Source organism: Hyperolius riggenbachi, chromosome 11, assembly GCF_040937935.1.
Source record: "Hyperolius riggenbachi isolate aHypRig1 chromosome 11, aHypRig1.pri, whole genome shotgun sequence".
In the NCBI taxonomy this organism is placed as follows: Eukaryota; Metazoa; Chordata; class Amphibia; order Anura; family Hyperoliidae; genus Hyperolius; species Hyperolius riggenbachi.
Genome location: NC_090656.1, coordinates 197,506,120 through 197,578,208, shown reverse-complemented (window position 1 = coordinate 197,578,208; position 72,089 = coordinate 197,506,120). Strand labels below are relative to the sequence as shown.

The following is a 72,089-nucleotide window of genomic DNA, read 5'->3' as shown; positions in this document are numbered from 1 at the left end:
CCACAAGGAGAGTATAGGGGACTAAGAGAGACCAAAAAACCTCCCTACTAAAATGCAATGCTTAGGCTGGATTTCCTTCTTAAAACAGAAGGAATTTACAATAATTCAGCTTTAAAGGAGTGGTCTGAGGAAAGTAAAAATTAAAAAACTACTTACCTGGGGCTTCTTCCAGCCCCTGGCATCCGTCCTGTGCTCTCGCCACAGCTCTGGTGGCTCCCAGTCCCGTACGGTGGCGTCGGCTTCCATGTTGGCTCCCTCTGCGCTCCAGTATGCGGTTCACTGGTCACGCTGACATCATCTGGACTGTATAGTGCAGGCGCAGTAGATCTGTGCCTGCGCTGTACAGTCCAGATGACGTCAGCACAATTCTAAGAGCCGCTCGTGCAGGCGCAGTAGGAATCCAGGACAACCTGGGGACCCAGGACAACCACTGTGGAACGAAGCTGCGGAGAGGGTACAGAACAGCTGGCAGGGGCTGTAGGAAGCCCCAGTAAAATGGATTTTATTTTTTTATTCTGCTTGGAAAGTGAACATCTTTGGTTACCCACAATGCACCGCTACTGAATATGTTAATGATCTCTTAATGCCTCTGAAAGCCAGGCTAGCATCCAGAACCGCTGGTGTCTAGCAAGCCTACAGCTTTAAATTTTACAGAGCCACATCAACTCCACGTGCAGACAGCCTGTTTCAGACTTTTCAGCATATTAATTGCCCCTTCAAGTAAATTATTGCCATAGGACATTATGGTGATTGGTGAAAACTGTAAAAAGGAAAATACATATAAATTTACATTTCTCCCAGAGTAAAATGCACTATAAATTACTTTTTTCCCTATGTCCCTGTCACCTACAGTAGGTAGTGAAAATCTGATAGATATGTTTATTTTTGGACTAGTCTATCTCCTCACGGGGAATCTTCAATTATGTCCCTGTTTATGAAAGCAGAATAAGGATGCCAGATGGCATCTTTGTATGGATCCTTTACAGGGAGAGCATTTGTAAAGGATAAAGGTAATGCTGAAAACCTCTAATGAGAAGATTGATTGGTCCAAAATATGTCAGATCCATCTGTCAGCTATTTACTACCTACAGTAAGTGACAACAACATAGGAAAAGGGTCATTTATAGTGTACTTTCCTTTGGGAGAAATGTACATTTTATGTGTGTGTTTCTAAGTTAACAATTATTCATGATAGTGGCCCTTAAAAGAGTTATCAGGGGAAATATGCTAAAATAAGTGGTACTGACCGGGGGCTTCCTCCAGCTCCAAGCTCCCAGGACGTCCCTCGCTGCAGCTCTGCCCGCAGCGGTTCGCCGCAGGTCCGTCCCGGTCCCTGGCGATGTCCCCACGTGGGCCGAAGAGGACTGCGCAGGTGCAGTAGTACTGCACCTGCGCAGTCCCCTTCGGCCCACATGGCGGTGATTGACAGCACCGCTCGCGCAGGCGCAATACAGAGTGACCTGGAGGTCGCTCTGACGTCATCTCCGGGGACCGGTACGGACCTGCGGCGAACGGCTGCGGGCAGAGCTGCGGCGAGGGACGTCCTGGGAGCTTGGAGCTGGAGGAAGGGAGGAAGCCCCCGGTCAGTGCCACTTATTTTAGCATATTTCCCCTGATGACTCCTTTAAATCTGTAATGTGCCATTATTTTTATGGTCTGAAGGTAGGTCTCTCTCTCTTTTTGATTGCAAGAGAAATACAACTTTAATTTAAAGTGGACGCCAATTAAAAATACAAGATTTCAGAAATAAAGTCTATTTTCTAACTTATAATAATAAATAGCAGCCTTTTTCAGCTGCATGAAGACAAATATAAAATATTTAACATTTATTGAAGGAACCCCGCTCTTCCTTTCATATTGCCGGGACAGAATTCGGCAGACTGGTGGAGGAGATAAAAAAAAAAAACACAGTCTGCTACTGATGATGTCACAGGGGAGGTGATCTCAGCTTGTGTGAGAATTCACATAGACGACACCCCTGTGAGGGAGGGTAGCTGATGACAAACACACCCATGATCTAAAACCTCCTACAGTCCTACTAAGCTCAGAAGTAATGGCTGCCACCTGTATAACACTAGTTATGAAAAGAGAAGGGTGAAAAGCATGCACTAAAATGTTCATAGGCTTGAATAAGTGTTTATTTATCTTTGTATGTGTCAGAGTGGTGCAACTAAATATTGTGAATTAAAAAAAAAGTTTGGTTTGGGTTCGCTTTAATGATCTTGGGGAATCCGACATCACCTGTCATTTTTGCAAGCTGTTAAAATTATTAATACCAAAAATTATGCTGTCAAGATTTAAAACTTTTGGTGTATTTTTGTATTGTTGAAGCAGCTTCATCACAATTTAAGGAGACTATTGAAAGAAAACCAGACAGATGTATCTCCAATGTTTGAGCATAATAGCAGAGTAATCAAGCAGCTCGGGGTGACCCAAACCACTGGAAAAGTATAGGGCACTAAAAGAGTCCGAAAAGGCCTACTACTAAAAAGCAATGCTTGCTGTGATTTGCCTTCTTAAAACGGAAGGCACTTGTGATAATTTAGCTTTAAAGTGAACCTCCAGACTAAAAATCTACTCAGCAGCACTGAAAAGGCTTGGTGTTTCTTTAACAGTTTCAAGCTGGCTTTTAAAAGCCTACAAATCTTTAAGCAAGCTCATTTTTCTCTAGGATAGATCATAATGGTACATGCTAGGCTGCCTTCAGCATGTAGTGCTGCTGGTGGTATAGCGGATAAGAGAGCTGACTACCAAGCACTCAGACCTGGGTTCAATTCCCAGCCAAGACCTGGGTTCAATTCCCGGCCAAGATATATAAGCTGGCTTTTGAAATTCTACAATTCCCTGGAAGATGAGACCCTCCTCCCTCCCTCTGGGAGGAGGAAGGTATACACTGCCTGATGTTGTAAAGTAGTGTAGGCCTGTAATTGAACATTGAATGAGATTTGTGACCTTAAAATAGGGGTTTATGTGAAATCTAGATTTTTTTCCTGGGACTTTTGATGTGTATTTTACTCAATCATGTCTTCCTCCAGGTATTAGATCCCTTGAAACATGTTTTCTATCATTTTTCCAGTCGGTAGAAATGTTTCTAAATTTTGAAGTTCGCCTCCCCATTAAGGTCTATTGCGGTTCGCGAACTTTTCCGCGAACCGAACCTTACGCGGAAGTTCGCGAACGGTGTTCGCGAACCGAAAATTGGAGGTTCGCGACATCACTGGTGTGCACCCAGCAACTAGCCACAGCTTTGCTATCATGGGTGATGACTGGGAGCACTCAGCATATTTAAATACAACTCTCATCAGTGGCCTGCCACACTCCGCACATCCAATCAGACAGCAGCACATCCTGCCTAAGTGTCAGCTGTAACATCAGCTGACACTGGGCTGTCAGCTGACCACAGTCAGCTGACTACTGTTTACCCTTGCGGAGGGCGTACTGAGAACGTGCCCTCCTCCTATCAGGAAGTGCGGCCTGCATTCCAGCCTGCATGTCATCAAACGGGGAACAAGCGCCGAGACCCGGAAGAGGAGGTCTCAGCCCAGTTCTCGGCACAATTTTCAGCATAAACAAATAAGTCCTTTACAGTACCCCTCCCCTAGGAGTGGACTAAAAACACTCCAACCTAGGTTTATCAGGATGTTTGGAATAAAAATCCCTAACAGCTAGATCAGCATGAACCTGTTTGGCCAGAACCCAAGATCTTTCCTCTGGTCCATATCCATTCCAGTCAATCAGGAACTGAAGGGAATTACAAACAAATCGAGAATCAAGAATTCTCTCAACTTCATATTCTTATCTTGTTCTCCATTAATTTCAATTGGTGGAGGAGGAGTATCTGAAGGATCAAAATTGGCAGCGGATTTCAACAATAAAATGAATCAACACCTCTCATAGAGCTGGGCAATTTTACTCTGTAGGTTACCTTATTAACTTTCTCCAGAATGGCATATGGACCAATATACTTAGGACCCAATTTTTCAGATGGTTGACGAAGTGAAATATGTCCAGTGGAAACCCACACTAAATTCGCAGGAGAAAATGCTTACTCATCAGATCGGTGAAAGTTTGAAAAAAATTTTGGTTACTAACAGCAGTCTTAATATTCTCTTGCACCTGATTCCAAACTTGATTACAACATGATTTCCATTCTTCTATGTCAGGAAGATTCGATGTGCTCGACAAAGAATTACATTTTGGACTCATTCCATTAACAACTTGAAATGGCGACATTTTGGTAGGACTATTAATCTGAGTATTAATGGCAAACTCAGCAAAGGGTAAAAATTGGGCCCAATCTTCTTGACAACCAGCAACAAAACATCTTAAATATTGTTCAAGCAATTGATTCATTCTCTCAGTTTGACCATTGGTCTCTGGATGAAACCCTGAAGAGAATGAAACAGATATTCCCAAACTGTCACAAAAAGCTTGCCAGAATTGGGATACAAACTGTACTCCCCTATCAGAAATCACATTTTCAGGTATACCATGTAATCTGAAGATATTTTCAATAAACATGTTAGCTAATTCCTTAACTGAAGGAAGTTTGGGTAAAGAAACAAAGTGAGTCATCTTACTGAACCTATCCACCACTACCCAGATGACTGTTTTTTCCTGAGAGACTGGTAAATCCACAATACAATCCATAGAAATACGAGTTCAAGGTCTCTTGGGTCTCTTTTTTCCCCTCCAGGATGACTCACTGACTTAACTTCATGAAATTGCTTCAACACCTGGAGTTTCAGATTTAGAGGAACAAAAAGTTTCTCTGGTGGCTTCCCTTGAGGTGCATCAACCTGAGCTTCAGACAACTGAGTACATTAATCAGGAGATAATTCACAGGCAGCAAGAATACATTTCTTAGGAATCCCAGGAATAGGATCAATATCAGAGATTTCCTTTTCAAAACAACGCGACAAAGCATCAGCCTTGATATTTTTTGAACTAGGTTTACAAGTTATGACAAAATTGAATCTGGAAAAGAACAGAGCCCACTGAGCCTGCTGAGAATTTAACCTTTTAGCATTTTCAAAGTATTCAAGGTTCTTATGATCAGTATAGATAGTCACTGGATTTTTAGCTCCTTCTAACCAATGCCTCCATTCTTCCAAGGCAAGGTTGACCCCTAGAAGTTCTCTATTCCCATTGTCATAATTATTTTCAGATGGAGAGCACCGTGGCGTAGTGGTTAATGCTCTCGCCTTGCAGCGCTGGGTCCCCGGTTCAAATCACAGCTAGGTCAACATCTGCAAGGAGTTTGTATGTTCTCCCCGTGTCTGTGTGGGTTGCCTCCAGGCACTCCAGTTTCCTCCCACATCCCAAAAACATACAGATAAGTTAATTGGCTTCCCCCTAAATTGGCCCTAGACTATAAAACATGCACTACATGATGCATATATAGACATATGACTTAGGTAGGGACTAGATTGTGAGCCCCTCTGAGGGACAGTTAGTGACAAGACAATATACTCTGTACATCGCTGTGTAGTATGTCAATGCTATATAATTACTTAAATAAATAAATAAATGGAGAGAACTTCTGAGAGAGGAAAGCACATGGGTGTAAGGCCCCGTTCACACTTGTGTTTTTTAAAAAAACGGACCGGATGTCCGGACCGGATCCGGATCTGATCCGGATCTGGCCCGTTTGCATCAGGTATGAATACGGCTGTGATCCGGATCCGTTTGGTAAAAAGAGATACAAACGATATAATATTGTTGGGGTCTGGGAGGTCAGCAGAAGGTGCACCTGTAGAATCAGGTCCTCCGCTGTGTAGGGCCTCACCTCCACGTCCGACATACTGCCAAACATCTCCAGCACAAAGTCACTGCTGCTCCACTCCAGAAATGCTGGGCCCATGTGTCCCCATCCATATTGGCCGCAGAAAACGCATAGGAAGTGGGGTAGAACGTCAGGTTTTTATAGCCAGTGTGTTCTGTGCTTTCCGTTTCCCATTGGTTTCTATTTCCGGATAGTGCAGTCAGGCTCCGGTCCGGGTGCGTCGGCTGGATGATCCGGACCCAAAAAATAGAGCATGTTGGAAAAGTGTCCGGAGTCCGGATCCGATCCGGCTCCGTTCCGTACGGAACGGACGCATGTGAACGGCCGCATAGACTTTGCATTGCTATGCGGAACGTCCCTTCCGTTTGTACAGTATACGGTCCGGATCCGATCAGGCGAATCCGGACAGCGAACCCTAATGTGAACCGGGTCTAAATGCTCTGGATTGCCAGAATACTGAGACAACACTGCTCCCACACTAACCTCGGATGCATCAACTTCTACAAAAAACACTTTCCTGACTCAGGATGAACCAATACAGGAGCTGAATAAAAATCATTCTCCAGCTCCTGAAAGGCCAAAACAGCAGAAGATTCCCATTGGGATGAGTCTGTTACTTTTTTTGGTCAAATAAGTGAGAGGTGCCACCTTGGAAAAAAAGTTTTTAATGAATTTCCTGTAAAAGTTAGCAAAATCTAAGAAACTGATTGGTTTCAAACACACATTTCTCAAGTTTAGCATACAATTGATTCTCTCTGAGCTTACATACAGTGGGATGCGAACATTTGTCAATCGTCAGGATTTTCCTGTATAAATCGTTGGTTGTTATGATAAAAAATGTCAGTTAAATATATCATATAGGAGACACACAGTAATATTTGAGAGAACAAATCGTAAATCAATGGCAAAGGAAATCAATGTTTTACCATAATCTTATTTAATCCTCTATAGTTAATGCAGGGTCTCAATCCACCATCTTTTTTCTCGACAAAAAAGAACCCTGCACCAGCTGGAGAGGAGGAAGGCCTGATAAAGTTATTTTGTAAATGTTCTTGAATAAACTCCTTCATGGATTTGTCTTCAGCACCAGTCAAATTATAAAGACTGCCACGAGGGGGCATAGTTCCAGAAAGAAGTTTAATAGCACAATCATAAGGTCTGTGTGGTGGAAGTATATCAGCAGCTTGTGGAGAAAATACATCCACAAAATCTTGATAAACAGTGGGCAATTTCTCAAGTCCAATACTGGTCTGGGCAAGAGTGATTTTCTGCAGACAAGAATCCTCACAATGTGTAGACCATTTTAACAGTTGACCTGACTGCCAATCAAACACAGTATTATGCTGTTTAAGCCAGGGCATACCTAACACCACTGCATAGGAAGGAATATCAAAACAATAAAATCTCAAATTTTCTACATGCACAGCTCCCACCTGAACTGTAACCTCAGAGGTTAAAGACAAAGATTGACCTTTTTGCAAAATGGAATAATCAATAGCAGTAATACAAACAGTTTCTGATACTGCAACCGTAGAAATATGTAGTTGCTGAGCTAGAGATTTATCCATGAAATTCCCTACATCTCCACAATCTACAAAAGCAAGACAATTGTGAATAGTTTCTCCATTAATAATGATAGGTAACATAATGCATTCAGATTTGAGAGGAGATACCTGCCTGGTAGGATGAGTTTCCTCGACCTCATCTAAGAGCTGAAGTTTTCCGACTTCCTCTACTTATTTGAGCAAGTCAACGTAATATGTCCTGTACCCCCACAATAGAAACATAACCCCTCAATTTTCTCTTAAACTTCTCAGCCACCGATATCCTGGAGACACCTAACTGCATAGGTTCAAGATTGTCCATTTTTGGTGAGACTACAACAGGAACTGGAGGGATTGGTGGGATTGAGGAGGACCACACAGGTTTCAAAGAAGATGATTTCTCCTGGTGTCTCTCCCTCAGACGTCTATCAATCTGAATGGCAAGACTGATCAACTCTTTCAAGGTATCAGGTACTCCAACTCTAGCCAACTCGTACTTCAACTTTTCCCGAGAGGCCAAGTTTGAATTGATGTTTTAAAGCTGCATCGTTCCAGAGAGTACCTCCCGCCCAATGTCTAAACTCAATGACATATTCTTCAACAGGACTTTTCCCTTGGCGAAGAGTCTGGAGAGCATTTTCTGCATAGGCTCCCTTACCAGGATCATCATATAATTCAGATAAGACTTCAAAGAAGGTAGCAGTACTGACAAGGGCAGGGTGTTGTTGTTCTAATAAACACTCCACAAGATCCGCACCATCAAATATCCATCTTTATTAATCCATAAAAAACAGGTTAAAAGCTGTGTGGGTAAGTATAAGGTGACGCACAGGCGTTTCAGGCTGTATCAGTCCTTTCTCAAACCATCACAGACCCACATTATGGCATCCATCTTGCAGATATTGGGGATGTCTGGCCCGTGATACTGTAAGGCTTGACAGGTTATGTCCATATTCAGTCTCTATGTCCCAATCTAGTGCAGTGACTCTGAGCCCAGCCCACAGTCTTAACCTATAGACAAGCCCCCGCATGAACAGGACACTTTGTCTCCTGACTACTGTTACCCCCAGGTCTTAACGTGCAAGGTATATGGACTGAAGTAGAGTGGACAATAACCCTCCAGACCCCCACTGAGGGAAGTATCAACAGAGTTCAAGAGTTCACAAGTGTCAATAGTACCTTGATGATGAGAATGAGGCCCACAATGGTGATAGGCAGTAAGCAGATCCAGAGACAGATGAAGGTTGGTCCAAGCAGTAAGGAAGAGTGTCCAGGTAACAAACAGAGGTTGGTCCAGGCAGCAGGCAAGAGAATCCAGGTAACAAGCAGAGGTCGGTCCAGGCAGCGAGCAAGAGTATCCAGGTAACAAGCAGAACAAGCAGAGGTCAGTTCAGGCAGCAGACAAGAATGGTCGATACACAAGCCAAGGGTCAAATTACAGATAAACAATATTAGTAAGTACGCACCCAGCAACTAACCACAGCTATGCTATCACGGGCGATGACTGGGAGCACTTAGCATGTTTAAACCTAAGTAATTGGGAAGTGGTATGTAAATAACTGACTTGTGTGATGTAAATTACTTAAATTACTTAATTACTTAATGCCAAACAACTAATTTCAATATAGAAAACTTTTATTGGTATAAATTTAAAACTAGAAAATAAAAAACGCATGGGATGGCCTCCCCATCATGCATACAACTCAGTACAAACGCACCAGGTGCACCACTCATACAGGCCACTGGCTAGGATCCTTAACCTCCCTGGCGTTCTATTAACCACTTAAGGACCACCCCCAGCCAATGGGTGGCGGCAAAGTCCGGGCCCAAACGACCGCAATACGCCCATCGGCGGGGGCGGCTGCGGGAGTGGTTATGCGGCGATCGCGTCATTCGTGACGCGATCAGCCGCCGGGGACTGGCTCCGCCCACCGCTCGTAGTAACCCGCCGGCCGTTCGGAAGCGCCGGCGGGTTACTAGCACCCAGGTCGCCGCACTTACATTGTATAATAGGCTTTGTAATGTATACAAAGCCTATTATACTGGCTGCCTCCTGCCCTGGTGGTCCCAGTGTCCGAGGGACCACCAGGGCAGGCTGCAGCCACCCTAGTCTGCACCCAAGCACACTGATTTCCCTCCCCCTGCCCCCTGATCGCCCACAGCACCCCTCAGACCCCCCCCTGCCCACCCCCCAGACCACTGTTTGCACCCAGTCACCCCCCTAATCACCCATCAATCACTCCCTGTCACTATCTGTCAACGCTATTTTTTTTTATCCCCCCCCTGCCCACTGCCCCCTCCTGATCACCCCCCCACCCCTCAGATTCTCCCCAGACCCCCCCCCCCAGACCCCTCCCCCCGTGTACTGTATGCATCTATCCCCCCTGATCACCTGTCAATCACCTGTCAATCACCCGTCAATCACCAGTCAATCACCCCCTGTCTCTGCTACCCATCAATCAGCCCCTAACCTGCCCCTTGCGGGCAATCTGATCACCCACCCACACCAATAGATCGCCCGCAGATCCGTCATCAGATCACCTCCCAAATCCATTGTTTACATCTATTCTCTCCTCTAAACACCCACTAATTACCCATCAATCACCTATCAATCACCCCCTATCACCACCTGTCACTGTTACCCATCAGATTAGACCCTAATCTACCCCTTGCGGGCACCCAATCACCCGCCCACACGCTCAGATTGCCCTCAGACCCCCCTTTATCAATTCGCCAGTGCAATATTTACATCTGTTATTCCCTGTAATAACCCACTGATCACCTGTCAATCACCTATCAATCACCCCCTGTCACTGCCACCCATCAATCACCCCCTGTCACTGCTACCCATCAATCAGCCCCTAACCTGCCCCTTGCGGGCAATCTGATCACCCACCCACACCAATAGATCGCCCGCAGATCCGACATCAGATCACCTCCCAAATCCATTGTTTACATCTATTCTCTCCTCTAAACACCCACTAATTACCCATCAATCACCTATCAATCACCCCCTATCACCACCTGTCACTGTTACCCATCAGATTAGACCCTAATCTACCCCTTGCGGGCACCCAATCACCCGCCCACACGCTCAGATTGCCCTCAGACCCCCCTTTATCAATTCGCCAGTGCAATATTTACATCTGTTATTCCCTGTAATAACCCACTGATCACCTGTCAATCACCTATCAATCACCCCCTGTCACTGCCACCCATCAATCACCCCCTGTCACTGCCACCCATCAATCAGCCCCTAACCTGCCCCTTGCGGGCAATCTGATCACCCACCCACACCAATAGATCGCCCGCAGATCCGACATCAGATCACCTCCCAAGTGCAGTGTTTACATCTCTTCTCTCCTCTAAACACCCACTAATTACCCATCAATCACCCCCTATCACCACCTGTCACGGTTACCCATCAGATTAGACCCTAATCTGCCCCTTGCGGGCACCCAATCACCCGCCCACACCTCAGAACATCCTCAGACCCCAGCCCTGATCACCTCGCTAGTGCATTGCTTGCATCTATTTCCCTCCTCTAATCACACCTTGAGACACCCATCAATCACCTCCTGTCACCCCCTAGCACACCTACCCATCAGATCAGGCCCTAATTTGCCCCGTGTGGGCTCCTGATCACTCGGCCAAACCCTCAGGTCCCCCTCAGACCCCCTTCCGATCACCTCCCCAGTGCATTGATTGCATCTATTTTCCCCTCTAACCGCCCCCTGAGACACCCATCAATCACCTCCTGTCACCCCCTAGCACACCTACCCATCAGATCAGGCCCTAATTTGCCCCGTGTGGGCTCCTGATCACTCGGCCAAACCCTCAGGTCCCCCTCAGACCCCCTTCCGATCACCTCCCCAGTGCATTGATTGCATCTATTTTCCCCTCTAACCGCCCCCTGAGACACCCATCAATCACCTCCTGTCACCCCCTAGCACTCCTATCCATCAGATCAGGCCCAAAACATCCTGTCATCTAAGAGGCCACCCTGCTTATGACCGGTTCCACAAAATTTGCCCCCTCATAGACCACCTGTCATCAAAATTTGCAGATGCTTATACCCCTGATCAGTCATTTTGAGAAATTTGGTTTCTAGACTACTCACAGTTTTGGGCCCGTAAAATGCCAGGGCAGTATAGGAACCCCACAAGTGACCCCATTTTAGAAAGAAGACACCCCAAGGTATTCTGTTAGGTGTATGATGAGTTCATAGAAGATTTTATTTTTTGTCACAAGTTAGCGGAAATTGATATGTATTGTTTTTTTTTTCACAAAGTGTCATTTTCCGCTAACTTGTGACAAAAAAAAAATCTTCTATGAACTCACCATACTCCTAACAGAATACCTTGGGGTGTCTTCTTTCTAAAATGGGGTCACTTGTGGGGTTCCTATACTGCCCTGGCATTTAAGGGGCCCTAAACCGTGAGCAGTAGTCTAGAATCCAAAGGCCTCAAAATGACCTGTGAATAGGACATTAGGCCCCTTAGCGCACCTAGGTTGCAAAAAAGTGTCACACATGTGGTATCGCCGTACTCAGAAGAAGTAGTATATTGTGTTTTGGGGTGTATTTTTACACATACCCATGCTGGGTGGGAGAAATCTCTCTGTAAAAGGACAATTGTGTGTAAAAAAAATCAAACAATTGTCATTTACAGAGATATTTCTCCCACCCAGCATGGGTATGTGTAAAAATACACCCCAAAACACATTATACTACTTCTCCTGAGTACGGCGGTACCACATGTGTGGCACTTTTTTGCACCCTAAGTGCGCTAAGAGGCCCAAAGTCCAATGAGTACCTTTAGGATTTCACAGGTCATTTTGCGACATTTGGTTTCAAGACTACTCCTCACGGTTTAGGGCCCCTAAAATGCCAGGGCAGTATAGGAACCCCACAAATGACCCCATTTTAGAAAGAAGACACCCCAAGGTATTCCGTTAGGAGTATGGTGAGTTCATAGAAGATTTTATTTTTTGTCACAAGTTAGCGGAAAATGACACTTTGTGAAAAAAAACAATTAAAATCAATTTCCGCTAACTTGTGACAAAAAAATAAAATCTTCTATGAACTCACCATCCTCCTAACGGAATACCTTGGGGTGTCTTCTTTCTAAAATGGGGTAATTTGTGGGGTTCCTATACTGTCCTGGCATTTTAGGGGCCCTAAACCGTGAGGAGTAGTCTTGAAACGAAATTTCTCAAAATGACCTGTGAAATCCTAAAGGTACTCATTGAACTTTGGGCCCCTTAGCGCAGTTAGGGTGCAAAAAAGTGCCACACATGTGGTATCGCCGTACTCAGGAGAAGTAGTATAATGTGTTTTGGGGTGTATTTTTCCACATACCCATGCTGAGTGGCAGAAATATCTCTATAAATAGACAATTGTGTGTGAAAAAAATAAAACAATTGTCATTTATGGAGATATTTCTCCCACCCAGCATGGGTATGTGTAAAAATACACCCCAAAACACATTATACTACTTCTCCTGAGTACGGCAATACCACATGTGTGGCACTTTTTTGCAGCCTAACTGCGCTAAGGGGCCAAAAGTCCAATGAGCATCTTTAGGCTTTACAGGGGTGCTTACAATTAGGCACCCCCCAAAATGCCAGGACAGTGAACACACCCCACAAATGACCCCATTTTGGAAAGTAGACACTTCAAGGTATTCAGAGAGGAGCATAGTGAGTCCGTGGCAGATTTCATTTTTTTTTGTTGCAAGTTAGAAGAAATGGAAACTTTTTTTTTTTCTTTTTTTTGTCAGAAAGTGTCATTTTCCGCTAACTTGTGACAAAAAATAAAATCTTCTATGAACTCACCATGCCTCTCACTGAATACTTTGGGATGTCTTCTTTCCAAAATGGGGTCATTTGGGGGGTATTTGTACTATCCTGGAATTTTAGCCCCTCATGAAACCTGACAGGTGCGCAGAAAAGTCAGAGATGCTTGAAAATGGGAAAATTCACTTTTGGCACCATAGTTTGTAAACGCTATAACTTTTACCCAAACCAATAAATATACACTGAATGGGGTTTTTTTTATCAAAAACATGTTTGTCCACATTTTTCGCGCTGCATGTATACAGAAATTTTACTTTATTTGAAAAATGTCAGCACAGAAAGTTAAAAAAATCATTTTTTTGCCAAAATTCATGTCTTTTTTGATGAATATAATAAAAAGTAAAAATCGCAGGAGCAATCAAATAGCATCAAAAGAAAGCTTTATTAGTGACAAGAAAAGGAGGTAAAATTCATTTAGGTGGTAGGTTGTATGACCGAGCAATAAACCGTGAAAGCTGCAGTGGTCTGAATGGAAAAAAAGTGCCTGGTCCTTAAGGGGTAGAAAGACTGTGGTCCTGAAGTGGTTAAGATCGCCAGGGCGGCTGCGGGAGGGGTTTTGTTTAATAAAAAAAAAAACGATTACATGCAGCCAACTGCAAGTTGGCTGCATGAAAGCCTACTAGAGGGCGCTCCTAATGCGTACTTCTGATCGCCTCCGGCGATCAGAAGTAACAAGGAAGGCCGCAATGAGCAGCCTTCCTTGTTTCGCTTTCCTCGTCGCCATGGCGATGAGCGAAGTGGCCTCATGGACCTCAGCCGACGTCCTGACGCCTGCCGCCTCCGGTCCAGCCCTTAGCGCTGGCCGGAACTGTTTGTTCCGGCTGCGCTGGGCTCGGGCGGCTGGGGGGACCCTCTTTCGCCGCTGCACGTGGTGGATCGCCGCGCTGCGTCGGCGATCAGGTAGCACACGCGGCTGGCAAAGTGCCGGCTGCGTGTGCTCCTTTTTATTTGAAACAAATCGACCCAGCAGGGCCTGAGCAGCACCCTCCGGGGGTAATGGACGAGCTGAGCTCGTCCAGACCGCTAAGGAGGTTAATAATGAGCCTAGGGAATAATAAGGTGCATTGTCACTATATGCTTGTCAGTGAGTTCGAACAAGCCAGATTGTCATGTCAGCAAAGCGTGCAGATTCACTGTCACACTTCAAACAGTTAGTTTGTGAATATCAGATCGTTCCAGACTCACAGCAACATGTGCAACATCGAAAGCAGAAGCCAGTCAAAGCAGCACAAGCGTATAGACAGGCAGCATATATCATATTTGGAACGCCTCACTAGTTCCCAAGATGAAGGTCCATGTGCAACATACACTTGGTAAACATACTCCACTGTTGTGCGGTTGGTATGCATCTCCATGTGGACCAAACAATGGCTGGGAGTGGGTGGTGACGTCAGCGTGTGTGTCCGAGGTGGCGTTCCGGGATCAGCACTGGTGGCCTGAAGCACTACAGGCAGTCATGCCAGGCAGGTGGTATGGCCTAGGATCCTCGTTGCCAACTACAGGGTGGCATGGCGTCCCATGGAGCGAGCAAGTGAGCGGCTCCCAACAGTTTCGCTGGCTTCCGGCTTCCTCAGGGGGGCGTGGCCACACTCTCTCATCACAGCTCATTCATACACCACAGCTTCCAATGAAGATGCAGCTGGGCAGAGCAGGATCATCTGGACACCGCCTATGTAAACCACTGGGAATAGGGGAGGACGGGGATATCAGCGCTAGCAACCACCGTGTCTATGCTGGAACTGCAGCCCAATAGGTAAAAAGCTCCCATAATATATTCCCAGTAGTGTGATGCACAGTGTCACCCACTCACGCCCCTCTCATCTTTTGCTGACCAGGCAAACACACAAATGGTAAACTATAGTTATGTAAACACAAATTAAATAAACAGTACGTAATGAGAGGGGTCCTTAACCTTTTGTAGTTATAGTCAAAAAAGACTCTCATATGGCACTTTAATGACATATCAAAGTATGCCAAAATGATGGGCCACCTATAGGCCCTAAGTGTTTCACATATCAAGTAATTAAGACCCAGAGACAAATTCTAAGTAACCACGGTGGCCAGCAAGCGACCATACAGGAGAAATAATGCTAAGTGACACGCACATGCTAATCAGGCAAGAAGTACGCAAAATTGAGTTGGTCATTGAGACCTGGAAATTCACAGGCTTTTAAATTATAAATCCATCTGGATTCTCAGTGGAGGAGAAGGCGATCACAATTGCTGCCACAAATTGTCGAGTGTATTCTGTCTAGGCCTACAAATTGAAGGCCGGACAGACTTCCCCTATGTTCCTCTCTGAAATGTCTGGCAACAGGGGAATAAGACTCCCACGATTCGATGTTGCCAATATATTCAGAAATGCGTTTCCGCAACAACCGTTTTGTCTTACCAACATAAAATGCCCCACAGGGGCAAATAAGGATGTAGACAACCAATTCAGTCTTGCAATTTATAAAATGAGGTAGCATGAATCTCCTTCCACCAGGAAGAACTATATGTTTACCCACCTGTATGTAACAGCAGTAATCACAGCCACCACATGTGTATGTTCCCAGTGCAATGGACCCGAGGGGAAGAGCCCACAAAATGCATCAAGCAACGATCTAGCCCGACAAAATGTAATAGTGGGCGAAGGCGGTATAAAGCGGCCCACAATGGGGTCATTGAGTAATAAGTACCAGTGTCTGGATGGTATTTGGCATACCGCCGGATGCTGCTCACAAAACCGTGTACAAAAACGTATCGACCTGTTATTGCGACTTCTCATGAGATTGAACTTGAGAGGATCCCGACGATTCATCGATTTAGCTCGGTTGTAAGCTCTACGTAGATTTCTATCAGGATATCCACATGCCCTGAATCTCTGTCTCAACTGGGCTGCCTAATCCTCGAACACCCTATCTTTAGAACAGTTACGACGCACCCGCAGGTACTGTCCCATCGGGATTTCCCCCACAGTGTGTGGAGGATGGAAACTTTCCGCATGCAGTAACGCATTACTGGCCGTCATTTTCCTATATAATTGAGTCGAGATAAACCCATCCTTATCGATGGAAATAAAGATGTCCAAAAGGGGCAGACCAGTGGGACCAATCTCCAATGTGAATCTCAAGTTCCTATCATTGTGGTTGAGAGACATTGTAAGAATTGTTCCATGAGCACGCGAGTACCCGACCATAGTATCAAGATGTCATCGATGTACCTGTGCCATGCAAGTATGTGGCACAGGTACACCGCCAAGTCTTCACTGGCAAAAAGGGAACATTCCCAATCCCCTAGTTACAGGTTTGCGTAAGACGGGGCACACGTTGTCCCCATCACTGCACCCTGCACCTGGAGGTATAGGTCCCCGTCAAATGTAAATACGTTGTTATTAAGTAAGAATTGTAACAAATCCAACAAAAAATAATTGTGACCAGCATCCTGTGTCCCCAATTCACCCAAAAAGGAGGCGACGGCCTGGACCCCGGGCCGTGGGGTAAGCTTGAGTAGAGGGCCTCAACATCAAGAGAGACCAATAGGGTCCCAGCTGGGGCCTGAAGGTCCTTCAATACTTTTAATAAATGTGTGGTATCCTTAATGTATGATGGTAAGCCCCTTACATGTGGCTGTAGATGACGATCAATATAAATACTGATCTTTTCAGTCAATGATCCCCTTCCTGACACTATTGGTCGGCCGGGTGGATGATCCAACCGCATATGCACTTTAGGAAGTGCATAGAACGTGGGAAGAAAAGGATATAATACTTTTTGGAATGTAGAAATTCTGTCATCTATCACCCCATTGCAAAGGGCATCATCGATAATTCCAAATAAACGACCTTGCCAACAATCAACTTTAGATGCCGAGACCCTCCTGTAGCACGTCCGTTGGCCCAAGATGTCCAGGCACAACGCCCAATTGTCTAATGTGGTCATAATGACCACATTCCCGCCCTTATCGGACGGCTTAACAGTCCAATCCGTGTGTTCCATAAGGAAGTCCATCGCTTCACATTTGCCCACAGTCAGATTCAACATGCCCTCCCCCCCAGGGCCAAACCTAGGAATGTCTCTTTCCACAGCCCGCATGAATGTTCGTATACCTACATTACTTAAAAGTGGTGGAAACGTCCTAGAACGATTGTATATACTCACCTGGGTAAACTCACCTGTGTAAACTCCTCAGATCCTCCCCCGTCAAAATTCCTTAAAGATGATTCTGCCTCCAAAAAATGTAGGTCCTCTAAGGCTTCATGATCACTCTGTGTCGAAACATAGGCACTATCTGCAGGTGGTGGGCACTCATTATCACGATGGTATTGCATCAAAAATAATTTCCTGCAAAATAGGTGCAGATCCACAATAAATTCTAAATGATCTAATTGTTGTACCGGGCAAAAGCCCACACCTTTACTTAATAATTCTACCACCAATTCAGGCAACACAGTGCCCGTAAGGTTGACCACCTGCAAACAGTCCTCTGCCCTGTCTGGACCCTTCGTGGGTCAGCACGTTTAAATACAACTCTCATCCAATCAGTGGCCGGCCACACTCCGCACATCCAATCAGACAGCAGCAAATCCTGCCTAAGTGTCAGCTGTAACATCAGCTGACACTGGGCTGTCAGCTGACCACAGTCAGCTGACTACTGCTTACCCTTGCAGAGGGCGCACTGAGAACGTGCCCTCCGCCTATAAGGAAGTGTGGCCAGCGTTACAGCCTGCAAGTCATCAGTGGGGAACAAGCGCCGAAACCAAGAAGTGGAGGTCTAAGCCCAGTTCTCGGCGCAACTTTCAGCATAAACAGATAAGTTCCTTACAGCACTGCTACTGAGTGAATATGCAAATTATATCTTTATGCCCCTGTAGCCAGGCTTGCATCCAGGACCACTGGTGTATAGCATGCCTATAGTTTTAAATTTTACACAGCCATATCAACCCCACAAGCAGACAGCCTGTTTCAGACTTGTGGTCCTCCTTAGTATATGGCAGGGTCAGGATTTATATGGAAGTATGATAAAGGGCTTGGACCGGTACAACAAAGTAATCAAGCAGCTTAGCTCTGGCTTACCGCCAGGGAGGTTAATGGCAATCACAGAGGTCAGACTTTTCTCATAGTTGGCCATCAGGTTTGCACTCATCTCAGAAGGGATTTGGACTCACTCCTCTTTGTGGTTCCTGCCCAAGTCAATAATGTTTTGAGGCTTATGTTTGCCAGCTCAAACCTTCAGCTCTTTTCACAGATTGTCTATTGGTTTAAGGTCTAGAGACTGACTATGTCACTGCAGGGCCTTCATGGGTTTCTTCTTGAGCCACTTCTTTGTTGCCTTGTGTTTTGGGTGATTGTCATACTGGGGTACCCATCCATGAGACATTTTCTCAATAGAAGAAGGTGCTTACCTAAGATTTGACTGCACTTTTCAATGCAGTGAAGGTGTACTGTCCCCTTACAAAAATACATACCCAAAGCTTAATGTGTCCACCTCAATGTTTGATTGTGTCGATGGTGTACTTGGGGTCATAGGCAACATTCCTTATCCAAACATGGTGACGTGAGTTGATGCCAAGGAGCTTAAATTTGGTCTCATCTGACAACACTTTCACCCAGTTCTCCTCAGGATCATTCAGATGTGCATTAGCAAACTGCAGACAAGCCTGTACATGGGCTGTCCTGGGCAGGGTGACCTTGCAGGCTCTACAAGATTTGAGTCCTTCACGGCGTAGTGTGTTACCAATTGTTTTCTTGGTGACTATGGTCCCAGCTGCCCTGCGATCATTGGTAGGTTCTAGCTGTGAAATTCTAGGCTGCTTTGTCACCAATCTCATGATCATTGCAACTCCATAAGGTAAGATCTTTCATGGATCAACAGACTGAAGAAGTTTGACAGTAATTTTGTGTTTTCCCCATTTGCAAATTACAATCTCACCTTCTCACCAAGCTCTTTGATAGTCTTGTAGCCCAGTCTTGCATTATGCAGGTCTACAAAATTGTCTGTGACATCCCTGGACAGCTATCTTGGCCATGGTAGCTAGCATGGAATCTAATGGATTGATTGATTGATTGATTGATTGGTTTTGTGGATATGTGTCCTTTATACAGGTCAAGTAACAAGTTGAGATTAGAAGCACTCCCTTACAGAAGGTATTCCTAATCTCAGCTCATTGCCAGCATACAGGAAAGACACCTGGGAGCCTGCAGGTTAATAGGGGATCAAATACTTATTTCACTCATTAAAATGCATCTCAAGCTCCGACTTTGGAGCACTGGGGATTTGAGGGTTCTTTCGTTGTCAAATACTTCTTTCCTTCACTGTAAGTGTGCTTCCAGGACTCTCATTGGAAAGTTATTGCTTTAAAAATAAATACCCCCAAAAATGTAAAGACAGCCAATATACATTGGACAGAATATTTTCTTTTCTCTTTTACATTTCTAAAGGTTAAATTACAAATAGAAATGTTATTTCTTGGCCTGTTCTCTGGCTTCCAATGATGAGCATTCAGGAATACAGAAAACACTCAGCGAGTCTCTAAATCCAGACCTGTGTGCTTTATAAAATGAGGAGATTACTCTCTCCCATACTGCACTGACTCTCCTGCTGTCACTGTGATGTGGGCTTCCCTGCGGCTGCACTTCTTAAATTTCATAGTAAGAACCTTTATGTCTGTCACATATCACATCATTCAAACAACAGTCACGAAGCAGTGTCTGATCCTCCTCTGTGTAACATTCAGGATCTCTGCTGTCCACACAAAGCAAGCAGCATGCTCTCTGGAGTTTAAGAGAATTGTTCAGAATTATGAATATTTTAAGGAAGGTGATGTTATCATCGGAGGAGTGCTCACTGTGAGCTTCAATCTATTACATAATGACAGAATTGACATGTGTGTCAGGTGAGTGTTACTGTAGGAGGAGATCTGAGTAAGGATCAGCTTCCAAATTCCATGACATACAAAAATCGAAAGTCTGCAGAATACTGAATTATAGAGACTCTGACATTTTTGTCCAATCACAAGCCAATTAGAAAATGTAGAGGTATACTGTGGTTGCCAAACGGATGTGTGGATTACGCATGATAGCGTACATCCTTCAACAAATAGCTGATTCCACAAAGAAATGGCGGGGGTTACAATTAGCTAACTTTTTCGACCAAAAGAACAAAAAATACATTTTGCTGAAATTGGAAAGTCGGAAGACACCGCAGAAATCCAAAAGATCCTTTTCGGAATGCGGAATTCCATCAGAATGAGAAATCGGCATTTCCAACCATTTCCTATTATTATTATTTATTGTATTTATAAAGCGCCAGCATATTACGCAACCCTGCGCAATAGATAAATAGGTTAACATACAAGGTAGGACATGCAAGGATCTCACAACAAAACAAGATCATGCAAATGATTTAATAACAGTAGTTCCGTGTCTGGTCAAAAAAGAGACTGTTCTAGTCCAAAAGAGGGGTGACAGACAGTAAGATTGCATAATCAAGCTAGAAACGCCAGGGGGAAGGGCCCTGCCAGAGACTTACAATCTAAAGGGTGAGGGTAGAGACAATAAGTGTGTCTGTTGAGAGGGTGCCCAGCAGAACATATTATGGTACTGATGTCAGTGGGTTACGGGAGCATGAAAATGTGAGTCTTGAGGGCTCTTTTGAAGGTATTAATGGTGGGGGTGAGTCTGATGGCTGGTGGGAGCGAGTTCCAGAGAGTGGGAGCAGCCCTAGTGAAGTGCTGCAATCCTGCATGGGAGTGAGACATGCGTGGTGCGACCAGGAACCAGTGTTGCTTGCGAATTTTTGCCAAAGCCATTTTCGAAAATGAAAATAGTATTTATTTTCGCGAAAATTCGGCGAAAAGAATATTTGCATTTTCGTTCATCACTGCCAGGAACCAGTTGGAGGATCAGGGGGCGGTATGTGCCTATGGCCAAGATCTGAGATGTAGGTTGGGCAGGTCTTCTGCACCAATTTGTAGGCCAACCACAGAAATTTGAAATTGATCCTGAAGTGGATGGAGATCCAGTGGAGGGCTTTAAAGAGGGGAGTTGTAGAGGTGCTGTGAAGGGGGGCAATGCGGTTAGAGGGGAGGCCAGACAAAAGAGAATTGCAATACTCTAGGTGGGTGATGACAAGGGCATGGATGAGGAGTTTGGTGGTTTCAAGGGGCAGGTAGGAGCGGATCCTGGAGATGTTGTGGAGGTGGAAGTTACAAGATCGGGCAATACTTTGGAAGTGGGGTGCAAAGGAAAGTGCAGAGTCTGAGATCTGCCTCTTCCTAATTCTGTTGTACACATCTAAGATTCAGATCCTTACCTCTACTGAGATTAAGCATGATGGTTAAGACTAGTGTATATGCTTTTCTGAAACTCTTTGCATGTATTTTAATGTAAACTTGTAATGCCTAGTACACATCATGCAATTTCTGGTCAGAAAGATGGGCCAAATCGATTATTTCTGACAAGTCTGATATGATTTTGATCGTTTTTCTGATCAATTTTGTATAGAAGTGATCTGAAAAAACAAACGGAAATCAGATTGGACCTGTTGGATATAATCCATTCAACCCGTCTATCTGATAGGAAATTGCATGGTGTATAACAAGCATTAGCCCTTCCATCCAAATTACAACCACCTCCGTTACTACCCATTCCCCTGACCCCTGAGGGTGCACTTCTAATGACATTGTTGCATGCACCAGGTATGGGCATAGCCGGGGTTCTGCAGAAATCCTATGGTAGTGGTTGGGACGGTGGGGCAAATCAAATGTGCTGACTGAAGTATTAACAGCTGGGAGCTGAGCATCAGGGAGCTGAGTCATTAGAGGGGAGATGAGCACTAGAGAGTAGAGATGACCCGAAACTCCAATTTTTGGATCACGAGCCGGGTTCGCAAACCTACCGCGAAAGTTCATTCGCGCAAACTTTCGCGAACCGCAATAGACTTCAATGGGGAGGCGAACTTTGAAAGCTAGAAACACTTATGCTGGCCACAAAAGTGATGGAAAAAATGTTTCAAGGGGTCTAACACCTGGAGGGGGGCATAGATGAGTGGGATACATGCCAAAAGTCCCGGGGAAAAATCTGGATTTGACGCAAAGCAGCGTTTTAAGGGCAGAAATCACAGTGAATGCTAAATTGCAGGCCTAAAGTGCTTTGAAACATCTTGCACGTGTATACATCAATCAGGGAGTGTAATTAGAGTACTGCTTCACACTGACACATAGTGATGCTCATCTGAGCTAGGATATCCGAGGTACTCGGATATCCTAGCTCTTTTTTCACTATTCGAGCTCGAATAGCGAGCTCGAATAGTATTAGCTATCCGGGCTGTGCTATCCGAGCGCACTCGGATAGCAAGCAGCTATCCGGAGATATCCTAGCTATCCGAGCTCGGATAGCGTCACGAGCTCGGATAGTGTCACGACAGACGTCACCTCGAGTCCTCACAAGCGAATCAGAGGGCTCCCAGCCCTCTGACTGCAGCCAATCACAGAGGGGGAGCCTAGCCAAGCCCCCCTCTATAAATAGCGAACGCCATCTTGCCTCACTCGTCCTGCTTGCGACTTACTGACTGATTGTACTGAGAGAACTGCTCCAGTGCTTTTTGTCTGTGTGCAAGTGCATTGCTATTGTTCTAAACCTAGCGTTTTTACACTCCAACACTTGATCTTCAACTGTATTGCTTTGTATTGTAGATAGATTGTATTTTAGGCAGTTTAGGTTGTGTGATTAGGGACTAGGGAGGGAGAGTCTGTCACTGGTGCTGCTGCTGCAGGCCTGCAGTTAGCAGCTAGGCCCTGTGCCTGCCCTGCTCTGTGCTCTTGCTCTAGTCTCTAGTTACCTCACCTCACCTGTGCTCTCACCTGTCAGGAGGTGGACGTGCGTGAGAGAGCTCCTGGTCTTCCAGGGGAGGCCTTGTTGCTTGGAGGCTTGATCCAACTTCTGGGCACTTTTTCTGGGAATATTTCCACCTGAGGTCCCTGCTCCGGGCCTGTGCCGGGCAGGGACTTTTCCTGTACTAACTGGCCGCTCCAGGCATGGAGCGGCCAGCTCATTCCCCCCCCCCCCCTACCGCTTCCACTACTCACCTGGGGGAAGAGGAGGATTCCTCGTCGGAGGAAAATATCGCTTTGAATGCCGTGGCTTGGGTGAAGGCTGCGAAGAAATGTGAAGAGACACTTTCACAACTAAGGTACAGTTTCGCCAAGGCCAAGTTTAGGTACGGGCTCAAGTGGAAGCCAGAGTACCTATGGCAAGACGACGAACTGTTAGACCTAAGACAGCAGATTATAGCTCAGAAGGCAAGACTCACCGAGTTGGAAGCCATTGGAGGACCTTTCGCTGAGCAATTAGGCTATAGAAAACGCTTCAAGTCTATGCTGAAACCTGAAACAGATATAGATGACAGCGATACGGAGGAAGACTGTATAGTGGTAGAAGATGAGTGCACCCCTCCGGAGAGACCACCATGGATCAAAACTGAGCTTTCCTAGTCACAGATCCCACCTGGACAAGGTGATCCCATGGAGGAGGAAGAGGTGCCGGAATCTGAGGAAGAAGTGGTGGTGAGTGATGCAGAGCAAATACCTGGTCCTGTGGCGGGTGTCCGTGGGAGTGCCAGCGGTGCTTGTGCTGCTGCCCCCGCTGCCGGGGGTCTTGGTGGCATGGAAAATGCTGCTGGGGCCTGTGGTGTGGCAGGGGGTGGTGGTGCAAGTGCTGTGGTCGCAGCTACCACGCTCCCCTCTGTAATACCTGGAGGGGATAGTGTGGCTGGAGCTGCGGCAGCCTCCCCGGGCGCCCACATGGCTTCCCCTCCTGCTGTGGCCTTGGGTCCTGTGTTGGGGTCACTTACTGTGCCTGACGTGGGGTCCTGGGTAAGGCAGGGGGGGGCGTGTGCCAGGGGCTACAGGGAACGCTCTCCGCATCGCAGCAGGGCTTCCCAAGATGGCGCCGGCTCTAGGAGCGGTGTCCTGACCACGTCGACCAAACTTCCTGTCTGTAAAACGGAAGTGACGCAAGCGGCAAAAAGTCCGCATCAATCCGGAATTTCCATTGACGGTAATGACGCCGAACGCGTACTTCATGGCGGTTTTGAAGCGGCTGAAAGTCCGCATACATCTGGGAACCCCATTGAAGATAATGAGCCTGAACGCGGACTTTCCGGTAACGCTAATCCAACCCAGTCTCCGCATACAGACGGAAACTCTATGGAAGTCAAGGCAGATGAATGCGGAAACAAGACTGAACAGGCGGAGAGTCTATCAGGAGGAGGAATTCCGCCCCTGGAAGTGAAAAGAGATGCAGGGGAAGCGGAGGAATTGTCTGTCTTACCAAAAGAGGTGGATCCCGAGGAGGGGAATGCAGATGAGGAGGAAGTGACTATTTCTGTGCAAAGGAATCCATCCGGGCATGGGAATAGCCAGGCAACGACAGCAAAGGAACCCGCAGGGATGCAGGGGATGCCAGAAGATTCTGGGTCTATTAGCCATGGACTTTTGGTCTCTGTTTCTGACGGAGATTTGAACAAGGATCTTGTGCAAATGGCCGGGCAACCCTGTCTCAAGATGGACTTGTCAGTGGAGGAATTCACTGAGGAAGATTTTGCCCAAAATCAAAGTTTGGAGTTTCCTGAATTATCCATGAACGTTGCAGAGACCGGGTCTGAACAACTAGCCCAAGAGTTATGCCCCGAGGATTCGGGCATAACTCGGGCAGCAGTGGTCCTGAGGAGCAGAGTGGAACCGAGGAAGATGGTGAGACAAAAACTCTAATATCTTCAAAACAAAAGACAAAAAAAGGGAAAAAAAGGAAAAATAAGATTAGTAAGGTTAAAAAACTTGATATTGATATTGGTAGGGGTGGTAGGAGACACAAGGGGATCTCTGCTTCAATGTGTGTGGATGAAACTGATGTGTCCTCTGTAGAGGCCCAGGGTGGTGGGGGGGAGAGTGGTCAGGGTGGGCGGGGGTCCCCTACCTTTGTACAAGAGGTGGAGGGTGGGGAAATTCTGCTAACCAAAGGAGATCAAGGAACGTCCAAGGGGGAAGGTTATAGAGATCTTGATGTGTTATTCGAAAGGAATCTTTTTTCTGATTTTTATCCAGATGATGAGAATAAAGGAAAAGAAGGGGGGAAGAAAAAAGCGAAGAAAAAATATCCGGAGCCCCCACCAGTTGTATTGGAGGATTTGGTGACGGAATTCAAGTCCGCCAATACTACATACAGGTTGGAAAAGACCAGGCTGGTTATAATCAATGAGCACCCTGGTGAGGCCGTTACCCACTCGGTGGAACCAGGGGGACACTACGAGGGTCTATACCTGGTGGGCATGGGTGACCCTGACTGCGGGCGACAGCTAGAATTCAGGGCCGATGGAAAAAAAGTCGTAGTGGAGAATGAGATCTTCAAAAGATTTGATTTCAGTGGTAAAATTGAATGGATGGAAACTATCTTTGGTCTAGGGCCCAATGCCCCCAGGTATGGGCCTTCTCCTCCCCCTGTTTCCACTGAGGTTAGGCCTGACCAAGGTATCCTTGAAGGGGGGTTTAGGCCCGCAGATCTTTATGCTATTCTGGCTCCAGGGGACCCTCCGTTGTACTACGATGTGTCCTTCCTCTCCCAACAGGGCATGGAGTCTTTTCTAGAAGAGCGATTAAAAGAGTCTGTTGGAAATGAATGGCACGGTTTTCAGGTGATTCCATTGTCTAGGCAATCATTGGAGAGGAAGGCACACATTGTGGTGCAGAACGAGAGCATCCCGGTCCGGGACCTGATGACTTGGGTCCAACATTACGCGGACATAATGTCCCCGCCGCATAAGGTCCTGGATGAGCTCGGGATATGGTGGGGGGAGTATGAGGTGGCGATCAAGCTCCATGTAAAGGAGGGGGTCGTCACCCATATTTCCCGTTCCGCCCTCATAGGGCGGGAGAAGATTATCACATATTACCCGGGCCAGCCCAGGACCTGCAACAGGTGCGGGAAGCGGGGACATTTGGCCAGCGGCTGCCCGGATCCGAGGTGCAGTCGTTGCCAGGAATTTGGGCACTCCGCGTCCTCGTGTAAGAGGATAAAATGCAATTTCTGTTTTGAATTCGGCCATCCTTACACGGAGTGCCTGACTTCCTGGATGACAATGCCCTAGGATCTGCAGAGAGCCTTGTTAGCTAATATGGAAGAGAGCCAGGAAGTCTCAGTGTCTACCCCCAGTGTGTCTGTTCAGTCTGCCTCAGCACTAAATGTGTCTACGTCTGTTGTTACCTCGTCACTTGTTGCCCCTTCCTCTGGTTCTCTTTCAGCCGGCAGGGCCTCAAATAGGCAGCGTGGACCTGAGTCATCGGCTTCCGCCCGGGGTGCTGCTCAGGGTGACAGCAACCCTCCTCCCAAGGAGCAACGACTCAAACCTGCGAGGAGTAGGGGAGGAGGAGTTCTTAGACCTCTCTCTGCTGCTCCTGCGGAGGAACCCCTGAAGGTTCCCCAACCCACTCCCAGGAGGACGAAGGTCCCTCCTACCACCGGTTCTCCAACAGGTGGCCCTAATCTGCCCCCTCCCACCCCTGCCCCCTCAGCCCCTGCTGTGTCCCCTTCCCCTCCTGAGGGCCAGGCCTCTGCTGCCCCTCCTCCCTCCTCTGGTCCCCCAGCCCCTGTTGTGTCCCTTCCTCCCCCTGGTCCCCCAGCCCCTGATGTATCCCTCCCCCTCCCTGAGTCCCCAGCCCCGGTAGCTCCTCCCCCTCTCCCTGACCCCCCTGACCCTGTCCTACCTCCTTCCCCTCCCCATGTCCAATCCACCTCTGAAGGTGCCTTTGTTTCAACTTGTCCTATCCCGACCACATACGCATTTTCAAGCCCCATGCCGACTAATGCGGCCTTTTCTCCCTCGAGCCGAAAGTTCCTATCCCAGGATGAGCTAGATTACCTGGAACAACGGCTCAAAATAAAGAAAAAGAAGGGAGTAAAGCCCATAACTAAACCCCTCCCTGAAGAAAAAAGGGAGGCCAATAGGGCAGCTGCCTCTTAGAGAAGGCAGAAGAGTAAAGATTTGAGTTTGGCAAATCGTTTTGAGGTGCTGGCCACCTCTCCCCTTGCCTCGGAAGAGGAAGGGATGGTCACTGAAAGTTCAGTTCCCGGTAAGGGGGCATTGTAGTTGTGTTAGTGTTTCTTTCTTTTAGTAAACGTTGTCTTTCTTATTTTCTTCATTGTCTGTGTCTAAAGAAGTACAAAGGGAAACCTTAAATTATTCTGATGGCAGTTCCCCCACCACTCATGTTGGCAACGATCAACGTTGCCAGCATTAAAATGACCAGAGCTCGAAAATTGGCTTTCTCGATTTTGGCTGCCCATGAGGCTGACGTGTTGTTCCTGCAGGAGACCAGGCTCACCTCTGCGGCTGATCTCTGGTTAGCTGAGAGGGACTGGGTGTTTGGTCCGAGTTTTTGGTCTCTTGCGTGAGAGCCTGGTAGTGGTGTGGCGGTCCTTTTTAGGGCCGACATGGTAACGTGCCGGCGAGTAATTGAGGTAGAGATGGGTAGGTGTCTGGTCTTAGACGTCTGCATGAAGGGGCAGGATCTCAGGCTGATTAACATCTATGCCGACCCCAAATGTTTGGGGGCGAGAAAGCGCCTCTTTATGCAGATCAGGCCATTCCTTTTTTCAGCCTATCCTGTGATCCTGGGTGGTGATTTCAACACCATCACTAGGGCCAAGGACAGGGCAAGGGCCCAGGTCCGGATAGGTACAGATAGTACGTATTTAGTTAAGCTAGTTAGTGAGGCTGATCTGGTGGATGTGCACGTTCGTCACTCCCCGGATCTCACGGGTTTCACCTTTTATAGAGGTAGCTGTAGGTCTAGGTTAGATAGGTTTTTTGTTTCGGAGAGCCTCATCACTTCAACTCCTAAGTTGTTGGCGGTGGAGTTCTCCGATCACGTTATTCTGTCGGTGGGCTTGAATGCTTCAGATGCTCCTCCCAGAGGACGGGGTATTTGGAGGATGAATTCGACCCTGCTACTGGAAGATGAGGTGAGACGATCCTTTGAGGAGTTTTTTCAAGCACAGGTTTCCATCCTGGACTGTTTTGACAATAGGTCTGAGTGGTGGGAAGAGGTCAAAAGACGTAGTGTTGGACTCTTCAAGGGTCTAGCATCTCGTATAAGTATTGATAGAAATCTCGCTTACCGGCGGCTAAGGGAGAGGTTGACTGTCCTCGTCTCTGAGGGCGGAGATCCGGGGGAGATCTCCGAGGTCAAACTTCAACTCAAGCAGCAGCAATACGACCGGCTGGCTTCTTTGGCTCTGGAAAGGGATCATGGTAAATACCGCTCGCCGGACCCTTATCAGAGTTTTAAACAAAGTGCGGCGCTTAAGACGGTCATTGGTCTCAGGGATGCCTCGGGGTCTCTGGCGAAGTCCAGGTCGGGGATCCTAGGCATCGCTAGAGAGTTTGATGCTGACTTGCTTGGGGAGAAGCCACTTGATCAGGCGAGGATGGAGGACTTCTTGGTCTCCACACCAGGTCTGGGAGATGTTGACATTTCTGCCCTAGATTTGACCTCAGAGATCACCGCAGATGAAGTAGCAAGGGCCATTGGTGGCATTGCGCCTAAAAAGACTCCGGGTCCGTATGGACTGACGGCTGAGTTTTACAAGGCCTTCGTGTCCATCTTGGCCCCTCAATTGGCCGGTGCTTTCAATGATTGCCTTGCTGAGGGCCAGTTACCACCCTCCATGAGGCAATCTGCGGTGATCCTGTTGTCAAAAGGTCGTGACCCTGAGATGATTGAGAATTGGCGTCCCATCAGCCTTCTCAACGTCGACAGGAAGATCTTGGCAAAAGTTTTATTCTGGCGATTGTCCCAGGTGACAGATGTGCTTTCCCGCCATCAGCACTGCTCTGTTGTGGGTAGGAGTACGCTCTCAGCATTGTTGGCTGTCCGGGAGGGCCTGGAGCGGTGCAGGGCTGAGGGTTGGGGAAAATACTTGCTGACGTTGGACCAGTCTAAGGCTTTTGATCGAGTCAATCACCAGTACCTATGGCGGCTACTTACTGTGTACGGTTTGCAGGGGAGGTTTGTTGATTGGCTACAGACTTTGTACAGAGAGGCAGAAAGTTTCATGTTGATCAATGGATGGGTCGGCCGGCCTTTCGAGGTGAGCTCGGGGGTCCGCCAGGGGTGTCCGTTGAGTTCCTTACTGTACGTGTTTGCCATCGACCCTTTCGGGAGGAGGCTAGATGGCAGCGTGCTTAGTGGGGTTCCGGCCGGCATCTCTGGGAGCCCATCTCTGAAGGTGGTAGCCTACGCTGACGATGTTACTGTGGTGATCTCTGATGCAGAGTAGGCGTCGGTGGTTGCTGATGAGATCGCCAAGTATTCGTTGGCGTCTGGTTCAAAGATCAATCCAGATAAATGTGAGACGTTTTGGATGGGAAAAATTGGAGAGTCCTTTCAACTTCCCGGATCCTTTCCCATGCCTCAAGAAGAAATTAAAATCCTCGGCATCAAATTCGGCCTAGGCGATTATGGCCTGCGAAATTGGGAGAGCAAGCTGTCTGATGTCGACAGAAAAGTGGTACGCTGGAAAGGTTGGAGTTTGACCTTCAGGGAAAGAGTTGACTTGATCAAAAGCTACTGGTGCCAATATTGTTATATGTCAGCTATGTCGCGATTTTGCCAGCATCTCTGTACACCAGGGTCAATAGTTTGTTTTTGCTAATGTTGTGGGGAAACAGGCTGAACCTGGTGCGTAGAAATGTCACCTACAAAACTAGGCGGGAGGGTGGCTTAGGCATGGTCATCCCGATTGTGTTTTTCTCTCTAATTTTTATTAAACACAATATTGGTAGCATACTGTTAGAGAGCGCTCCTAGTTGGGTAGAGATCTTACAGACTTGGTGTGAGCCTTACCTTAGAGAATGGAAGAGCGGTGGCCCAGTGAAGAGTCTGAGAATACGTCGTGGCTATCTTCTGGCCTATGTCTTACCGTGCATGAAGAAACTGCTGCAGTGGGGATTGATGGTGGAGGACATCAGATCGGTCGACAGGAAAGCCCTGTTGGCTAGGGTGATGGACTCACACTTTCATGACTCACTGGCCTTGAGGGATTGCCCAGGCACAATTTTGGAGGACGGTTTGCGTTTGTTGAATTCATCGCGGGTTCCGAACAAATTGTGGGACATCGCCTGGCTCACCTTCCAGGGTAAGCTCTATGTTGGGGGGAACGTGAAGTGTCGGGATGCGGCAAACCGTGCGTGTCCTCGGCAGGAGTGCCCTGTTGAGGAGACCATGGACCATTTCCTGATGTCATGTCCTTTCAACATAGAGGTGTATGAACAAGTGGGGAGGGCCGTGAATATCCCGTTCCTGGCGCATCTCAGTTATGCCGAGTGGGCCTATGGGGCTTTCAATCAGCGCCAGGGATATGATTTGTGCACATTATATGTAGTTAGTTTAGTGGTTAGGAGACACTTATGGTTGGCACGGTGTGATTTAGCTATCAGGAAGCAACTCTTGCCCGTCCAGGTGGTGGTGAGCAACATTCTAGGTGAGGTGGGGAGCATTCGGTACTTGGAGAGGAAGAAACTGGGGAGAGGGGCTTGGGTTCTTGCGTGGCAGAACATCAAGCCTCCTTGAACTGGTGGAAGTCTCTCCTGGGTGCAGAGCTATTCTATTTCTTTTCTTTTTCACCGTAGTTTCTTGATTTTTTCTAGTATTTTTGAAGTCTGGCCGCAGGCACAAGGGGAGTGTCCCTTTGTGCTTCTTTTTTACCTGTTGGTGAGGTCTTGTCTTGTCGGGGGATTTATTTTTGGTTTTTGTCCCGTATTATGTAGGTCCTCAGTCTTATGTCGTTTTCATTATGCGAGCGTAAAAGTCTCGCGGTATGCATGTGGAATGTATGGCGTGATGTAGGTTGTTGTCTTCACCTTTTTGGGTGGTGGTATATGTTATATGTCTTTTATTTTTTCCTTTATATTTTTTGTCTCGTTGTTTGCATGGCGTAGTGTAGGTGTTGACATGAGTTCTTTTTTGGGTGGTGGTTAGTGTTATGTGTTTTTTTTTTTCTCTCTTTGTCTGGTTGTCCTGTTGTTTTGAATGTGAATGCGTGATGTCCTCTCACCAGTTGATTTTGGGTACACTATTTCTATATGGAGTGGCTTGTCCTAGATTTGTTTGTGTAATTATGGAGTACGAATTATGCTGAATTAGTTTGCACTTTCTATTTTGTTCAAACTGTGGCAGTTTGTTGGGATAGATTATCCTATGACTCTCTTGTTTATATAAGATGTGTTGCATACTTTTATTTTCTTACTATATTGTATGCTATGCGTTGTCATGCTTGGATTTAATGGCATATTTTTATCCTACTTATTTATTGTATGCCACTTGAGTTTTTCTTTAATAAAAAAAGTTCACCTGTCCTTACTGTACTACTTGTGTTAGATAGATATTGTACTATTTTATAGTTAGCAAGGCCCAGCTTTACTGCTATACCTGTCCTGCTGTATCTGCTCTCTGTAATCTAGTCACACCTGTTGTATTATTTAGCTGGATTCTTCTATTGTTTAGTTAGCAGTACTGTAGTGTACTGTACTCTAGTCTGTGTATAGGTACCGTCCGTCACTGCGTTACCTAGGGTCTTTGTGTGGGCAGTGCACATCTGCGCTGTCCGCACCCTCTCGTTAGTGCTACACCCGTCCTTTTGTTTATATATTACTTCTATTGTGTATTTGCTGACTTGTACTGTAGTCTGTGTATAGGGACACCGTCAGTCAGCATCAGCTAGGGTCTTTGTGTGCGCAGTGCGCACTCTCTCGTTAGTGCTACACCGATCTCTGCTGTAGAGTACACCTGTCCGTCACCTCACGCACCCACCACCACCAGTCCCACCCCATTAAAGTACCCCACTTGTCCCACCCGCCTATACATAACTTTTTTTTTTCATTTGTATAATATTAAAAATATACGATGTCTGGCACTGGCAGCTGCGGTTTGGGCAGGGGCAGCAAGGGCAGCAAGGGCATCGGCAAGAGAGGAGGTCATGGGCCTGGCAGCCGCGCCACCACCACCACCATGCGCAGTTCTGCGTCTGCACCAGTGGCTATTCCGCCATTAGCCACTGGCCGTGGACGCCTTGGCCGCCCAACAGCTGGGAGTCACACTGCAGAGACACAACAGCAGCAGCAGCGCGTGGCGCAGATGTTCCTCCCACCGCCAGGTCGTAGCCGTCCTATTGAGGAGAAGGACGCAGACTCTATGGTGGAACTGATGGTGGATGAGCAGGCCACCATTAGCTCTGGAACCGAGTCCTCCATCACTCCTGTTCGCAAGAGCAGCAGCAGCCGCCCAGCACTGCCTGGGGAGGAGGAGTGCAGTTCTCCAGCCCCAGCGGGCAACACCAGCACCCTGTCACTCAGCACCTTCTTATCCCCAAGCACAGCGGGGCTATGGAGTGCTGTTGCGGCAGAATTGGCAATCCAGGAGGAAGAAATGCTGATGGGCACTTTGAGGGATGATGCTTTGGACAGTCAGACAGTGGTGACTGTCTCTCAGCCCATGCATGCAGAAGGGGAGTTTGTGGGGTCATCCCAGCAGGACATGTTTGCGGAGGGGGAGGATGATGATGACAGGGTGAAGGACAAAGACTGGGTGCAAGGTCCTGGGAGTGGGGATGTCATCAGCTCGGAGGAGGATGCGTCTGTGGGCCTTGCTAGAAGGATCAGCATCGCAGGCATGGGCAGGATCACAAGTGGGCGTGGTATGCAGGCCACACATCGTGCTGATCCGGAGAGTTCTGCCAGTGCCACCACCAGCCGCACCAAGAACCCCCCCCAACCACCACAGGGAGACCAGCAGCAGCAGCAGCACCTTCGAGCCGAAGGGGCAACTTCACCTCCCCAATTTGGAATTTTTTCACCCTGCCATATGTGGAGTGCAAGTATGCCACCTGCAACCAGTGCCGCCAGCAGCTCAGCAGAGGGAAGGAGCCCTCTGCGTGTGGCACCACCTCTCTGGTGAACCATCTGGCAGGGAAACACTTTCATGAGCATGAGGAGTTCATGAAGTTGAAGGAAGCTGGCAGTGGCAGTGGCAGACCCGCCACCACTGCGAAGCCGTCGGCAGCAGCCACCCGCCCTCCTCCACCTCCTCCAGCAGCACCAGCAGGAGTGCGTCAGAAATGCACTGCCCCTCCTCCCTCTGCAACTCCTGCCGCCAACACTGAGGCCTGTTCTGGCAGCCAGTCCTCAGTGGCCTGCTCTGCTCCCTCCAGTGATTCCCGTGCCAGCAAAAGGCGTCGCCAGACCCTGCTCAGCGACACCATCCAGGGGGTGGTCAGGGTTCTGCCTCCCAGCAGCCGTCGCGTGTGTCAGCTGAATGGCTTGCTGGCACGGGCCCTGTGCTCCCAACTCCTGCCTTATTCCCTTGTGCAGGAGGGGAGCGACATGCGTGCGCTCCTGATGTGTGCAGCCCCCGATTGGCCAATCCCCAGTCGACATTATTTTGCACGCATGGCCATCCCTGCACTTCACCGCTCTGTGATGGCCAATGTCAGGAGAGGGCTGGAGCACGCCGTGGTTCAACAGGTCCACGTCACCATGGCCTCGTGGAGCAGCCGGTTTGGAACAGGCCGCTATCTGTCCTTCACCGCGCATTGGGTCAGCTTGGTGGAAGGGGGTGAGGAGGGGGGAGCAGCATCGGGCACTGTCAGAGCAGCAGCAGCAACAACGCAGTGGGTGGTGCCACCATGCAGGGTCAGCGGAATTGCAGCAGGTTCCTCTGATCCGCTTCCATCCTCCGGCACACCAGCCCAAACCCCCCGCCTCAGCAGCAGTGTGAAGCCCCGCCACTGCCAAGCACTGCTGGAATTGGTCAGCCTGGGGAAGACCAAACTGATGGCGAACCATGTCCTGGCCAAACTCCAAAAGCAGGAGAGGAATTGGCTGACCCCCAGAGGCCTCAGAGTCGAAGAGGTGGTGTCCGACAATGGGGCAAACCTGGTTGCTGCAATCAGCAGGGGAGACCAGACCCACATCGCCTGCCTGGCGCACGTCCTGAACCTGGTAGTCCAAAAGTTCCTGCATACCTACCAGGGGATGGACTGACTCCTTGAGGTGGCAAGGAAGGTTGTGCGTCATTTCCAGCACTCGCCTGCAGCCGTAGCGAGCCTGGAAGAGGTGCAGAAGGAGCTGCACCTGCCACAGCACCGGCTCATGATCGATGTTCCAACTTGCTGGAACTCCACCCTGGCGATGTTGGAGCGTCTGGTTGAACAGAGGCAGGCTGTCAGCCAGTATCTTGCACGGGCAACAGTTGCCTCCATCACTGCAACTGGGCGTGCCGCCACCAACCTCCCATCCATCATCTCCACGGAGGACTGGGGGCACATGCAGCAGGTGTGCTCAGTGCTGGCACCCTTCCTGCAGGCCCCCAACATGGTAAGCAGGGACCATGCAATGGTGTGCGAGTGGGTCCCCTTGGTGTGTGTGCTGGACAGGGCCCTGTATGCACTGCTGGAAGAGGGAGCGGCAGCCTTGGACCAGCAGGAGCTGCAGGCAGCTTCACAGGCCACCTCTGAGGAGGAGGGCTTGGAGTTGGTGGAGGTCCCTGACCTTGCTGCTGATGAGGGGGAGCAGCAGAGCGCAGCTGGACTGGTGTGGGGGTGGAGAGAGGATGAAGTGGAGGAGGCAGAGGAAAAGGAGGACAGCACTGTCGGCTCTGGGGCTGCCAATGATGTGCCAGCAGACGTGGCCAGACTCTTCCCAATGGCAGCGCACAGGCTGAGGTGCCTGCGCAAGGACCCAAGGGTCATCCAGATGAAGCAGAGGGAGGACATCTGGATCTGCATGATGCTGGACCCACGTCTGAAGGGGAAGCTCAGCCAGTTCCTGCCTGCAGGAGGAGACCATGCGCAACAAATAAGGGATATGCAGCTGTCCCTTGTTGAGCGCTTGGAGGAAGCCTTCCCTCAGCCATCCACCCCCACTGTCCAGCCAGCACAGAGGCAGCAGCAGGTGCCTGCATCCACCAGCAGCAAGCGCACGCGCACCACAGACCTGCTGTCTCTGACCAACGAGCTCTACATGAGTGTAGAGCTGCCAAGGACTAGAGAGGAGGTGCCTGCAGCAGCATCCTTCTCCAGTCACAGGCAGCGCTTGACCCGCATGCTGGCTGACTACATGGCGTCCTTCAGCGGGCTTGACAGCGTTGCCCCTGTTGATCCCATGGAGTATTGGGTCAAGCACCTGCCGATCTGGAGCGAGCTTGCGCAGTACGCCCAGGAAGTGCTCTCCTGCCCCCCTTCTAGCGTACTGTCGGAGCGTTGCTTCAGTGCAGCCGGTGGAGTCGTCACTGAGAAGCGATCTCGTCTGTCTCACAAGTCTGTGGACAGACTGACGTTTCTCAAAATGAACCAGGCTTGGGTGGAAGGCGAATTCCTGGCCCCTGTTGTCGGCGAGAGGGGGACATGAAGTGGCGCACACACATTACACCTGCTGCTGCTGCTGTATTTCTTCCTGCTGTCTGTGTCTCCACTGCCTGGGAACACATTACAAGGTGCTGCTGCCCATGCGCCACCAGCTATTACGCTCAAAAATAGCTGCATCAATTTGAAAAAAAAAAAATTGTAATTAATTTAGAGGTGTCCGGGTTGAAAACTTTGCTGTCCCAATTGTGCATTGGACACAATGTGGGCTTCACGACCGCTGTCTGGAACCTCATGCTGTTTATTTACGGCCCTGGAACCACCGCTAGGACCCAGGGCCTTTTATGTCTCGCTGCCTGCCCTCCTGCTGCTTGCTGCCAGTCTGCCACACACTCATCCTCCTCACGCTGCCTGCTGCTGTATTTCCTCCTGCTGTCTGTGTCTCCACTGCCAGGGAACACATTACAAGGAGCTGCTGCCCATGCGCCACCAGCTATTACGCTCAAAAATAGCTGCATAAATTTGAAAAAAAAATTGTAATTAATTTAGAGGTGTCCGGGTTGAAAACTGTGCTGTCCCAATTGTGCATTGGATACAATGTGGGCTTCACGACCGCTGTCTGGAACCTCATGCTGTTTATTTACGGCCCTGGTACCACCGCTCGGAACCAGGGCCTATTATGTCAGTCACATCACACTGCCTGACACACACTACTCCTCCTCCTGTAGCTGCATTGAGCTTCTGCTGTCTGTGTGCTGCTACCACTGCCAGGGAGAACAGAAGAATAACTATTTTTCTGCTGCCACCCACTCTCCTACCAGCTATTAAATTTACCTCACTACAACTTGCAACTACTTCCTCCTCCTGCTGATGTCTGTGTTTTACCACCGCCAGGGTACACAGAAAAAGGCGCTGTGGCTTGCAATGTGCCACTACCTACCTATTATGCCATCAACACAAATATAACTATGGTGTTGTTATTAAAATAAAATATTTCCACATATGAAGTAAAAAAAAATATTACAAAAGAAAGGAAAACCAAGACACATAATATAATGATAGAGAAGAAGAGGAAGAAGAAGAAGATAGAGAAGAAGAAGATATAGAAGAAGAAGATATAGAAGAAGAAGATGAAGAAAATATAGAAGAAGAAGATATAGAAGAAGAAGACGAAGAAGAAGAAGATATAGAAGAAGAAGACGAAGAAGAAGAAGATATAGAAGAAGAAGAAGATATAGAAGAAGAAGAAGATATAGAAGAAGAAGAAGATATAGAAGAAGAAGAATATATAGAAGAAGAAGAAGAAGAACATATAGAAGAAGAAGAAGAAGATATTGAAGAAAAAGAAGAAGAAGAAGATATAGAAGAAGATATAGAAGAAGAAGAAGAAGAAGATATAGAAGAAGAAGAAGAAGAAGAAGAAGATATAGAAGAAGAAGATATAGAAGAAGAAGATATAGAAGAAGATGAAGAAGAAGAAGAAGATATAGAAGAAGAAGAAGATATAGAAGAAGAAGAAGATATAGAAGAAGAAGAAGATATAGAAGAAGAAGAAGAACATATAGAAGAAGAAGAAGAAGATATTGAAGAAAAAGAAGAAGAAGAAGATATAGAAGAAGATATAGAAGAAGAAGAAGAAGAAGATATAGAAGAAGAAGAAGAAGAAGAAGAAGAAGATATAGAAGAAGAAGATATAGAAGAAGAAGATATAGAAGAAGATGAAGAAGAAGAAGAAGATATAGAAGAAGAAAAAGATAATTGAAGAAGATACAAGAAGTAGAAGATGAAGAAGATTCGAGTAGAAGAAGATATAGAAGAAGAAGAAAAATAAGAAGATATAGAAGAAGAAGATATATAAGAAGAAGATGAAGACGACGTAAATGAAGACTTCCAACAACCATTTTGGACACACCTTCTCATGCAAACACTTTTCATGAAGTTAATTTACTATTTTTGATACCTTTTTTATAACTACTACATCGCCACATAATCACTTGATGTTTTTCTTCATAAAAAAGGTGGTTTCATGCATCATTGACCTCCAATACAAGTTTTAAAAGCTATTTAAGGCCAGCTTGAATATTTTACTCGAATACAGACTCAGATAGTGACGTCGGATATCCGAGGTCGAATCGGATATTCGATTAACTCGAATATCGAACTTCGAGTGAATTCGGATAGTTTTCTATCCGAATTCGACCAAACTTGAATAGGATAATGAGGTATCCGATCAACACTGCTTGTATTCCAAAGAGGTATTGGTGGGTATCCCGTTCATTTCTGAGCAGTAGATTTTTGTCCCATCAGCTGGAGTATACGCAGTAAAGTAACCTCTGTCAATCTGACTGTGTTCCCCTCTGCCAGGACACCAGGTGAAACTGGCTAGTACTGCGGCATCCCATGCAGTCGCCCTGTAGAGGGGTATATAGTGTCACAGGACACTAAATTTACACTATTATCGAAACTATTAAATTACTACTTTACATTGTATCAAAATGCCATATCCTTAGTGTTGTCTTGTGAAAAGAGATAATAAAATATTTACAAAATTGTGAATAGTGTACCCACTTTTGGAAGATACTGTATACATTTATGAGGATTGTTTAATCACTTAGGTTTTCCCACGTACGCACGCAGGCCCATATGCAATTAACTTTGTCTAGTCTAGTTAGGAACGCCCCCGGTGGGCGTTTTGCAGGAGTTCTTCTCGTGCTAGGGATGCCCCTACCCTTCAAGATTGTCGAGAAGCTGAATGTCGCCAATTTCAGGGGTCACAGCATGGCGCAGGGGTGGCAGAGAGCTGTGCAAAAGGGACACAGAGGCATGTGGTGGACAAAGGAACATGCCTCTTTGTCCCATCTGCCCTTTCCTGCACCACCTGGGGTACACTTTAATATTATTTTAGTCTACTGTTCTTTCATTCTCCTGTTCTTTTTACTTCTTTCAGTAATTTGTTGATTGCAGAGTTGCCTGTTGCTTGCTACATCCCATTGGACTACCAAAGACATTACAAGCTTTTACCGTACCAAGGCATAAACAAATACCACTGCTGGGCATCAGTGCCGCACCACCACTCCCTGCCAAGCACTGCCATGATAGATTATATGGAGCTCTGTACAATTTTCTGCTTGAAATTGTCAATTGCACTAAAAATAATATAAAACAGCTACTACTAAAAACTTGAATAAGAAATTATTATCTAAGCAACAACAAAATTTACAAAAATACAGAGAGATAATTTTGTTTATTCAGTCCCAGTGGTCCTACTGCATCAAAAAAGGAAATCCAGTAACTTTCCCTACGTCAATCTTTTTATGCCAGTCATATACCCTTCTATCTCTAGTAACCTTTTCCACCCAAAAGAATCTCAACTGCGAGGAATCCCCTTCATGTACCTACATGTGCAGTGGGATGCGAAAGTTTGGGCAATGTAGTTAATCGTCATGATTTTCCTGTATAAATCGTTGGTTGTTACGATAAAAAATGTCTGTTAAATATAATAATATAGGAGAAACACACAGTGATATTTGAGAAGTGAAATGAAGTTTATTGCATTTACAGAAAGTGTGCAATAATTGTTTAAACAAAATTAGGCAGGTGCATAAATTTGGGCACCACAAAAAATAAATGAAATCAATATTTAGTAGATCCTTCTTTTGCAGAAATTACAGCCTCTAAACACTCCCTGTAGGTTCCAATGATAGTCTGGATTCTGGTTGAAGGTATTTTGAACGATTCCTCTTTACAAAACATATCTAGTACATTCAGGTTTGATGGCTTCCGAGCATGGACAGCTCTCTTTAACTCACAGATTTTCAATTATATCCAGGTCTGGGGACTGAGATGGCCATTCCAGAATGCTGTACTTGTTCCTCTGCATGAATGCATTAGTGGATTTTGAGCAGTGTTTAGGGTTATTGTCTTGTTGAAAGATTCAGCCCCGGCGCAGCTTCAGCTTTGTCACTGATTCCTGGACATTGGTCTCCAAAATCTGCTGAGACTGAGTGGAATCCATGCTTCCCTCAACTTTGACAACATTCCCAGTCCCTGCACTGGCCACACAGCCCCACAGCATGATGGAACCACCTCCATATTTTACTGTAGGTAGCAGGTGTTTTTCTTGAAATGCTGTGTTGTTTTTTCTCTGTGCATAATGCCCCTTGTTTTGCTCAAATAACTCAATTTTAGTTTCAGCAGTCCACAGCACCTTATTCCAAAATGAAGCTGGCTTGTACAAATGTGCTTTAGCATGCCTCAACCGGCTCTGTTTGTGCTGTAGGTGGAGAAAAGGCTTCCTTTGCATACAGCATCTCCTTGTGTACAGTGTGCAGCATGGTTGAATGATTCCAATCGAGATAGCTTGCGCTCAGTCCATACAACCAATGGGGGAACTTGCTTCTGCAAGATTTCTCCTGGCACGGAGACACCTCAGAATTCAAAGGAGATAAAAGAAAAGATAGTGCAGACTGCTAAAAAACTTTCTTGGCACCCAGCTGGTGTAAGGGTGCCAAGAAAGTTTTTTAGCAGTCTGCACTATCTTTTCTTTTATCTCCTTTGAATTCTGAGGTGTCTCCGTGCCCAGGAGAAATCTTGCAGAAGCAAGTTCCCCCATTGGTTGTATGGACTGAGCGCAAGCTATCTCGATTGGAAACATTTTTACACTGGATTGGTAACTGTATATAGCGCGCACCACCTATTACGTGTAATCCTGTAGCGCTGTGACACTGTGGGTTTGAATGGTTGAATGATGCACAGTGACTCCATCTGCAGCAAGATGATGTTGTAGGTCTTTGGTGCTGTTCTGTGGGTTGACTCTGACTGTTCTCACCATTCGTTGCTTCTGTTTATCCGAGATTTTTCTTGATCTGCCACTTAGAGCCTTAACTTGAACTGAGCCTGTGGTCTCCCATTTCCTCAATATGTTCCTAACTGTGGAAACAGACAGCTGAAATTTCTGAGACAGCTTTCTGCATCCGTCCCCTAAGCCATGATGGTGACCAATCTTTGTCTTCAGGTCATTTGAGAGTTGTTTTGAGACCCCCCATGTTGCTACTCTTCAGAGAAGAATTTAAAAAAAGGAAGGAAACTTAAATTGACCCTCTTAAATACCCTTTCTTATAATTGGATTCACCTGTGTATGTAGGTCAGGGGTCACTGAGCTTACAAAGTCAATCTGAGTTCCAATAATTAGTTATAAGGGTTTTGGAATCAATAAAATGACAACAGTGCCCAAATGTATGCACCTGCCTAATTTATTTAAACAATTATTGTGCACTTTCTGTAAATCCAATAAACTTAATTTTACTGCTCAAATATCACTATGTGTGTGTCTCCTATATGATATATTTAACTGACATTTTTTATCGTAACAACCATAACTTTTGCATCCCACTGTACCTTTAATTCTGCCAGTCGCGGCCAGTCTGTGCAAGAGGAAGAGCGCTCTCTACATATATCTCCAGCGGCTGCACTTCTATAAGGCGCACTTCTCTTGTGCAGACTGGCTGCAACTGATGAAACTAATGGGACCCGATACTGAAGCTGCTGGCAGCGGAAGACAGCGGAGAGGGAGCGATCCGTGCGCATGGGGCTGGAGGAAGCCCCAGGTATATATGAAACTTTATTTTTATTTGGTCTCTGGTTTCCTTTAAAAAGCAATTTATTGTCAAGTTTAAAAATATCACCTAGCAGAAAACTCAGGAGAAAAAGTTAATTGCATATGGGGCACTGTGTATAGGTTGATCTTTTAAGTTAGGCACCTTTTTGTAAGAAATACATGGGAACATCTGACATTTTTACTCAATAGTTTATCCTCCTGAAGCAGCCACCAATTGTCCTTAATTGACTTTTTAATCCTATCAAAAATTGGTGAGAAGGTAAAATGAATAAAGAATCTATTTTGTGTGGATTTTACTTCATGTTTTTAAAATGAACTTCTATCCCTGTTTGCTTCTGTCGCAAATCTCTCTGTTATGGTATCCGGTCTATACCCTCTTTTTTAATCTTTCATGCAATTTTTATGACTGTTCTCCAAAGTCCACCCAAGTAGTCACATTTTTTCTAAGATGAAGGAACTGGCTAAATGTTAGGCTTCGGACAGTAGACGGGGATGGTAGTTTGAGGCATGAAGTATACAATTAACCACAGTTGGCTTCCTAACGCTCTTAGTGACCATGGAACCACCACAAAAATTGATTGGTCCCCTTAGGAATGTGTAAGGGACATATTTACATAATTATTGTTGATAAACAACATAAGCTCCTCAAAATGTACATGTCCCCCTCCCACACCAACAGGATGTCATCAATATAATGGATCCAGAGTTTGATCTGCCCCAGGAACTGTAAAGATGTAGTTGTCATCCCAGTGGCCCAAGAGGCTGGCATAGGTGGGGGCCACCAGAATCCCTATAGCCATGATGACCTCCTGATGGTAGCACTGGGGGTCACACAGGAATGAGTTTCTGGTGAGTACAAACTCCAGACCTGCCAACAAGAACCACCTTTCAATTTCTGACTGAATAAGGAGCAGGAACAAACTTTTTACTGCCCTAAGGCCGTCCACATGAAAAATGTTACTATAGAGGGAAACCACATCAGTTGTGGCCAGATGATATGAGAATTGTAACTCAAATGAACCCAGGGTGCTTAAAACCTCCAAGCTGTCTCCTACAAATAATGGGTTGGATTTCAACAGAGGCCTAAGTTTGAATTCCAGGTACTGGGACCTATACTCTGTCAGTGAGCCTGTAGCCAAAACGATAGACCTACCAGGAGGCCTAGCGAGGCATTTGTGTATTTTAGGAATACAGTACCAAACTGGACTTCTAGGATGTTGAAGAAAAAGATTTTTTGATGTTGTCCTATCCAAGGACCCCCTGATATGGCTTTAATAAGAAGTCTCCTTTAGCTTCTGCTGATATTCCAAGGTAGGATCATGAGGCAACTTGATATACGTAGATCTGTCTTCTAATTGTCTAAAGCACTCCTTCCTATAATCTTCTATTTTGGCATATAGTGGGAGCCTCCATGTTTTACTACTTGTGGATGACGCTTCAGGTACCTGTAAACAGATCTCCTTAGCAATGAGAATAGGATGGGAGGGGCACTAGGGTGGTCATAGCTGACATTATGCTAGATTATAGGTTGTTTTAGGAATGCTCCGCCTGCTGGCTGCTGATTGGCAGCCTTCCTCACGGGCAACATCCGTTTCCTGATATTGGAACACATGGAGTGTCCAGGATTTTACATCTAGGAAGAGCAGCGTGCAGTGATGGTGTTCTGGCATGTACAGCTGCGGCTTAATTAAGTCAATGGTTTGTGCACTATTTAAGGGTCTAAAGTTGGGGATCTCATTGTCCTGACGAAGCACGGTGTGTGGGTGCGAAACGGCTGTCAACCTCTGTGCATGCTGTGCTATCTCTCTCTCTATGGTGGAATGTACCATTCTTACAAGAAGTAAGAAAATGCAATAATTTTCACCTACTTTTTGGTAGATTTTCAATTGCAGCATTCTGAAAGGTTATTTAAAAGAGATCAAATATTTTCTCCTAGGCGGAAATTTAGGAGAAAAAGTGAATTGAATAAGGGTCAGGGGGTTGATGCATGAAGCTGGGGTAATATTGCTGTGCGCAGACATGGCACAACAATATCGCCATTAGTACCGGCAACAGGTTATCGCACGTTGCACTATTAGCGTAAGCCGCAGTACTTGAGCACCGTGATCATTGCCTTGGAAATGTGCATTATGAATTCCATTACAGTAGCAATGCTCAAATGACTTGAGTACCACGGGTTGCTCTAATAGCAAAACTCACAGTAACCAGTAGTAACGGTAACAGCCAGTAGTAACAGTAAAATGGTGTGCTATCTGCACACAGCAATATTACTGCACCTACTTGCATCATTCAACCCCATAGTCTCATTATAAAGCTTTTCTATGTTTTTGTAGTATGCTTTTTTTAAACACATATCAATGCATTGTCAGATTCATACATTTCCTTTTGTGGAGGTGGCCTAATGCATTTATTTATTTAGTTATTGTAATTATGTATTTCATCTATGTATACAGTATTGTTCCCCCTACGATCATATTAAAGATTATACTCAGAGATGTTTTTATCTCATTTCAAGGGAGCACTGTTGAATTTTTTCACTTTTTATATGCTTTGTTTTGGTTTTTTTGCCACTGTCTGACCCTTTTCTATTTTCTTTACCCTCTTGTTTCTGTCCTATTTCCTTTACATCCTTCCTTCACACTTCTGTGCCTATTTGTTTCCACTTTCCATCATCTGCTATTGACCTCTGGACTATTATATCATCTGGACTATTATATCACTGGGTATTCCTCTTTAGGTTCTATGGAGCCAGTTTGATATGACCACACTTACCATGTACATCCATAATCACAGCACAGCACTAATGATCCCATGACTAGGGATGGTCAATGAGAGCTAAATAATTTTAAGTTAATGAAGAAAATATGCAACATTTTTACTCAAATTAAGCAGCTTGAAAATGGACCAATCCCATGCCAAGGTTTGATTTGAATGGTCCATTTTCAATGTGCACAAGTTTAGTTTTTGTAAAAATCTGCACCATCTCAGAGTTATTCATCTTCTTAATCATCCTTACCCATGACTTTTACTAATGTACCTCTATACCCATTTCACCTGGGGGTGGACAGACATCTAAGAGCCCCTTTAATGTTAAAGGGCTTTCAGATTCAACCACAAGGCACTCTCTGGGGTGAACCGCTATGGCTGCCTCCCCTTTGCAAGATCTCTCCCAATTTTATGGACTACGTGGGCTGGAGTTACTTGGGGGGGAAGGTATTTTAAAATTGATTTTATCAAAAACAACAAGGTCTTTTTCATTTTTTTTCCACTAGTAACCCTGATATTTGCAGTACAATTAGTGATGATGGCATGTTTGGGCCTTTACACTGAGCCAAAAATTGTTTTATTGGACATTGCTCCTATTTAAAAATCCATTTCTCTACTAAACCTTAAAATTGATGTTTTCAAAAACTACGCAGTATTTTTAAATATATTTTTACATGTTCTCATCATTGGCCCTGACATACGTAACAAAATTGATGATGGCACGTATGGGGGTCTTGCATTTGTCCACAGAACTTGGCGCCATAGACATCTTAAGCAAATTATTCACAAAAATGCAGTACATTCACACACAAAAATTAAATCTAAAATAAAATGTTTCTAGGTATCAGTACTACACCAGTACTCTATCATATACACAATTTACTTTATTATTGCAGTCCATCGGCTTTATTCTATAAGAACTTCCTAGTATTCCAGTTTGCTATCAACAGATTTAATAATGACCCAGATTTTCTACCTAACATGACTCTGGGCTATCATATCTATGACTCATGTAACAGTGGGAACAAGGCCATGAAGAGCGCCTTACAAATTCTGTCTGGACCGGGACGTACGTCACCTAATTATTCCTGTACTAAACACAAAGTTGTGGGTTTCATTGGAGATCACTTTTCAACTACAACTATTCCCCTTGCACATTTACTGTCAATCTATGGATATTTGCAGGTTAGTAAATTGGATAAATATCACCATTTATGGAGTCTTATGATAGACATATGCTCTGTAATGGGATTTTACAATTGTATCCAGTCTGACCAAATCATTGTTTAATATAAGGTCGTACTGAAAATAATGTGTAAACTATATTTTATTTATTGAGAGAACAAAATGGAATAATACAGAAATACCAGGAGCCCAATATGGTGTAGTACATCATTAGTAAGTGTTAGGAACCATGTTCTGCCACTTTCTAGCTGCTGGCGACAGCATTGACTGTCTTGGACTTCAGCCATCCACCAGCACACCGCACAGGGATTCCCAACCTATGTGCTGTGACACATTCATATGTTGCAGCAGCTCTGGGCATGTGTCACCACTCTGTCTCCCCTTCTTGCTCCCCCTGAACCCAATAGTGATTACTACAGGACTACATAAAAATGGCCGCCGGCATCCACATTCAAGGACATACCTTTCATATAAAATACTGATAATACACTGAAAATGTCTGCAAATGCGGACTCCAGTGGCCAACTACAGGGGCGTAGCAATAGGGATTGCAGAGGTAGCCACCGCATCGGGGCCCTTGGGCCAGAGGGGCCGCGAAGGGCACTCCTCTCAACTACAGTATTAGCTCTCTATTGGTCCTGTGCTCATAATAATCATTCTATAGATACTTTGAATAGTAATAATCATTAACAAACAGTTCCCCATCCCCTTCTTGCACCTCAGACACTGTAGTTGCCATTGGCAGGTTTTGGTGCGCCGTATCAATTGCTATGTATAGAGTGCTTGGGGGGCCCCATTGTAAAACTTGCATCGGGGCCCACAACTCCTTAGCTATGCCACTGGCCAACTAGTAATAAGTTGCTCACAAATAACAGCTGGAGTGACAAACGAACTGGCTACTAATAGTGAGTGACAGTGACTGACGAGTGACACTAGTAATAACTAACTGGCTCACAAATAACAGCTGGAGTGACACACAAACTGGCTACAAAAAAAAGTGAGTGACGGTGTCTGTGTCTAACTAGTAACACTTGTAAGTAACTGTATATAATATATGCATTATAGCACACTGAGTCTGACACTGTACAGAATAAAACAACTAATGTCACTAAATCTCTAACCCCTAATCTACACCCTACCTAGGCCTAGCAGTTAAGATAACTGAATACACAATCCCTAATCTAACTGTGACTAATGCTGGGCATACACGGGTCGATCCGGCGGCCGATTAGCCACCGGATCGACTCCCGCCGCGTCCCCGCTCGTTCGCGCGTGCGCGCAGATCGATTCCCGCTCCCCAGGATGGAGCGGGCGGGGATTGAGCAGCATTATCGGACCTGCTGAATATTAACAGCTGGCCACATCAGCTGCTCGATACATGGTACAGAAACATACCGTGTATCCCCAGCATAACAGTCACTCACTAAACCCGAGATGTCAAACTCAAATAGGCAGTGGGCTGAAAATGAAAACTTAGACCAAGTCGAGGGCCAACATTAATATTTATTGAAGAGATTGTTAAAATTACAAATGTTTACTTTACATTTTTTGCACATTGAATCATAAACAGGCACAAACAATCACATATGAAATGCACCAATCAACCCCCCATATAAAATTCACCAATCACCCCTGGCTATATGTAATGCACCAGTCACCCAAATATATGAAATTCACCAATCACCCCCAAAAATATTAAAAAACAATAAAATACATACAAAATTAAATACCAGTAACTATGGCCAATTGAGTCAATTACAGAAAAAAAAATCAATAAGGGCAAACTGCTAACATAATAGGTCATCAAAGCACAGATAATGAATGTAGTAATAAATATTAACCACTTCAGGACCTCTGCTACACTTATCTACACCCCTGCAAAACTTCACTTCAGCCACAGGGCAGTAGATAAGCGTACTGTATATTTACCGATGCCGCTTACGACCGTCGCATGTCTCCTGTCCGCAATCGCCGCATTCCTGTCCCTCTGTGATCGGGGAATGGATAGCAGCTGTTTCCATCCCCGATCACTGTGTTTGCAATGACTCACAGCTTCCTGCAGCGCTGATTAACAAAAATCCGACAGAAGCATATGTAAACTCTTGGTTCCGTGCTATATTTACTCGTAGACGAGGGGTAACAGGCAGCACCCAACCATCCAGATGCAACGTGCTTTTGGTCGTTGCCCCTCTGCCTCCAGGGACAGCAGGTAGAAACTCCAAGAGAAGAGACCAAAGCACCGTCTTCAAGTGTATTTCAAGCTCTTTATTTGTTGAGGGCTTGTCAGTTTGAGACAGAGAGGAAGCTCCTCTCGAAACGTCACACAGACTTGCCCTTCTTTATGTCTTTGATGCTTTAAACAAATAAAATGCTTGAAATACATTTAAAGACAGTGCTGGGTCTCTTTTCTTGGAGTTGTTATATTTACTCAACACAGTACTCCATAGCACCATCTTGTGGCCCAAAAATAGTTATCAAAGTAAAACACTTGAAAAAAAATTACACCATTTAAAAAAAATAAAAAAATTATATATATATATATATATATACATATATATATATATATATATATATATATATATATATATCCATTTATATATATCCTATATATATCCTATATATATATACCGTATTTTCCGCCGTATAAGACGCACTTTTTCTCCCCAAAAAATGGGGAGAAAAAGTCCCTGCGTCTTATACGGCAAAGGCAGGGAATCCCCGACTTACGGACGCCCGCCGATACAAACCGCCGACCCGACGCCATCGGGTATTCCCTGCCTTGCCGCTGTGAGTCCTCCCCGCTTGTCTCCACCTCCCCCTGTGTCGCCGGGTCACCCCCCTGTGTCGCCGGGTCCCCCCCTGTGAGAAGCGGCAGCGTCAGAAGCTTACCTCCTCCATCTTGCCCGCGGCGATTGAAGACCTCCGGCTCCTGTGGGCGGCTTCCTCTAGTGCCGGCTTGTAATGACGCGTCATCAATGACGCGTCATTACAAGCCGGCACTAGAGGAAGCCGCCCACAGGTGCCGGAGGCCTTCAGTCGCCGCGGGCAAGATGGAGGAGGTAAGCTTCTGACGCTGCCGCTTCTCACAGAGGGGGGGACCCGGCGACAGAGGGGGGGACCCAGCGACAGAGGGGGGGGACCCAGTGACAGAGGGGGGGGACCCGGCAACAGGGGGGGGAGGACTCACAGTGGGATACACAGTGAGGAGGGCACTCGGCAGGACACTCGGGGGGCCAGGAGCACTTTGGGAAGACACTTGGGGGGGACAGGAGGACACTTGGGGGGGACAGGAGCACATTTGGGAGGACACTGGGGGACACTTGGGGGGCAGGAGGACACTTGGGGGTACAGGAGGACACTTGGGGGGGACAGGAGGACACTTGGGGAGACAGGACACTTGGGGGGACAGGACACTTGGGGGGACAGGAGGACACTTGGGGGGGACAGGAGCACATTTGGGAGGACACTGGGGGACACTTGGGGGGGCAGGAGGACACTTGGGGGGGACAGGAGGACACTTGGGGGGACAGGATACTTGGGGGGACAGGACACTTGGGGGGACAGGAGGACACTTGGGAGGACACTTGGGGGGGACAGGAGGACACTTGGGAGGGACAGGAGGACACTTGGGGGTACAGCACTGACACATGGGGGTACAGCACTGACACATGGGGGTACAGGAGGACAACTGGGGGTGACAGGAGGACACCTGGGGGAGACATGGGGACACAGGAGGGCACCATTTGGGGGAGGTCATGTACAAGACGCTCCTGAAATATGGACGCACCAGGTTTAGTTTATATTTTTTTTCCCTGGTTTTTGCCCTCTAAACCTGGGTGCGTCTTATATGCCGGAGCGTCTTATATGGCGCGAAATACGGTATATATATATATATATATATATATATATATATATATATATATATATATGTATATATATATAGTTACCTTAAGGATTTTTTTTATATGTATGTTAAGAGGGTTTATTACTGTGGCTTTTGTAGATAAAGGCTTGGAATTATTATTACAGTATAAAAAAACACTAAAAAGAAAAATAGACACCTTTATTTCCAAATAAAATCTTATTGCTATACATTGTACTAGGGACACAATGTATATGTCGTAATAACCAGGACAAATGGGCAAATAAAATGTGTCTGTTTAATCATCAATACCACATTTTATTTTTAAACTACAATGGCTGAAAGCTGAGAAATAGTGATTTTTTTTTTCCTACTTCTTCTTTGCAAAATGCATATAAATAAAATAATTCTTAGCAAAACGTACTGCCCAAAGAAAGCCTAGTCTGTCCTGCAAAAAATAATATGTAGATCATTTCAATGTGATAAGTAGCAATAAAGTTATTGGTGAATGAATGGGAGAAGCGTGGTGTGAAAAGTGCTCTAGTCCTGAAAGGGAAAAAACTTAGTCCTGAAGTGGTTAACTTATCCAGTATGAAGATGGGAAAACAAGACATAATGAATGTGTAAAAAGAAAGACATGGAAAGAAAGCCAGCAGGGAAAGGGTGTGTAAGTAGAGCTGAGGTCTGAGAGCAGCCCCGGGCCGCCCATGACGCCAGGTGCTGCCTCTTCCTCATGTGGCATCCTGTGTCAGGGCAGCATCCCGCTCCGCTTCTGCATACATTTGAAAAGAACACCTGATATAGACGGAAAAAGCCAGATTTGGCTACAAAGGGCGCCTGGTGTAGCCAAAAAGCCAGATTAGGCTACAAAGGGCATCTGGTGTAGCCAAAAAGCCAGATTAGGCTACAAAGGGCATCTGGTGTAGCCGAAATGCCAAATTCGGCTACAAAGGGCACCTGGTGTAGCAAAAATGCCAAATTCGGCTACAAAGGGCACCTGGTGTAGGCGAAATGTCAAATTCTGCTACAAAGGGCGCCTGCTGTAACCAAAATGCCAAATTCGGCTTCAAAGGGTGCCTGGTGTAGCCGAAGAGCTAATTTTAGTTTATAAAAAGAATGATGTCATAGGCAAAATTTGTTGGGCCATAAAAGGGCTCTGGATATAGCCTAGAAAAGTAATATAGCTGAGAAAAGTGATTACATGACCTAACTTATCCCTAGTCTCACACAGAACCCTCCCCTGGTGGTGCCTAACCCTAAGACCCCCCTGGTGGTGCTTAACCCTAACCCCCCCTGGTGGTGCCTAACCCTAAGCCCTCCATGGTGGTGCCTAACCCTAAGACTCCCCCCCTACCCGGTGATAACTATGAACTAACTTCTCCCTACTCATACACAGAACCCTCTTCTAGTGATGCCTAACCCTATCCCCCCCCACACCCGGTAGTACCTAATCCTAAGACCCCCCTGGTGGTGCCTAACCTTAACCCCCCCTGGTGGTGCCTAACCCTAAGACCTTCCTGGTGGTGCCTAACCCTAAGACCACTCCCCCACCCCACCCCCACCCCACTTGTGATGCCTAATCCTAACCTCCCCTGCACCTCTGAATCAAAAATCTCGGCTACAAAGGGGCGCCTCCAGACAGTGCTGACTGGCTATACATCACAACAGCAAGCATATTTGCATGTCATGTTTGATAGAACAGCATATTTGCATGCTCTAGATACATTTCATTTTTTAAAGCACAGCCTTATTTAGTCCATACTGTATTTACTGGTTAACCTTCTGGACTTCAGCAGCATGTCATTGAGATATTTAGCCTATTGCAATTATTTGAGTTTTGATTCAATTACCATAGATCAAATTGTTTAAACTGTCACCTGGAAGTCTGTTGGGACAGCACTGCAGCAGAGGTAGAGAGATACAGTGTGTAGATCATGTATATGCCCTCTCTCTTTGCTCTGCCCTGCATAATTACCGCTGACACTAGTGGTATTGAGAATTCCGCTAGCACCCCTCACATTTTGATATTGAATTGTATTAACAGTTATTCCACACCTTCTTGATGCCTCCCCCCCCCCATGTTGATCTCTTCCAAATGCCTAACCATAATTACCCCTCCTCAGAATTACCCTGAACCTGATACATAGCCCTATCCCTTTCCTGAAGCCTGACACCCCTAAAAGAGCACATTAACAGTACACTCTCCTAGACTATCGACCATATATTCAATCACATCAGGTACCATTAATGGTGCCGATCAATGATGAATGATCATTCTATTGATCCACATTTTGTATATTTTTATAGTCTAATCCCTGCCATTATGTCACTAAGACTTCAATTCATCAAGGGCTGTTCGATAACAATAACCAAGTCCTTAAAGAACAAGCGACACCCACGCTAACCTAGTAATAAAAAACACATATATAAGTAGATAAATACTACTTCTACTTACATAACAGATGTATTGTGCTATCCACGTTACGTAATGATTCCTGTGAATTTTATAAAGGAAAAGCAAAAAATCCTATTGCAGGCAGTGGCCATTTTGCCAAGCTAATGCTGACATCATATCCTCCCTGACTCTTGTTTCCCCCCTCCCTTCTCTTGCTCATTGTGTATTCATTAGCTGCCCTCCTCCCAAAGTCTTTTTTTTATTTACACATCCAATCACTGAGTCACCTCAGCCTTGCTTGTAAACACAAGTCATCAGCTAGGCAGGGAAATAAATGGAAGAGGAGGAATATATTATAGATAAAAAGAACTCCCAGCATTCAACCTTTTGGCACTGTTTGGCACTAGGGCAAGTGCTCCTAAAGTATGTGATAACTCCAAACCATAACAGCAGAAAAAGTTTTGAATGCAGGATTAGCATCTTTATTACTTAATACACTCAGACCAGTTGCTGTTGAAATTTGATTTTTATGGTGACAATACCACTTTAACCACCCTGGCGTTCTATTAAGATCGCGCGGGAGGGTTTTTTTTAAATTAAAAAAAAACTATTTCATGCAGCCAACTGAAAGTTGGCTGCATGAAAGCCCACTAGAGGGCGCTCCGGAGGCGTTCTTCCGATCGCCTCCGGCGCCCAGAATAAACAAGGAAGGCCGCAATGAGCGGCCTTCCTTGTTTTGCTTACATCGTCGCCATAGCGACGAGCGGAGTGACGTCATGGACGTCAGCCGACGTCCTGACGTCTGCCGCCTCCGATCCAGCCCTTAGCGCTGGCCGGAACTTTTTGTTCCGGCTACGCTGGGCTCAGGCGGCTGGGGGGACCCTCTTTCGCCGCTGCTCGCGGCGGATCGCCGCAGAGCGGCGGCGATCGGGCAGCACACGCGGCTGGCAAAGTGCCGGCTGCGTGTGCTGCTCTTTATTTCATGAAAATCGGCCCAGCAGGGCCTGAGCGGCAGCCTCCGGCGGTGATGGACGAGCTGAGCTCGTCCATACCGCCCAGCTGGTTAAAATACCTCATTCGGTATATTAGACTTGTTTGTGCTAATTCATCAATATTTTCACATATGTGGTAGATGTTCGGTAAGTTACAGAAGAGGTTCGTGCAGTGAGGGCATTACAATAGGAAAGAGGCATCCCCGACATCCCTATACATGTGCATGTTATACTGCCTCTGCTCTTGCTGAATCTGTCTCATTAGTCTTAACATTCTATTTACTTGCCACAGCTTAAGGTTCGTATACACGTCCGATAAAGATCGTTCGTTACGAACGATTCGTGACGTTTACACGATATTCAAATTAGACGGAAAAGATCGTTCGTAATGAACGATTGTGTACACACGTGAACGATATAAGTATAAAGTACTGAACGACGAACGATTAAAAAATGCGTGCGCAAACGGAAGTGACGTTATGACAGGCAATAAGAACATGCGTTATCGGACGATCTTTGTACACACTGCAACGATTGAACGATTATCTTTCGAAAAAATCCGCCGGGTTGGATCGGTCGGATTGAACGATAACGGTCGTTATCGTCCCAAAAAACGATCGTTGGAAAATTTGGAGCGCACGATTATCGGTCCAATTGTCGTTATCGTTCGTTTTTGAACGATCGTTATCGTACGTGTGTACTCAGCTTTAGATGAACTGCCGAGAAACATTGCACCTTCCCTGCTTAGGTCATTTTGCCACAAGCTCCCACTAGCATCTCTACATATTCAAACAGGCACTCAAGGGGTTACACTACTGAAGGGTGCCTGGAAAATATCTTTTGATGAATTGACATTTTACTAAGAGTTCTGTAAAGTCAGCTGTTTTCAGCATTACCGAATGCGGTAATACTTGATGAATTGAAGCCAATGGGCCTGATTCACAAAGCGGTGATAACTCATTTATCACGCCTAACAGACTTTAGGCGTGATAACCTTTGCACCGCTGAGTTAGCACCGCTTTGTGCTCTTTATCGCGCGCAAAGTCCCGCGCGCAAAGTTTTGCGTGCGCAATCACGCAATTCCGCGCACAGCGCCCATAGGGTTTAATGGGCACATCGCGCGCACTGCGCCGCGCGATTGCGCGTGCAAAACTTTGCGCGCAGGATTTCGCGCGAGTTTCATTTTGTCACGACTAAACTGAGTTTAGGCGTGATAAAGGGCTTTTCACAGGCGTGCAAACACTTTGCACCGCTTTGTGAATCAGGCCCAATCTGTCCTCAGAGTGGCTTACGATGGAATCCCTGCCGTCATGCTATTTACTGTCTTCAGAGGAGATTATTATAATTATAAAGTTTATATTCTTATCCCTGCCATCATGTCACTAACTGTCCTCAGAGGAGCTTAAACTTGAATCCCTGCTGTCATGTCAATATTTGTCCTCAGAGGAGAGTACAATCTAGTCCCTTCTGTAACATCACTAATAATCTAATGATCCCTTCTGTCATCTCACCAACTGTCCTCAGATAAGTTTACAATCTTATCACTGCAGTCATGTCACTAAAGGTGCGTACACACGCACTACAAAAGGAAACGACTGGTCCACCGGACCCTCCCGCTGGGCGGTCTTTAGCCGACAGTTTGCGCGTGTGTACGCGCTGTCAGCGGACTGATAAGGCTGTTTCTGAACGATCTGCTCAGCGGATTGTTCAGAAACAGCCTTATCAGTCCGCCTACAGCGCGTACACATGCGCATACTGTCGGCTAAAGACCGCCCAGCACCAGGGTCCGGCGGACACATTTCCTTTTGTAGCGCGTGTGTACGCACCTTATCTGTCCTCAGAGGAGCTACACTCTAATCCCTGCCACCATGTCACTAACTGTCCTAAGAGGAGTGTACAATCTAGTGCCCGCCACCATGTCACTAGTTGCCCTCAAAGGAATTTACAATCTAATCCTTGCTGTTATATTACTAACTGTCCACAGAGAAGATGAGATGCAGATAGTTGTTAATACTAAGTATACTAAAATACTAATAAGTTGCTATACCTGCAACCTATACTGGAGGCACCTATACCTGCTACCTATACTATACTGGGGCACCTATACCTGGCTACCTATACTGAGACACCTATACCTGCTAACTATACTGGGGGAACTGGCTACCTTTACTGGGGGCACCTATACCTGCTACCTATACTGGAGACACCTATACCTACTACCTATACTGGGGCGCCTATACCTGACTACCTATACTGTGGGCACCTATACCTGGCTAACCTACACTGGGGACACCTACACCAGGCTACCTATACTGAGGGCACCTATACCTGGCTAGTTATACTGGGGCACCTATACCCGGCGGGTGCTGTACGATCATTCCTATTCCGAGGGGGAGGGCACCAAGGCCGGCCCGCTCATGAGGCGTGGTGAAACATTTGCCTCAGGCGGCAGATCTGGGGGGCGGCACCCGCCTGTCCTTGGATGCTGGGGGCCACCCGCCCAGCTGGAGGGGTAGCTGGCAGAAATGGGGTATTGGCCTAGCGGTGGGGAGGGGGGTCGGACCCCCCCTCCCTCGCCTGGGTCCCCCGATCTGCGCTGCTCCGCCAGCATTAAACCAGCGTGCATATCATTAAGAGGCAACGGGTGGGAGAATCACTCACCTCTTCCGCGTTCCATCGTGTGCTCCACTGACGTCACTTCCGGCAACGCCGCCCACTGTATTGTAAGTGGACAGCCTTGCAGGAAGTGACGTCAGTGGAACGCATGATGGAACGCGGAAGAGGTGAGTGATTCCTCCGCCCGTTGCCTCTTAATGATATACACGCTGGTTTAACGCTGGAGGAGCAGCGCAGATCGGGGGACCCAGGCGAGGGAGGGGGGGGTCCAACCCCCTTCCCCACCGCTAGGCCAATACCCCCTTTCTGCCAGCTACCCCTCCAGCTTGACGCCCCCCCCCCCACCCACGGCTGGGGGGGGGCGGCGATTTTTTCTAATTTTGCCTCAGGCGGCAAAAAGTCGGGCCGGCCCTGGGGGGCACCCTCACAAGTTTGCCTCAGGCAGCAAAAAAAAAAAAAAGAACAGCCCTGACGGGGAGTGACAGAGAGTGAGTCAGTCTGTGTTAAGTGTAGGGGACTGCAGAGGATACCGGAAAAGGGGGAGAAAAGGAAAAAGATAGGAGTTGAACATAGGAACACTTGAGCACAAATACAGCAGTTTACCCAGGGATGGCAGATAAGTGTGTGGTGTCTCGAGCCCAAAAGGAAGAGGGAGTAGGCTGAACACAGGAGCGTGATATACATGCTGGCTTACAGAAAGAACTCTGCCTTACCAAAAGCAAGGTGAAGGGGGCAGGAGTGGGCTGACCTAGAGAAAGGCTGCATGGGCCAAACGTAATTCAAAGTAAGGAAGCCACCTGTGGGCCAAATTTTATAGCATTGTGGGCCAGATTTGGCCCATGGCCAGAGTTTGACATGCCTGCACTCAGGGCTGCCTTCAGGGCAGTACAGGAGCTACTGCTGTATGGGGCCCCAAGATAGTATTTGGCCCAAACAGTGGCAATTTCACATGGGCCCTGGGACACCCATCACTACCTACCTGCGACTACAAGCTACCTATAAGATTGTGATATGGCATGTGAAGGCGGCACAGGGGAGTAAGGGGGCCCAGTAGGTTTGCCTAGTATGAGGCCCAGAAAATTCTGATGGCGGCCCTGCCTGCACTAAACTAAAGCAATAACTGTCTCAGAGACTCCAATAGATCTCCCCAAACTCTACATGTATTCTATGTTTTAAAATAGATTTCAGTTACTTTTTCAATTCCATTGAAAATGTTATATTTTTTTTAAATCCAATATTCCTTTCTTCAGATCAGTTATGGTGCAACAGATTCCAAATTAAATGACAAGCATGTTTTCCCAAACGTCTTCAGGATGCTACAAAATGACCAAGCCATTTACTCCTTTCTAGCCGACATCCTCAGGTTCTTTGGCTGGACCTGGGTTGGAATTTTCGCTTCTGATGATGAGAGTGGAGAAAAAGAAACACAGACTTTAACCGGTTATTTGACCAGGAATGGCATCTGTTTGGAATTTGCCATAAAAATGAGTCCTGATCTCACTAAGAGCAAAGAAAAGTACGTTTATAAAAACATTAAGATCCTGGAAAAATCATCTGCTCAAGTCATTGTGTTCTGTGGAACCTATTCTATATATGCTAGAAATTACTTTAATAAATTAAACCATTTTCTCAGTAATAGAACAGCGATCCTCAGTCCATCTTGGGGACTTCTCAGATTACTTTTAAACAAATACCTATTTGTCTTTCATGGCAGTATAGCTTTTGATTTTGGACCAATTAAAACCCCAAACATGAGGAATTTCTTCAATGAAAGGCATCCTTCACAGGATTCAGCAGACAAGTTACTTGAAGATATTTGGTTGGTATATTATTGTTGCTGCCCAGCACAATCCAGACACTGTCATCGTTATGCCGCCACGTATTCCATATCACTACGTAACTGCACCGGAAATGAGAAGATCTCAGATATACCAGAATTTACATATTATGGACTTTATTCACGTGTGTTTGCTGCAGTTTTTGCAATGGCTCAGGCTCTGAACAATAAGCAGTTTTGTTTAAGAAAATATTTGGTAAAAAACAAGCTGGACAAGAAATTTCACGCACATGTAAATATATTCTATAAATAAATAATTGCATTTTAGAATGTGTACTTGTCACAATTAAAGGACCACTATTGCAAAACAATTGTCATATTTAAAAAATGTGGAGTCCCCGACTTATGAATGCCCAAGATACAAATGACATGCTGATATGAATGGCCCACTGACCCTGTCTTGTCATGTCTTAAGAGGAGGAAGGAGCAGTTTCAACTCCCCACAAGTCCGGGCATGCGGTCCCCTCTTGCACCTCCCCAGTATTTTTAATTTGACATTTTTTTCATGATAGTGGACATTTACCCACTTGAGGACTACAGTGCTAAATCCCCTAAAGACCAGGCCATTTTTTGCTTAATAGGCCACTACAGCTTTAAGGCCAAGCTGCAGGGCTGCACAACTCAGCGCACAAGTGCTTCCCCCCCCCTTTTTTTTTCTCCCCACCAACAGAGCTTTCTGTTGATGGGGTCTGATCCCCCCAGTTGTTTATTTTTTTTTCATAAATATTGTCATTTTTTTTGTAATAAATAAACAGGTTTTTTTTCCCATCCTCCCTCCCTCCCCTGGCCAGCCTATCACAGCGATCGGCTGTGATAGGCTTTAGCCTATCACTGCCGATCGCTCTGTTGTGCCCCAGGGTGACAGCCGTGTCGCCGCTGGGAGACTGAAGGTGGGGCGGAGCTCCGCCTCCCAAGCAGGAGATGCGCGTGCAGCCTGCGCGCAATCTCCTGCAGTAGTCGGCTCCAGGACTTGACGCCCATTGGCGTTAGGCAGTCCTGAGGCTGCCACGGTCGCGCCCATTGGTGTGAGGCAGTCTTAGGGTAGTTAAAGGACAACCAAGGTGACATGTGACATGATGAGATAAACATGTGTATGTACAGTGCCAAGCACACAAATAACTAGGCTGTGTTACTTTTTTTCTTTCTGTCCCTAAAAAAGTTAAACATCAGGTATGCAAGTGACAGTTTGTGCACGGGTCGGGACCGGGTCGAACTGGGTCAGACTATAGCATATCCCTCACTGATAAGTAATTACAGCCATAAAACACTTTCCTGACAGTACAAGGCTCTGAGAGCAGGAACGAGATAAAAAGGTTCAATAGTTCATAGATTTGAGCTCTGCCATACTTCAATGAAGGTGTCATTGAGCTGAGACAATGAAACAGTAAAAACTTAAAAACTAGATTTAAATATAAAATAAGACTGTAGGATATCTAAAAAATTGTTTTTCTAATCATTTTATTTTCACCTCGGATGTCCTTGAAGATGTAAAGTTTCACTATTGTTATGGTCTGAACGTAGGTCTCTTTCTTGAGCGCAAAGGAAATACAGTAAAACTTTAATTGAAAGGACCACTAACGCGAAAATCATAAAATTTTAAACACATATAAACATATACAAATAAAATGTATATTTCTGCCAGAGTAAAATAAGCCATAAATTACTAATCTCCCATGTTGCTGTCACTTACAGTATGGAGTATAACGCACTTCTTATTTGTACGTGATTACATGTGTTTTAAATTTTACCTTTTTTCGCGACAGTGTCCTTTAACCTTCCTGGCGGTTCTTTAATTCTGCCAAATAGGCAGAAATACATTTTTTTTTTTAAATTTATTTTTTAGTCTCATGTAAAGCTACCAGAGTGGTAGCTACATGAAACAACACTAGAGGGCGCATGTGTCCCTCTAGTGCGATTGTCCCCAGCATCAATAGCAAACAGGGGAATGCGTATATAACGCGTTCCCCTGTTTGGCTTTTCCTGTCGCCATAGCGACAATCAGAATGACGTCATGGACGTCAGCCGACGTCCTGACATCAGACGCCTCCGATCCAGCCCATAGCGCTGCCTGGAAGTCATTGGTCCGGGCAGCGCAGGGCTCTGGCGGGGGGGGCCCTCTTCCGCCGCTGCATGCAGACGATTGCTGCAGAGCGGCGGCGATCAAGCTGGACGCGCGGCTAGCAAAGTGCTAGCTGCACGTATAGCATTTTAAATGAGGCAAATCGCCCCACCAAGGGCTGAGATATCCTCTGCGGCGGCTTACCCCGAGCTCAGCTCGGGGTTACCGCTATTACTGATCCTGGAGAGTCCAATATTACCTGTAAGTTTTACAAGCCGTTATTGTGTGTTATCCAAAAAAAATATCATGCTGTCAAGATATAAAACTTTCTGTGTATTTTTGTACTGCTAAAACAGCTTCATCACAACTTAAGAAGACTTTTGAAAGAAAACCAGAGAAATGCATCTCCAATGTTTGACCATAATAAAGAATTAATCACATCATATAAGATTACAAACTGGAAGAATGAAAGTATTGACTATGTGGGGCACTTAGATCCACAGATGGACAAAGTCAATCAGCTGTTTATCAACACAAGTGTAATAACATGGAAGACATCTGGCAGTGAGGTATGTCTTCTCACTAAGGATAAACTTTTTCTTTAATTGCCACTCACAAAATTTCAGTAAAATTTGCAAATTTCACAAAATGTTGCAAGACCAGGAAATCACTGCAAATATTTTTTAAAACAAGAATCAAAGTACCACTATCACGAAAATCTTAAAATATAGGTAAACATACACAGATAAGTAGTATGTTTCTCCCAGAGCAAAATGAGCCATAAATTACCTTTTTCCTATGCTGCTGTCACGTACAGTAAGTAGTAGAAATCTAACAGAACCAACAGGTTTTGGACTAGCCCATCTCCTCATGGGGGATTCTCAGGGTTTTTCTTATTTTCGAAAGCACTTAGTGAATGGCAGTTGCTCGGTCCGACTGCCAAAAAAGTGTGCTGCAAATACGGAGGCTGGCCAGCATCTTTGTATAAATCTTTTTCAAAGAGTATCTTTATAAAGAATAAAGGCCATGCTGAGAATCCCCTATGGAGAGATGGACTAGCTCAAAACCTGTAATGTCAGATTTCTACAGCCTACTGTAAGTGACAGCAACATAGGAGAAAAGTAATTTATGGCTCATTTTACTCTGGAAGAAACATGCTTCTTATTTGTAAGTGTTTACATGTATTATAAATGTTAAGATTTTCGTGACAGTGGTCCTTTAAAGAACACCCGAGGTGGGTTTTAAAGGACTTACGAGCTGAAGCAACAAAAAAAAGTTAATTACCTTAGCTGAATGTCAGACCTCAGGGCAGACGATTCGTGCCTCCCTTGCTATTTTTAGACCCTTTGTTATTTTAATCCAGCTATCATTAGTGGCCCCGACCCGGGCCAGGGTCGCCTTAGCTCATGACGATTAGAATCGCCACTTTAAAACTCCTCTGCCTGCGCAGTACTGCGGCTGCGTAGGATTACAGCCCTGGGAGCGCACATCGTCGCTCGGTATACTGTTATACGTCATGTGGGCGTCACCACATGACAGCCCACATGACTGACTGCACTTCGAGCCGGCCGCGCCCCCTCAGCACAGAATATCAGCGCTGAGCGAGGGAGGACGTTACCTAGCTACAGGATTTGTTTACTGCAGATTTGCAAAGTACGTTATTTTATTCAAATCTGCAGTAAACAAATCCTGTAGCTAGGTAACGTCCTCCCTCGCTCAGCGCTGGTATTCTGTGCTGAGGGGGCGCGGCAGGCTCGAAGTGCAGTAAGTCATGTGGGCTGTCATGTGGTGACGCCCACATGACGTATAACAGTATACCGAGCGACGATGTGCGCTCCCAGGTCTGTAATCCTGCGCAGCCGCAGTACTGAGTAGGCAGAGGAGTTTTAAAGCGGCGATTCTAATCGTCATGAGCAAAGGCGACCTTGGCCCGGGTCGGGGCCACTAATGCTAGCTGGATTAAAATAACAGAGGGTCTAAAAATAGCAAGAGAGGCACGAATCGTCTGCCCTGAGGTCTGACATTCAGCTAAGGTAATTAACTTTTTTTTGTTGCTTCAGCTCGTAAGTCCTTTAAGAATGCTATTGGGACACAGTTCTGCATACTATCACCAGCCTCTGTGTCTGTACTGTGTCCCCCAGGCCCCCCCCCTCCCCCCTGAGCTCTGCTGTCCCCCATAAATAAAACCGCCTGCTAGTGACATGCAGGTTGTCACTAGCAGGCTGTTTACCTTTGTGCTGCCTGTTACCGCCGCACCCCCACCTCCTCTATAGCGCCGCTCCCCGCCTGCATCCCTTCCCTCCAGTCAGCTTAAGGAGGCGGGGAGGGAAGGGACTCGTCCAGGAAGCCGCTATATAGAGGAGGCGAAAGAGTGACACAAAGGTAAACAGCCTGCTAGTGACAAGGTGCATGTCGCTAGCACTGCGGGTTTTTTTCCCTGGGGGACAGCAGAGTGCAGGGGGGGCTGGGGGGACACAGTACAGACACAGAGGCTGGTGATAATGTGCAGAACCAGCCTCTGTGTCCTAATAGCATTCTTAAAACCCACCTCAGATTCTCTTTTAAGGCATTTAGAACACTTAAAATGGGTCTGTGGTGTTGATGCATTTTTGGTCTGAGTCACACTACAAGAGCTTTTCAAGCGCTAGAGATGTTAAAAGCTCTTGCAAATACAATGCTATGGGGGATTTTTACAAAATCACATCGCTCCAGTGAGAACGCACACATAGGATTACATTACATTGAAAATCACAAAGCGCTTAGAAAAGCTCTTGTAGTGTGAACAAGCCCTTTACGTGTAAAGAAAATTATATCAGTAGTGTTAAATATTGCCTGGAACTACTCAGTTCAATGTTCTTGAACTAATTTCTCTTGCTGTTTTTTCCACTTTCCTATTCAGTGGTAAAAGTGGAAAGTCTAAAGCATTAAACACAGCTGAAACCATCTGATTGGTTTTCAAGGGTTAAAATTCCATCTTTTTACTCTATTTAGCTGCTAAATGATAAGCCTGCCTTTGCCAGAATTGGCAGATTGTGCTGGTAGTGTATACACTGTGTGAACAAGGTATAAAAGTTTCTGCTGTATCTGGGGGGGGGCAGATAAATCTCCCTCCTTAATTTTCCCACTAATTACTTCGGTAGGCGTAGATCTGGTAATTTGTCTTTTTGCCAGCAATGATATCAGATAGCATCACTTAGGTGCAAATATGCATTCAATTGATATCAAAAGACACCAGAGCAGTCTCAAAGTGTTTCGTATTTTTAATTGTGTTTGATGTTTTAGAGGAAAACAATTATTTTGCATATAATCCCAATTTAAATTTTCATGGTGTGAAAGGACGTAACTCACTCATATATTGCAGATTCCTAAATCTCAGTGTTCTGAAAACTGTGTTCCTGGAAGTAGAAAAGTACTAAAACTTGGAAAATACCACTGCTGTTACAGTTGTGTCCCCTGCCCAGAGGGAGAAATATCCAATTCAACAGGTATAACAACTTACATTTTACAGAGTATAGACACAACTATACCAAAAAACTCAAAGTTTACCAGAGCTCTATAAAAAAAAAAGACTTACACATGCTATGGGACTGCCCACTGGTAAAAGAGTTCTGGTCAAAGGTGGACAGGCTACTGAAAAAACTAATCACACCAAGGTTCCAACTAAAACCTCAACTAGCTCTGATACTATATGGCATAACGGACTTAGATACTAAACATAAACCCCTTATTTGCCATATTCTCATTTCAGCCCTTCAAATAGTAACCACCAATTGGAAGTCCACAGCTCGAATACCTTTCAACCAGCTCTTATCGATGGTATGTACCAATATGACACTTGAGAGCTGTATCAGAAGCAGATCCCTCCTAAATAATTCTGACTTTAAGGTATCCTGTGATTGGATAAGGGACTACATAGAAGTATAATCCTACAAAAGGAACACTTGAACCACTACTCCTTACTCTGTAAAGACCCCATAAAACCTTACAACCCAAACGAGGCTCTGCCCCAGATTAAACTCACTAACATACTCCAGTGTATTATCCCCCCCTGGAAAACAAGCCCAACTACAGCAGCGCTGCCCTTGGAAACTCAAACATCCTATATACATGTTGAAAAATGCTGCATAGAAGGATCGCCCATCTCTTCCTCCCGTTTCCCAATCTGGCCTGGTCTTCGTCTTTCTTTTTCTTTTGTCCTCTTGATTCTTGCCCTTTCCTTGCTCCTCCTTTCTCTCTATCCTTCATGGTATCCACTATGTCTAACAATCTATCTGAACGCCTAACCTCCTGCATACCCAAGCCCAGAGAGGCCATGTAAATTGGGGAAAACAGAAGAAATGATTAAGACATAGTTCATCTTCTATATTGTTCAAGTTAATGATTAATAAGTAATACATATGTATAGAACGTCTGTTTAATACGCAACTGTTAATGCAGATAAATGTAAACCTGTTTTATTCAGAAAATTCAATAAAAACTAATGAAACAAAAAAAAAAAAAAAAAAAAGATTTCTACATACCTGGAGTTAGATCGCTCCCACGCCACCGTCCTCCGATGTCTGCAGCTCCAGTACCGGATACCCGCACTTCCATCAGTCGTCTCCAGTCTATGCAGGAGCAGTGCGCTCTTTGTGTAGCTTTCCAGCAGCTGCTGGAGAGATACGTTGAGGGTGCACTTCCCTTACGTCAGACTGGCTCCAACTGACGGAAGTGCGGGGACCGGGTACCAGAGCTGCAGACATCGGAGGACCGCAGTGTGGGAGCGATCCAAGTGGATGGGGATGGAGGAAGCCCCAGGTATGTATAACTCTTTTTGTTTTTGGGCGTTCCGGGTCCCTTTAAAGTGGATCCGAGATGAAAAACTAACTATAACAAGTTACTTGTCTATATATCTTATCTAAAGTTTAGATAGTTTACACAGCATATCTAGCTGCAAACAGCTTCAAAAGTTTATGATTTTTTTTATTCCTGTGATACAATGAGGGCAGCCATGTTCTGTTTGTCACAATGTCACAGGCTGAGGGCTGGAGATGCTATCAGCTTGCCTGTGTGTAAATTCAGTCCCCTCTTCTCCTCCCTTCTTCCCTCTGCCTTTGAAATCAATGGCTAGTAACCTCCTTCTCCTCCTGCCCAGACTGAGCTCCCATAAGCCCTTGCTACAGTGCCAAGGCACTGCGAAAAGCTGTGGGTGAGGCTTGTTTAGTTTATAGGGCATTAGAGTATTAAAACAAAATTAAAAAAAAGTATTTGGCTTGAGGAATGCCCTATAAACTATATGAAAGGAGCACAATTATGCAATGAGTAAAAGTTTATCTCGGATCCACTTTAAGATAGCTCAATAAATTGAAAATGCTTTCGTTAAACTTGAGATCCATTATTTTTTTTCCCTGATGAAAAAATATCAAAAACATCCAGATATTTTCAAACAGGAGCATAACTAGAGGAAAGCAGCCTCTGTGCTCACAAGGGGGTCCAGAGCTGTTGTGGGGCTCCAACTACTAACTTTCCCTTCCTCCAATAGAGATCAGGTGTTTTTGTGGCTACATTCTGGCTACATTTGTTAAGGGTGTGAAGATCATGATAGCCATGAACCTTCTAAGATGGGCCCCAAGGCCGTGAAGGGCACCATGGGGTGGCAAGGGAAGGGGTGTGAACATTGGGGAGCCAATCAAAATTTTGCCGGGGGGCCCCATGCATTGTAGTTACACCACTGTTTTTTAACCACTTGAGTACCAGCACCCTCTGCCCCCTTAAGGACCAGAGGGTGCTGGTACAGTAAACCGCCGCTTCCCGACGAATCACCGCTAAAACCCGCCGTTCCCGACAGTCACGCCGCTCTGTCCCCACCGCAGGCTGCTCTCTCTGCCGTCTCTATGACGGCAGAGCGCTGTGCGCCGGTCAGGAGCCGCTTTCATTGGCTCCTGACCCTGTCACTCAATGTAAGCCAATGGGAATGGCTTACAGGAATGACAGGGCCAGGAGCCAATGAAAACGGCTCCTGCCCGGCTCACAGTGCTCTGCCGTCATAGAGACGGCAGGGCAGCACATTGCGGCGGGGGCAGAGCGGCGGGAATGGGCGGGGCGCGCGGTGAATGGGACGTAGAGCTTACGTCCAGTCAGAACCGCAGTGTCCCCTGCCAGGCGTAGAATCGTACTGCGTCGGTCCGCAGGTAGTTAAAGTTGCATTTTCATTTGACTGGATAAGCACATTACTAGGCATGGAATGTTGGATATTAAAACCTCTGTGTTATACATAAGTATCTACCTTATGTCCAGAAAGTATTACCCAGTTATCCAGTTAAAGAAAACCTGTGAGTTTAACCTGTGTTATCTTGCTCCAGTGCTGGGACTCCCGAACAGATGTCAACAATAACAAATCTCATTTGCCACTGCCCGCAGGTGCATTTTGCTTAGGCTCTGGGGGAAATACCCAAGCCTGTCTGGGTGTGCTCTACTATGCAGGAATGTGCCACCAGCTACTGCACAGTAGAGCAAGCCCAATCAGGCTTGGTTTTTTCCACCAGAGCCCCAAGAGAATGCCACTACTGCATCTGCACACACCAGCGACAAACCCTTGTCAGTGGACTTCCTGGGCTCCCAACGGTGGATCGCCTCTACTGAGGAGGACAGGGAAACCTCTTTAGGATTCAGAGGCTTCCCCCTCCTGAGGTAAGCACCCCCTAGGGGCACTTTTTTCCCTTCAGGTACACTTTAATGATCCAGAACTTTTACTGGCAAGTAATCCCTATACCAATTTCCTGGTGTGTGTGTGGGGGGGGGGAGGGGGGGTAGACATCTGTTGGCAGTAGTTACTCTTAGTTTCTCATAGACACCAGAGGTGGGGATAATGAGACCCTTGTCCATGACTTTAGATAAGGGTCCCCTGTGGCGTACATCTAAAAGGTGTGTTGCTGTAATTTTGACGCTGATCAAAGCCACCACTAGAATAATATCTGTAAAATTACAAATATATGAAATGGTGTTTGTCAAGTATCTCCTATTGTCAATAACATCAAATCAAGTAGCCCCAGGCACAAACAAATTTGTTAGGAATAAACAATGTTTGTGTATAAATGTTTTTCCAGCCTAACGTTAAGCTTTTAGTAATTAAAAAATATGAATTTAGATGTATCTATACAATTTTTATTTTTTTATCCCAAAATTCACTGTATTAGGTTGACTATGACCAGGGCCGGGATGAGGCAGAGGCTGGGCAGGCTGCAGCCTCTGAGTGATTCCCCTAGAGGGTGCACTCCTCTGCACTCGCCTTCCCATTCTGTCCCATTCCTTTGGACGCTCCCCATCTGCCCTGCGCTGTGATCTCTCTCAGGGCCGGAACGAGGCAGAGGCTGGGCAGGCTGCAGCCTCTGAGCGCTTCCCCTACAGGGCACATTCCTCTGCACTCGCCTTCCCATTCTGTCCCATTCCTTTGGACGCTCCCCATCTGCCCTGTGCTGTGATCTCTCTCATCAAACTGCCCTCCTATCTATCTGGCATGGAGCTGGCCCTTCTGTCCGGAGCTGTAACAGCTGCGCTGTCATTAGAGAGATGAAAGGCACGGCTATGGCATTGGGTTGCTAGGCAACAGCAGGAAGCCGGCTTCTGCAGAAACGGAACTGGTGACGGCTTCCTGCAGAGTTGCTTATGGACAAAACACTGCACGTGTTAGGTGAGATGCCGCTGGACTGAACAGGAGAACGACCCCTGCTAGCATTCAGACTGGACAGCGCAAAGGGAAGACCGAGCTGTTGTCATGTAGATGCCTGAAAAGAAGCAGGTATGGTGGGGGGAAGGGGGGTTTGAAAGGGACAGACAGTAAGAGAGAATCACAGACAGACACACATCACATCAAATAGCTGCCTATTACTAGATGTGTTCTCAATACAGCAGTGCCCTCAATCTAACTCTCCCTTTTGTGAAGTGAGTGTAGATTGAGAGCACTGCAGTATTGAGTACACATCTAGTGATATTTATGTGTTTGTAATGACCTGCTTTTGTGTGTGTGTGTGGGGGGGGCGCACTTTGGAATCTCTGCCTCTGGTGCTGGAAAGCCTTGTCCCAGCACTGACTATGACACTTTGAAGTACCCCCTAAACCTAACCCAAGTACCTTATAATTTTATATAATTACAATCATTATGGAAAAATCATAATCACAAAAAATACATCAAATTTTAATCATTTTCACAATTACATTTTCTGGACAAAATTACAGGATACATCTTTGCGTAAAACATGGAATTACGATTTTGTGTTATTTGTAATTTTTGTGTAATTTTTCATAGCTATGCTACATTTTGGAATTACAAATTAAACTCAAAACTATGAATTAATGCAAAATTACAACACAAAATGATGAATTACGAAATGTTCTGATGATTACAAATTACGATTTCATGTAATTGCAAATTTCGTGTCAGAATTATGAAAACCCAAAGTTTCGGCTCATCACTACTACGAGTACAAATAGATATTGTGTTATAATTCGTGTTGAGAAATACTGTTGAGAACTCAGGTTCTAGAAATTGTAGTGCACAATTTCTTCAGCTTGATTACATCTGGGGAAAAAAACACACATTTTGTTAAGAGGTGATTCGTAAGATGCTAAGTTTGTTGCAATTTGTATACAAGTTGAAACTGGACCATTTATTTGAATGTAGGTAGACAAGTTCTAATCTGCATTCAAATTGCAACAAAATGTTTGTCACTATCTCACCTGGGTCTGGTAGCAAGACGAGGGTCTCTGAGGGCTGGCACGTATTGTTTGCACAGCTCATTCCATAGGCTCCCCTGGGTTTGCATGGTCAGTCTTCCGTGACACGAAACGGCCGTCGCTCTCCGCCATCCACACCCGCCGCCCACCTCCTCCACCTCTATCGCTCCACATTATGGTATGTTAACTATTTTGACTACTACATTGAGTCCTATGTGATGTTATCTTCACTGCTGCAATAAAAACACGGATAATTCAAGACGGAAGGTGCACGCATTTCTTTCCTACATTACCATGAAAAACTGTACTTGTTTCCTATTCAAGCAGGGACGCACCAAATTTCAAAATGTTAAAAAGTTAAAACGATAATTTACAAAAATGGTAATTGTCAAAACTAATTTCAAAACAATATTTTTCAAAATGCTAATACTCAAAATGAAAAATGTTGGTTGGACGGGCCCTGCACCCACTATTTATTTTTAGCCCCAAAATTTATTTTTAGCTCCCAATAGCCAATATTTTTTATTATTGCCCAAATAATCCATTGGCCCTGGGCACCAACATTTCTTGATTCCTCTTCTGACCTCCACTTCTTACTTTTCACCAGTGCATGCCTCCAAAACCTGCTTCATTTGTCTTCAAATGATCTCAACAACTGGTTCATGAAGCAATAGTGAAAAATGATGATAGTGTGAATCATTTTTTGCTATAAAATGAGCTCACTTCACTAAACTGTACAAGTTGTAGTATTTTGGTTATTAGCATGAACTTATTTTATTAACCTGTTAAAAATGTACAGATTCTACCCCACTGGGCCATCCCTCTGTCCTCGAATCTCTATTCTATAATGAAGATTTCCCTCCCGGAGTTTGTGGTTTGGTCTAGAGGAACTGGAGAACTAGAGGGGTCCACACTATCAATGACATGGTGTCAGATGGGACTTTGCTCCCTTGGCCTCAACTTAAGGAAAAACTAGACTGGCCAGGTTCTGAAATATTCAGATATTTACAAGTCTGTCATTTCATTCAGTCCCGCCAATCTGCAGGCTTACAATTATCACGCTCCTCCCTTGAGTCTATTTTCTGTTCTCACCCCCTACCACAAGGTCTCATTTCCACTATATATTATGACATTTGGTACATTAAATACTCGACCCCCTCCACGGCCATGGTGAAATGGCAGGAGAGACTTAACGGGCCTGAGGATGAAAAGCACTGGGAGCAGATATTTAGCGCCATGGCCAGCTCCTCCAAACATACCCTCACTAAAGAACGTAGCTACAGAATATTATACAATTGGTTCCGTACTCCTGCTCAGCTTGCTAAGTGGGGATTAATTCCCACTAGCTTATGTTATAGGGGCTGCCGGGCAGAGGCGGACCAAACCCATTGCTGGTGGTCTTGCCCGTGTGTGGCAAGCTTCTGGAATCTGTGCTTTTCCCTTGCATCTGAAGTACTGGGCCTAGAAATTCAACCAAACCCCTGGTCAGCCCTTTTCCATAAACCCCTACCCCAATTGAGCAAACCCCAAAACAAATGGCTGGGCCAATTATGTAATGCTGCTAAAACCCTCCTAGCTAAAAGTTGGAAGACTGTTCCCCCTTCAAAACCTGAGCTAATTAATAAAGTCCAATCAATCTATATAATGGAAAAGATAACCTCCACCATTAGAGAAACTACCCCATTATTTGATAAGATCAGGGACCCTTGGGAAACCTGGCTCTCCTCCCGGCCCTGAACTGGCTCTCTGTTCACCCCTACCCTTCTCTCACCTCCCCCATTTACTCTACTCACCTCAAGTAACTATGGCGAATTCCAATTTACTGGCCCGGATTAAACCCCACATGATGTTAGTTTTCTCCCTTCCCCCTCCCTCCTTCTCATTTGTCCGCTTGGTTTTATGCGGTCCCAACCACCCTGTTAAACTTATCTCGCTCTATTTTAGTAATAACTGTGGATAATGTGCCTGAATATAATGTTGTAGTACTGTTGATACGATGTAGTACCAATTGCTTTTTCCCCAGGTCTTCTGGGCCTTTGTCTGCACCTGTTATATTTAAACTCAATAAAAATAAATTTGAAAAAAAAATGTACAGATTCTGTAAAAACTAACAAGGATTCTGTTTGAAAATGGGAAATGCAATGAAATACTATATTTTTATGCATTTGTAGACTATGAAAATAAGGATTCTATTTCTTGTTGCATTATTGGTTATGAAATGTATGTATAAACTTTAAACAAATCACTGTGTTAAAATAAAAGACGCCAGAAATGTATGTTTAAATTTTAAACAAATCACTATTAAAATAAAAGACACAATACATTATTATGTTTTCATATATTTACAGACAGCGAAAACTGCTTGAAATGTGATAAATATGAAACGCCCAATGAAAGTAAGGATACATGTATTCCAAAAATTGAAGACTTCTTGTCCTTGACACAGGATTCCCTTTCCATTATATTCATATCTCTATCCATTTGCCTTTTCTTCTTGACTACTTTAGTGTTTGGTCTTTTTATATCCCATCAAGATACCCCTATTGTCAAAGCTAACAACAAGAGTCTCAGCTTTGTTCTCTTGGTCTCCATTATGTTGTGTTTCCTCTGTGTGTTTTTCTTCCTTGGACGGCCCATCAATATAACCTGCTGGCTACGCCAAATGACTTTTGGAATCTTCTTCACCATAGCTGTGTCTTGTGTACTGACAAAGGCCATCATGGTGATTATTGCTTTCAAAGCTACCAAACCAGGAAGTGCTTGGAGAAACCTGATTGGGATAAAGATGACAAACTGTATGGTTTTTTTGAGTTCATCTGTACAAGTCATCATTTGCATTTGTTGGTCAGTCCTCTCGCCACCATTTAATGAGTTGGACACACACTCATACCAGAACAAGATCATTGTTCAGTGTAATGAAGGTTCAATTATCAGTTTCTATTCTGTAGTGGGTTATATTGGGATTCTGGCAGTTGTCAGTTTTGTTACTGCTTTTCTAGTTAGGACATTGCCAGACAGTTTTAACGAGGCTAAGTGCATCACCTTCAGCATGCTGGTGGTCTGCAGTGTCTGGATTGCCATGATCCCGGCTTATCTGAGCACCAAAGGGAAATACATGGTGGCTGTGGAGATTTTTGCAATCCTGACCTCAAGTGCTGGTCTCCTAGTGTGTATATTTCTTCCAAAATGTTTCATAATTCTTTGCAGACCACATCTAAATGCAAAATCATACTTATTTCAAAAACACTAAAACAATTGCTTACAAACCATCTTCTTAGAAAAAATGTAACACAAATCATGTGTTTAATATTTACCGGCAGTGGTGCTCGAATGCACCGAAATTCGATTTGACCACATTCGAATTCAGGTCCGGGTGAAATCCGGATTCGGCCCTGATTGCAACCATAGAATTCAATTCGAATTCGAGTGGTGATCAGTAGTTGAATTCGGGTAATAGTCGTGATCACGAATTCGGATGGCCTTAAAGGAATTTTTAAGGGAAATCACAATTAAATAGGTATAATTAAAAAAAAATTGATGGAAAACTTTTTTTCTGCATTTGCTTGTTTATTCTTCTTCACCGTCTTCACCTTCTTCTTTTTCTTCTCTCTTTTTCTTCACCGTCTTCTTTTTCTTTTTCACCATCTTCTTTCTCACCATCATCTTCATCATCTTCTTCTTCACCTGGTTCTTCTTCTTCTTCACCTGGTTCTTCTTCTTCTTCATATGGTTCATCTTCTTCTTCTTCACCTGGTTCTTCTTCTTCTTCACCTGGTTCTTCTTCTTCACCTTGTTCTTCTTCTCCACATGGTTCTTCTTCTTCTTCACTTGGTTCTTCTTCTTCTTTTTCTTCACCTGGTTCTTCTTCTTTTTCTTCTTCTTCACCTTGTTCTTCTTCTTCTTTTTCTTCACCTGGTTCTTCTTCTTCTTCACCTGGTTCTTCTTCTTCTTCACCTGGTTCTTCTTCTTCTTCTTCTTCACCTTTTTATTCTTATTCTTCTTCTTCACCTGGTTCTTCTTCTTCTTCACCTGGTTCTCCTTCTTCTTCTTCTTCTTCACCACCTGGTTCTTCTTCTTCTTCACATGCTTATTCTTCTTCACCTTGTTCTTCTTCTTCACCTGGTTCTTCTTCTTCTTCACCTTGTTCTTCTTCTTCACCTTGTTCTTCTTCTCCACATGGTTCTTCTTCTTCTTCTTCTTCTTCACCTGGTTCTTCTTCTTCTTTTTCTTCACCTGGTTCTTCTTCTTTTCTTTTTCACCTGGTTCTTCTTCTTCTTCTTTTTCTTCACCTGGTTCTTCTTCTTTTTCTTCTTCTTCACCTTGTTCTTCTTCTTCTTTTTCTTCACCTGGTTCTTCTTCTTCTTCACCTGGTTCTTCTTCTTCTTCTTCTTCACCTGGTTCTTCTTCGTCTTCTTCTTCACCTGGCTATTCTTCTTCTTTTTCTTCACCTGGTTTTTCTTCTTCTTCTT

At 45.6% G+C, this 72,089-nt stretch overlaps 1 protein-coding gene across 1 annotated transcript; it reads left to right on the top strand.

Moving 5' to 3' along the window:
- The first annotated feature begins 33,666 nt into the window (after positions 1–33,666).
- LOC137537934 (vomeronasal type-2 receptor 26-like) lies at positions 33,667–70,870 on the top strand. The gene is made up of 6 exons (XM_068259863.1): positions 33,667–33,773; positions 44,859–45,147; positions 56,263–57,081; positions 59,265–59,477; positions 62,270–62,393; positions 69,969–70,870. The coding sequence occupies exons 1-6, from the start codon at positions 33,667–33,669 to the stop codon at positions 70,868–70,870; spliced, it is 2,454 nt and encodes an 817-aa protein (XP_068115964.1).
- The last annotated feature ends 1,219 nt before the right edge of the window (positions 70,871–72,089 follow it).

Bases quoted from the DNA above. Each gene is read 5' to 3' on its own strand.
- LOC137537934 (XM_068259863.1), top strand. From the start codon at position 33,667: ATGGCCATCCCTGCACTTCACCGCTCTGTGATGGCCAATGTCAGGAGA. The intron at 57,082-59,264 runs GTAAATATATTC...CTGCTAAAACAG, and splicing joins ACAAGAAATTTCACGCACAT to CTTCATCACAACTTAAGAAG. The intron at 62,394-69,968 runs GTATAACAACTT...ATATATTTACAG, and splicing joins AGAAATATCCAATTCAACAG to ACAGCGAAAACTGCTTGAAA.